At 48.5% G+C, this 71,360-nt stretch overlaps 2 protein-coding genes across 2 annotated transcripts; both read right to left on the reverse strand.

The window, feature by feature from the left end:
• Positions 1 to 1,739: 1,739 nt before the first annotated feature.
• Positions 1,740 to 21,024, reverse strand: ACTR5 (actin related protein 5). The gene is made up of 9 exons (XM_061208049.1): positions 20,626 to 21,024; positions 19,206 to 19,435; positions 17,127 to 17,296; positions 13,471 to 13,688; positions 12,613 to 12,795; positions 6,908 to 7,024; positions 6,043 to 6,182; positions 4,813 to 4,945; positions 1,740 to 2,361 (listed from the first exon to the last, which is right to left on the reverse strand). The coding sequence occupies exons 1-9, from the start codon at positions 21,022 to 21,024 to the stop codon at positions 2,104 to 2,106; spliced, it is 1,848 nt and encodes a 615-aa protein (XP_061064032.1). The 3' UTR covers positions 1,740 to 2,103.
• Positions 21,025 to 35,651: 14,627 nt separating this feature from the next.
• SLC32A1 (solute carrier family 32 member 1) lies at positions 35,652 to 39,602 on the reverse strand. Its single transcript, XM_061209611.1, has 2 exons — positions 39,210 to 39,602; positions 35,652 to 36,839 (listed from the first exon to the last, which is right to left on the reverse strand). Exons 1-2 carry the CDS (start codon positions 39,600 to 39,602, stop codon positions 35,652 to 35,654), a joined length of 1,581 nt encoding a protein of 526 aa, XP_061065594.1.
• Between the last annotated feature and the right edge of the window lie 31,758 nt (positions 39,603 to 71,360).

Here is a 71,360-nt window from a genome sequence, read left to right on the forward strand (position 1 = left end):
CCCTCCCACAACCCAAACAGAAGCCCGAAGCTGGGCTATGGGAATCTATTCCTTCACGGCTGCCCTCAGATCATACAGCTACAGTCACACCCACCTTCTCTCCACAAACAGTCCTGGCAGGGTCACAGGGAAGACTTGAGATGTCTCAATGAGTAGGGCTCCCCAGCTAAGGCGAAGCCCTCAGTGTGGACCCCTGATTTGTCCCTCTCAACAGAGCGGACAAGCTAGTCTCAAATTGTCTTTGTTCACAGATTTAGTCATTCATTTATCTACACAACCAGTTGGTCATTCATTCAAAATCCTGTGAGCCCACAGCACCCTCCAGGCCCAGCATTGGGCTGTGGATACTCCAAGCTGAATGAAACCTTCTTCCTGATCTTGGGGAACGCTTTGCAGTCTATAAGAGACCATCTGGGGGCAGAGAAAAAGCTCTCGGTACCGTGATGAGTGCTGCTGGTGGTCTGTATGAGGAAGGGCTGAGAGGTGTCAGCAGAGGTCACGGCAAGCTCAGTGTGAGGGCTTAGAGATAAAGCGGGAGAGCTCAAGGTCCAGCCTCACCGCAGCCCCAAACCTCCTCAGTTCCAGGCTACGGGCACCCCGACTAGGCCCGGCTTCACACTTGTTGTTGGACTATGCTGTAGCCCAGCTTACCTGCCCACCCAGGGTCCTTCCCCACCAAGGCTGGACTTCCAGGGCAATCCTTCCACCTCACCACTGCTGTTCGGGCTGTTTAAAATGTTGACTGTGGGAGAAAGACCCCTGTCTCCCCAGGCCTACGGCAGTTAGCTCAACTCCTCTTCCCAGAAACGTGATATGGAAACCTCTCCCATGAGGCGGGTCCTGCCTTCTTCGCATCTGTCCTTTCTTGGAAGCTCACGTTCACTCTCACCATCTCATCCGGCCTTGGGCCGAGCCATGGACGGCCTGTGGCTCCCCGGCAGGGCCGTGGGGGGTCCTGAGTCGGCCTGGATCTTCCGCTTCCTCCTCCACCACCACTGGTCCTTCCTGGTCTTCAGTATCGAAGCCCCGGAGAGCTGGCGACGCAGGTGACCATCCTTGCTGAACTGCAGCAGCAGACTGGTTCTGAGGTGGCCTCCTCAGAGGGGTGGGCCAGACATCCCGTGGGATTTAAACGTACGGATTCTGTGACAAGGACGCTAGCAGCGCTGGAGCCTTCTGGGCTCAAGTACTGGGTGTGTCTGAGAGTTAAAATTATCACCAAGCAATCTCTGTATAAGAGAGGGGTTATCTGTCTGTTTACGATGAGGCTGCAAAGGTCCAGGGAGTGTGAAGTTGTGGCGAAACTGAAAAGGCTCCACGGCTCAGCTTTTCCAGTCTGTTTCTTTCTTCGGAAAGACCTGAAAAGTTAAGCAGCCAACACACTCACAGGAAGAGAAGTTTTAAAAACTGTAGGAAGGTCTCACATCGTGGAAAAGTTTCCAGCAAAGAAAGTACGAACAAGAGTCGGGCCACTAGCCCCACACCTGCCCATTCAGAAGTGGGCACCGGGCAAGCCCTGACGGAGTGACTTCGTACTATCCGGTTCCCCTCTTTGGGCCCCCTTTTTCTTATTTCTAAGCAGAAATAGAAGAAGGAGGGAAATATTTCTAGCCCCTGAGAGTTCGTGGTTGATTGTTCTTAGGATATAAATGTTACCTTTTTACCTGTATATGAAAGAACTCCACCTGCTGGGCATTCGCACAATTTTGGAATAAATTTAGAAGACTACACTGACAATATAAAATTTAAAGGATTTTTTTAAAAAAACAAGAAAGGCTTTAAAATGTAGTAAGAAGGAAGCCTGTGCAGACTGTACACCTCCGTCCCCCACCCTGTCTTCATTCACCGCTGTGGGAAGTGAAGGCCACGGCTCATCCATGGCTCAGCAAAGAAAGCAGGCCACCTAAAGTCCCTTCACCGCCAATGCCCCCAAAAGAACACAGTTGCAGAGGGTAACTCCCAGTGGCGCTAAACTGTTCTCCCCAGGAGAAATCCATCTTGCAGCCAAATGTTCCCAGCAGACTCGGGCTGGACACAGCTGGCAGAGTCACCGTCCTGTCACACTGGCCAACATGGCCCAAGGTCCCTGGAGGGGCCCCTGTGCTATGCCTGCTCGCCGGCCCCGCCTCCGCTGGCCGCCAAGCCTTTGCCGGATGCCTGGGCTTCTGTGGAGCGCGAAGCCTGCTTGGGCAGGCGGATGGGGACGTACACGTTGGAAGCACAGTGCTCCTTGAGGTAGCCTCCTCCCTTCTCTTCATATTCCTTCCTGGTAATCCAGACGTCCTCGTTGTCCAGGTGGTCCAAGGCCCAGTCGCGAGCACCGTACCAGGCGTCCAGCACAGGGTTCGAGGCCAGCTGAACCTGAAACATGAGCAGAGCAGTCACTGGACGGGCGTCTCCCCTCAGGGTCCGAGGACTGAATGTTCAGCAAGGCCAGCTACAGCCCCTACATTTTGTCCCCAGAAATACACACGCAGGAGGGCCCCCTTTAATTCCAAGACGGGGCAGGACTACCTCTGCACCCCCCAAACAGAGCTGAGTGAAATGCCCCAGACTCTTCAAGAAATCACGCAAACTCGCAGAGCCCACCGGACACGACCTCACCGGATACGTGGTTATCAGCGACTTTACCAACACCAGACCTGCCACTCTGGGTGGGAGAGGGACCAGCTGCCCCGCCTCCTGCCCCATGCTGTAGACCACAAGCCGTCAGGTGGAGAGACCTGGAGGGAAGGCCTTCCTGGACCTGATCCCCTCTCTGCCAGCAGAGCAGAGGCTGATGCGAGGTGGCTCTGGCCACGGGGGCAAAGAAGCCTCAGGGGAAATGAGAGCAGAGAGGCTGACCTGGGCTCTCCATAATGCTGCCAGCGCTCGGTTTCCACTGCTTATTAGCGGAGCGAGGCCAGGGTCAGCAGCCCTGTGAGTGCCCCTCAACTAGGCGGAGCTGAGCACCGGGCGGACCACTCTCCAACTCAGATCGGCCTCCTCTTCTTTGGAGTCGCCTGTCTGACCTCCCACCTCCCTCTTCCCTGCCCCACCCATAGAAGTCCCAGGATGGAATGGTGGTTTTGGAACTTTCTGGAGTAAAGGGCAGGTGGAATCAGCACAGCTGGAGGAGGATGAGGTGAGACTTGCAAGAAGGGACCATCAACAAAATCAGGGTCACAAAAGCCCCGACTGCTCTGGCTTAGAAAGTGTGGGTGACAGAACGAGTGTAAGGCGCTCACTCTACTCCCTGCACGGGGGAAGGGCTCACTGTGATAAATCACGAGGAGGACTACATGTTGAATCCTGTGAGTCCTTCTAGCGAATCGTGGAACCTGGAGTGTTCTTAGGGACCCTCAGCACAACAGCTGACGTCTGTTTATCACACGCAGGCTCTGTGCTGAGCACCTGACAGGCGAGGCACGCTGCATGCTGGTAACAGGCACCAGGACGACCCCCTTCGTACTGCGGAGAAAACTGAGGCCTGGCAAAATTCAGCGACGGCGGTACCGGAGTCAGGACCGAAGCCCAGAGACCACCCCCTGAACGCACAGGACATCGTGCGGCACAGGGGGCCACAGCCGAGTCCCCAGCAGGACACAGAAGCTCTGCACCACGCGTGCCGTGCACACGGCCCTCCCCCGCTCCCCTGCACAGTCACAAGCTCCAGCCACACTCAGCTGCTCACCAACAACAAGCTTCCGGCCCGCGAGCCTTTGCTCCTGCTGGTCCCCGTCCGGAATGCTCTCTCCGCCCCACTCCCCTCCACGCTCTCTACCTGGCAAACACCTCCTCATGCTCAGAAGACTCACCTCCAAGAAGCCTGCCCTAGGTGCCTACGTCTGTATGCCCCTCACGCTGTGGGTTATCCCAGCCTATTCATCTGACTGCTGCCCCCTCAGGCAGCAAGCTCCTTGGGGCCGGGGCATCTGGTGTCTAGGACGTCTCAGCATCCCAAGGTGCCTGGTCCGCAACAGGAGCTCAGACTTGGTGATTGGGAACTTGGTAGATAAATTGTGGGGTTTCTTGGTGATCGGGAATTTGGTAGATAAATTGTGGGGCATCCACACCATACAGTCATTCTTTGAAGTATTTTAGAATAATGACACGGGAAAACGTTCACGACAGGTTAAGAAACTCAGGTTACAAAGCAGTATACACTCAAGTGTGCAGAAAATATGTGAAAGAAAGAAAACTCTCCCCAGCTAGTCTCCTAGAGAATGCCTCATTCTCAGTGTACACTCTTTTGTACTCTCTGAATTTTTACTATATGCAGGCCTTCCTTTGTCAATTAAAACAAAGAAGTACGTAAAATACAATTTCCATTCTGCTTTAAAAATTAAACATAGGGCTTCCCTGGTGGCTCAGTGGTTAAGAATCTGCCTGCCAATGCAGGGGACACGGTTTTGATCCCTGGTCCGGGAAGATCCCACATGCCGCAGAGCAACTAAGCCCATCGCCACAACTACTGAAGCCCGTGTGCCTAGAGCCCGTGCTCCACAACAAGAGAAGCCACCGCAATGAGAAGCCTGCGCACCGCAACGAAGAGCAGCCCCCCTCACAACTAGAGAAAGCCGGCAAACAGCAACGAAGACACAACGCAGCCAAAATTAAATAAATAAATACATAAATAAAAGTAAAAAAAAAAAAGAAAATTAAACATAGATTGAAGACCAGAAGGAAAGCCACAAACGTGTTAATAGTGGCTATCTCTGGATGATGGAATTATCAAGTAATTTTTCTCATTTACACTTTACTACTTTTGTAACCATAAAACAAATAATTAAGGCTATTTTCGAAACAGCTGGTTACACGGACAATTGGTACCTGAAAGGAAGACTGAAAGGGTCTCATCTCCAACAGCTCCTTCTCGATTCTGACCTTCATCCCAGGATACATCATGTTCCCGCCAGTGAGGAAAACGTTCTGAACCAGCAACTCCTGAACATCCTTTGGGTACCTGGGGACAAAACGATTCCTCTGCTCTAGTCCCTCCAACTTCAATATTGGAAGAGAATATGGATGTGGAAATGCAAGTTCTCAGTACAAAACAGAAAATGTCTACACAAAAAGTTAAAAAAAAAAAAAAAACTTCCATTTTTCATTTGTGTCTTTACAGAATGGCAAATAGCTAGCCAAAACCTTAATTTGAATGGTCGATCCATTTCCTTAGCATGATTAAAATATTATCCCTTTCCAATACATGTTTTTCTAAAAAATTGACTTTATTGAGGATTACTTTAAATACATTTGGATGAAGTCTGACAAATTTATATACCCATCAACAGCAGTAACCATTACACAGTAACCATCACCAAAACCAAGATACAGAACATTTCTATCACCCCCAGAAGTTCTGCCTCTCCTTTTGAAGACCCATCTCTCCACTTGTCCTTTTTTTTTTTTTTACTACCAGTTTTATCTTATTTGTGTTTGCTCACTTTCCCACCCACTGCTAGACAAAACTCAAAGCCACTCAAACTAAGTGGCTGCAATGGATTTTCTTCCTTGCTAGGTGTAAGTTTCCACCCTGTTTTAACCAATAGCAAGCAGAGTACCACAAAATCGTGTTCCCTACTTGTCCAACTTGTATTAGGAAAACTCACACTGCAGGAAAATACCTGTATAAATGGGTGTGGGGGAGGCATGTTCTTGTAGAAATGCAAACTCTTAAATAAATAAAATGCAAGGTGGGGAAAAAAACTAAGTTCTGCACGTTTTTAGGGTGATTTAGAATCACTAGTCTGCAATAATGTGAAGATTTATAGGAAAGCCAATGCACATATACCATGTTGCCCAAATTTTTCAAAGAAACTCTTAAAGCTCCCCAAATCAAGCATTTACACATTGAGGATTTACACGTTGAGTATTTACATGTTCAGAAATGAATTAGAGAGCCCTAACTCTGTGCCACGCTTGGTGAGAGAGAAAGAATACCATCTGAGTGCAGCAAGTCAATGAAAAGGAGATGCCTGGCCATCAAATCCACTGTTCAATTCAAAATTCAAGGAAATGGTTCAGGAAAATAGAAGTAAAAGAAAGAAGTTTCAGTCTCACCTGTCCAGAATGTACTGGAGGGTCTCAGCTATGCCGGCCTGCTCCTCCCCGATGAGAGACGGCTGGAAGATAATTTCTGGAGCTCGAATTCTTTCTGTCCCAACAAACAGCTGATGATATGCTGCCAAGTTAAACACGGGCTTTAAAAACCCAAGGTTTAGAAGATATTTTTAGGCCATGAGAACAAACATCCCAGTTGCCAGTTTCTTCTAACTGCATTTCTTATTCCAACATAGCTTCTGTCCTTTGTGCCAGAATAACCTCTCTCCAACTCTCTTGATTTGATAATTCAATTTTCTACCTTCTTCAATCTTTGGATTGTAAACCGCTACACATCTGCTTCATGAAATGGTCCCTGAGATGCAGGGAAAGAGACTTGGTGAAGAGCAGCTGAGAAAGGCTGGTACTGGAAGACCAAGTGCCTGGCTCAGTCCCCAGTGCCCGCAGAGCCAAGAAGGCCTTCTCCCAGGTGTGTCTCAGCCTCACGCCAGTCTACCTGGCTGCCATTGTAATGACAGAAACACAGACCCAAATGAGGATGAAGCATTATGACACTGGCCTAAATGTAAATAAAATCATTAAAAGCTGGTCTTCGGGTCTAAAGTCCCCAGTTAGTTGCCCAAATGCTTCCACCCAGGAGACTGTTTCTCACAGATGCATGGAGCTTAGTGCTGGAACCCCAAACAATCACCACAGGGGGGAAAAAAACCCTGACTTTGGAAGTTTTCGGTACTGGTACTCTCCCTTCTAGAAAATACAACTGGTATTTTAGGGAAAAGTATTCCTAAAGAAGCAGACTAAACCTGACTGGTCATTTATGTTAAGCTTCAAAGCATAAGCAAGGTGGAGGCTACGGGAGGCCAACCTGGACCGTGGTCACAGGCTTCTCCACTTCGGGCGTTTCCTCCGAAAACAAGGGCTCGAAATCGTTGATGTTTTCCACGTCTTCCAGAGATGGTTCGAGCTGCCCCAGGTCAGGGGTCTGAGAAGAGAAGAAACACAAGTTGACAGAACCTGTAATTCAGCGAGCCTTAGTTCTATGAGTTCACTGTCACCAAAAAGAACTGGGATCTTGCCTAATGTCCTAAAAGTACATCCACACATAAAAACTATGAAAAAGTTTCTAAACTGTTAAAAAAAGGAACACACATGAACACAAGATTAAAAGACTAAAAAGCCAGGGATGAGCTTCGCTCTTATCCCCTACCCTTCCCACTGAGACAAGCCTCATCAACTCCCACCTTCTCTGAAGGCTTCTGAGGGGCAGCTCCAGCCTGGCGCCCCGGGGAGGACTGGCTGCCCGCACCTGTCACACCACCACGCACAGAGCTCTGGGGGAGAGGGTGTGAGAGCTGGTATCCTACAAAGCAGCTTAGACTACGGGCAAAATCAAGTCAGTCTCTTAATAATTAATAAACATATGTGCCAACACTAACAGGCTTAGCAATCAGTCCCCTTGAGGGCAGGTCCACTGGGCTGGGGATGTGACTAAAGGCTCCAAAGACATGCCGGCACGGTTCCCAATTGAGGGTTTAGGACACCTTTAATTTTGACCTGAACAAATGAAGTTGGGAGGGTGGGGGGATAGTTCTCGATGATGTCCCCGGGCACCTGTCATCCTCCCACATGAAAGGCAGATGAGTTGTACCTTCCGGACTCAAAGGGGAGAAGTTTCAGGAAGGAACTCTGTTGCATTCCCTGGAAGGAGGCTCTAACAGTGGCAGCTATTGTAGAAAGGACTATCTGATGACACGGCGTCCTGGGAGGGTTCGAGCAGATTCAACACCAACCTCCAAGGTTGCCTGAGAGGAGAGCCCTCCTCACTCTCAGAAGCTATGACGTACGTAAATTACCGACATAATTCAGAGTACTTAACTACACTTCTCTAGAACCTATTCATATCAGCTGCAAAGGTAAAATGCAAAGTCACTCTTAAATAAGGCAATGCCCCTTGACATACGGTCTCTGGCTCCTCCCTCTCGGGAGCTCCCTCCTGGAAGTCAGTGGCCACGCTGAGAAGCCCCAAGCGCACGGGGAGGCCGCAGGTGGGTGCTCAGGTCTGTGGAGTCCAGCCTCTGAGTCATCCCAGCCCAGATGCCAGGGAAGTGAAAAAACCCTCCAGAGAGTTCAGTTCCCAATTGTCCAAGTCCTCCCAGCTGAGGTCCCAGAGATCCCCGCTCCACTCTGTCTGAACTCCTGGCCCGTCACATTCATGAGCACAATAACACGGTTGCTGCCTCACACTGCCGAGTGTGGAGTGTTTTTTATGTAGCAGCAGATACGTGAAACAGGCTTCTGGTGAGAGAGCCCCAGACCGCTACTAGGCCACCCCTTTGTCCCCGGTCAGCAGGTGTCTTAAACCTCTCCTTACGCTCTTCCTTTCTGCTCCACCCAACCCCTCAGCAGTGGCCTTCCCCAGGCATTCTTCTCTTCCCACTCCCTGTGTGATTCTAGGTCCTTTCACAGCTGGGTCCTGGACAGTCCTGCCTGGTGTCCCACAGAGACTCCAGAGATGGGGGGCTCAGAACCCAGCTCATCGTCTCCCTAAGCTCGGTCCCCAGCGCCACCTCCCCCTGCTGCCTTTCAACCCAGCCTCAGTGACCGGAGACAATCTAGACCCGGACTGCTCGGGTCTCTCAGCTGCGCTGCTCCTAGCTGTGCAACCTTGGGCACGTTTCTTTCCTCGCCTCAATGTCAGTTTCCTTATTCATAAAATGGGAATGAAGACAGTACTTACGGAATTGTGAAAATTAATCAAGATGATACTTGCCCAAGTGCCCAGCACAGGGTCTGGCACATGTTCTGTTATCATCAGCAACTGCCACTCCTGAATGACACCAGGATCTTTGGCTCCTACCTTGGAAGTGTGTCCTCCTCCACCTTCCACCCCAACAGCCACTGACCAACTTCAGGCCACTGACAAAAATCAGCTCTCTTCTGGATGACTACACACATTTTAATCCTGTCTTCCCACCTCCAGCCTTGCCTCTCCCTAAAGCCATCATCCTAACTGCCACCAGTTATTTTCCTAAAATAAAATCTCATCAGATTATTGCCTTGCTCAGCACACTTTGAAGGCTCTGTCTGAAGGATAATATCCGGACCGATGGATAAAGACCTTAATAGGTGGCCATGGCCTCCCTTCCAGCTTCATCTCCCACGCTCTCTGTGCCCGATGTGCCCTGCTCCCCGCACGTGTGTTTCTTTCCATCTAAAATGTCCTTCCTCCCTCATTTGCTATCTGCTGAAATCAAATAATCTTTCAGGGCCCAGCTCAAACACCCCAATCCTTTCTCAAAACTCCTTCTGTATTCCCACACACATCTACCACCACACTTGATAAGTTTTATTACAGCCTGAGTATGGTTCTATAGCCCTATTTTTTGAGGTACCAAGGAGGACAGGGATTGCATCTTAGTCACCTCTGTACCCTTAGTCACCTCTGTACCCCTAGTCCCTGGCAACCCTCAAATTTCTCTAGAATAAAGAGGATTGCAGAATGTCTGGGCTTCAAAAGGCTTCTTCAGTTGTGACAAAAGTATTATTATCCACCTTCATATCTAGCTATATTCAAAAGCATCTCACCTTAAAAATAAGATAACTTCTAGCTCCACTAAAAATGATAAAAAGATACTTTCCTTATCCCAATTCATATGATTCACAGAGAGGAACAAAGCTGGTAATTTCAATGCCGACAATACGCATCTAAGACAGAACATATTTCTCTACCATGGCTGGTTTCTCTCCCCCTAGGGTTTGCCAGGGTCTCCACGTGTACTGGGTGGCATGCGGGAACGTAAATATGACTGTTCTTTTGGAACTGAACAGAGCAACAGTTTGCCAGAGTCCCTCAGGGAAGATGCAGCATGGTTCCCTGGAACAGCCTGGAGCAGCATAAAAACAAGCAAAGGGCAGCTCTGATCTCAGCTCGTCAGGCCAGAGCACTTTCTGTATTTGGCCCATTGTCTTTTCCAACAAACAAGGGTGCTCGCAAGCAGTGCTCCCGCCTCCCATCCCCTTACGCTGCGCTCGTAGCGATGCAAAATCAGCATCTTTTAGTTTAAATACTTCATTAGGAGGTATTTTAAAGTATATTGAAAGTATTTAAAATTTTAAAAGTGTTTAAAATATTTTAAAAGTATATTAAAAGTATTCAAAAGGAAGCCTACTCCTTTACAACATCCTCGTCGAATACCTGCAGAATACCGAGGGCTGGCAAGGATTGGTCTGTAGGAAAAAATGGATTTTATTTTTATTTATTTATTTTTTTGGCCGCGCTGCGCATCACGTGGGATTTTAGTTCCCCAACCAGGGATCGAACCAATGCCCCTTGCATTGCAAACGCGGCATCTTAACCACTGGACCGCCAGCAAAGTCCCGAAAAAATGGATTTTAAAAAACACTGGAAGTTTAAAAATGTAGCTGTTATTAATCCAGTGCAGCCATTACTGCTTAGATTGCATTTCAATATGAACTGTGGTCCACATAAATCTGTTCTCTCCATTCTAAAAGAATTATATTGTTGGAAAATATAACAAATACTTTTTGAAAGGTAGAACTGGCTGGCCAGTGTCATGGCCAAATTTATTCCATGAATGTTACTGTAATGGATCTAATCTCTAACAATCACCCTGACCATTAAAGCTTTGGGGACAGATCGATTCATCAAATTTGTTGTACGTAGGGAAACCTTTTAAAGTACAACATTTCAAAATCACCCCAAGCCCAGAGAAATCTGAATATGTACCCTTAGAACACAGAACAAAGTAGGGACTTAATAAGTATCTGCTGAATGAATAAACAGAGTGATTGAATCAGGGCATGTAACAGATGCAGAAAAATGAAAAAAGAAAAGGAAAAACTGGTTCCCCGACTGTTTGGGAATCACATCTTCACAGTTGCTTGTTTTTTTCTTTTTAAATCTGAACTCCCCCACGTGCATGCGGCTTAGTGGTCCATCTCTGATATAAAGATGCTGACGTCCTGTGGACATGTTGATAAGCATGATAAAACTGAGTACTGATGAATAAACAACAAAGGCAATGTGGACCTGGATCCTAGGAAACAACAGCTCAAATCTGAAACACAGACCTGAAAAGGAGCAAACTAGGCAAGGCACATTAGTTCTCTGGAAGCTGATCTGGGACGCTGTGCGAGAATAAGATGGTGGTCAAGGCACTTCTACCCTGGATCTCAGTGATCCAGGACGCTGTGCCGAGGAAGCCTGACTCAGGATCCGCTTCATCAGTCACGCATGCTCGCGGCCAGTCACTATCCTCACGTGGTCTACAGCCTGTCGGAGAGGTGGGGAAGGTGAGGCTGAGAGCAGGAACTGAGAGCCAGCCTCCAGCTGAGACACAGTCACTGCAAAGCAGGCTGCCTGCCGAGCCAAGGATGGCCCTGAGGTCCCTGGTAAGCACCACACTACACCCAGCAGCAAACTGGAGTTTTCCACAAGACTGTTTCTTTCTAAAAGTATAGGTAAAGTTGATTTAAAAACAAAAATCAACAGTTGGACTGGCTAATCTTGCCCCACAAGTGTCATAAGGCAATGAACAAGTTCCTTTGTTTTAGCACTCTAGAGATGACAGATTCAGCAACAGTGTGTCCACTTATTAACACTTTCATCCAGTTCTAGAGACAGGAGCACCAATCAGTGACTTGGGGCCGAGGTGTGACCTGCAGGCAGCCCCTTCACCATGCAGGGCCCAGTGCTACAGTATGAATTACCCGGGATCCTATCTCAGCCCCGCCACCTGCCCTTTTGGCCACATCAACACTAACAGCCCACTGGCAGGGAAACAAAAAGGAGAGAGAAGATCAAAGAGTTAGTGTTTAGTAACTAACAAAAGGCTGATCTTAAATCAACCCACAAATATCTTATTGAGCATGTCTATTAGCGGCTGTAAAAAATTCCTAAACTATACATGAAGCACGATCCCTGTCCTTAGGGAGCACGGAGATGGAAAAAGGAGGTGCATGGAAGAGCAACCATGATATATTTAATAGAAGATCAGAAGAAAGTTAAGGGGGCATATGACTAACTGCCCAGGAACCATCAGAAGGGCAGGTTCAGGTTCAAGATGGGCCACACGATAGGCGTGTGTATGTCCTGCCTACTCTACTTGAACACATCCCCTTCCCGGGGGCCAGAGCTCTACCGGCTGAAACCCCTTGGGTCAGAACTTCACTTGGTACAAGGTCAGTGCCATCCCTGCCCCCACCCGTGTCCCCGTAGATATCACACACCACTCTGCTCTCTTTCCCCCCCGAGTCTGGTCACAACCCCTTTGATGTCAACCTTCTCCGGACACTCCTCCCGCCCTCTGAAAGGGCTGTTCTCTCTACACCAGTGGTCCCCAACCTTTCTGGCACCAGGGACCGGTTTCATGGAAGACAACTTTTCCACGGACGGTGGGGGGATGGTTCCAGTGGTAAGGCGAACTACGGGGAGTGGCAGATGAAGCTTCACTCTCTTGCCCACTGCTCACCTCCTGCTCTGCGGCCCGGGGGCTGGGGACCCCTGCTCTACAGCACCCCGCGGGACCTCCCTCCCGAGGCCCGCAGTACCTCTGGCTTGCTGTCCACCACGTCCACCTCGAGGCTGGCTTCTGCTTGAAGGATCTTCTGCTTCGCCTGCTCCACTGCGGCACTGAGCTTCTGTATGTAGGACTGCAGCTCTTCCGGGGAGTCCATGTTCAGCTCTATCAGGGCCTTGTGAAACTGATCCATCTGGCCGTCCTCTAGGAGCTCCTGCAAGCCGAGCAGTCACAATCCATCCTCAAAGATGTGCATTGGGGCAATCACGCACGGGAAGGAGAGGTGGAACTTAGAAACTGGACAGAGAACGATGGCGGGAGAGGGCTCCCCGAGCTCCCTGAGCCTGCCCCCCCATAGAACCCCCCCGCCCCCGCTGCCACCAAAGCTTCACAACGAAGCCCTCCTCCCCAGCCATCTCTGGGCTCCCATGCATCACCATCTCAGCACCACTGGAGCAGGCAAAACTCATCTATGGGGACAGACGTCAGAAATGTTAGCTTCTAGGTGAGAAGAGATGGGAAAGTTACTAAGAGGAGGCTGAGGGAGGCTTCTGGGCTGCTGGTAATGCTCTGTTTCTTGACCTGGATACATCATGTGTTTCAGTGGTGAAAATTCATTGAGCTGGACACTCAGGATTTGTGCGCTTTGCATCACGTGTGCTACATTTAAACCAAAAGTTAAAAATCAAACAAAGGGGACCACAAGGATAAAATAAATCAATGAGGCCACGTCCACAGCTCTCAGGTCCTGCTGCTACACCGTCCTCTACACGCACGATCTCTACATGGATGACCCCCCCCAGACCCCTTCTTGACCCCAGGTCAAAAAGATGCATGATGCATTTTATGGAGCGAGGCTGAGGTCCCGCCCTGGGGGGTCCGCTGTCACCTGCACGTAGAGCAGCCGGTCCAGCCGCTCCTGATCCAGCTGCAGCTTCTCCTCCCGCCGCCGCGCGTTGAGCTCCTGCAGCCGCCGCAGTTGCTGCTGCCGCCTCTCCTGCTTCTCCTCGGAGGTCAGGGTGCTGCCCAGGAGCTTGCTGGAAAACGGGAGCTGCATCTTGTGGACATTGTTCTCATAGTAATCGGGGCACCGCCATTTCTGCAATTCTTCAACAGAATGATTTTGGAAATTAGGAAACGGAAACACCATTAGCACTGAGATTAGAAAGTCGGCACCAGGGTTCCAGGTGCGCGTAAGATGGAGGAAGCACACTCCATCCCATCTCTGAAGCCACCCAATCGGCGAAATGCAGCTATAAGACCTGGACACGATGCCAACACACCTGCTCTGAGCGAATTGCTAAATAAAGTTCTTCAGACAGAAAGGATACCATCTAGAGCACCAGAAATGAAGGGAAAGCAACAGAAATGATGAAAATCTGATTAAACATAGTAGATTAACCTTCTCTTGAGCTCCTTAAAATACATTGACAATTGGAAGTAAAAACCATGACGACGTCTGATGGGTTTCCAATGTATGTAGATGCGACACAGAAGACAAGTCCGACATAAAGGAGGAAGGATAAAGGGGCTTCTGGGGACTTCCCTGGTGGCACAGTGGTTAAGAATCCGCCTGCCAATGCAGGGGACATGGGTTCGAGCCCTGGTCCGGGAAGATCCCACATGCCGCAGAGCAACTGAGCCCGTGCGCCACAACTACTGAGCCTGTGCTCTGGAGCCCGCGAGCCACAACTACTGAGCCCGCGCACCACAACTACTGAAGCCCACGCGCCTAGAGCCTGTGCTCCATGACAGGAGAAGCCATCGCAATGAGAAGCCCGCGCACCGCAATGAAGAGTAGCCCCCGCTCGCCGCAACTAGAGAAAGCCTGCAAGCAGCAACGAAGACCCAACACAGCCAAAAATAAATAAAATAAATAAATTTTTAAAAAAAACGGGGCCTCTGGCGTGCTGACATCTCCACGTTCCACTTGAACTGGTAAAACAGAGATTCTAAGAAGACTGTGAAAAGCCTATTTACTGTCATCTCTAGAGCAACAGCTAAAAAAACCTACACGAGAAATATACAGTGAAAAACACAATAGACAAATTAAAATGGAATACCAAAAAAAAATTTTCAAACGTTCAAATAACCCAAAGAAGGCAAGAGAGAGCAATAAGAACAACAAAGAGAAGGAATAACAGAAAACAAATAATCAAATGGTGGACCTAAACCCAAACATAAGAAGAATTAAATTAATTGGAAATGGTCTTAACATATCGATTAAAAGATAGAGACTGACAGAAGGGATCTTTTTTTTTAAAAAAGGACCCAACTATTAAGACACTTACTTTGAATATAATGATACAGGTAGATTAAAAGGCCGGAAAGACACACCAATCAAAAGAAAGTTGGAGTGGCTATGTTAATGCCCAAGCAGACTTCAAAGCAAAGAAAATTACAAGGGATAAAAAGGGACACTATATAATGGTCAAAGATCAATTGCCAAGAAGACGTAAGAATCCTAAATGTTTACCTAACAAAAGAGCTTCAGACACTTGAAAGCAAAAACTGACAGAACTGAGAGGAGAAATAGGAAAATTCACAATCATCCCTGGAGATTTCAACACCCTTAATAATCAATATGGCTTGATGGAAAATGAAGAGGGGTATAGAAGAACTGAACAACACCATCAACCAACAGAACCTAAATGGCATCACAGAATACTCCACCCAACAACAGCAGGATACACATTCTTTGCAAGTGTATATGGAATATTCGCCAAAGCAGATCGTGCCTGGGTCCTAAAACAAATCTTCACAAGTTTAACTGATACCAGACAACATAAGTTCTTTGACCATAATGAAATTAAACTAGAAATCAACCACAGAAAGATAACAAGGAAGTCTCCAAACACTTGGATATAAAACAATATATTTCTAAATAATCAATGGTTCCAAATAAAAAAGGCTTGAGCGAAATTGGAAAATATGTGAACTCAGTAAAAAAGAAAACATAACATACCAAAATCTGTGAAATGTAGATAAAGCATTGCTGAGAGGGAAATTCAAGCTTTAAATGCCTATATTAAAAAGAAGTTATCGTAATAATCTAAGCTTCTACCTTAAGAAACTAGAAAAAAAGAGCAAAATAAACCTAAAGCAAAAAAGAAGACACCAATGCAATCACCTAAATAGTCCTACTTCTATTAAAGAAACTGAATTCATTCAGAAAAAGAAATCCCCAGGCTCAAATGGTTCTACTGGAGAATTCTATCAAACATTTAAAGAAAAAAATAATATCAATTATTTACACAGTCTTTTCCAGAAAGTAGACGAGAACACTTTCTAGCTCATTTAATAAGACCAGCATTGCCATGATACCAAAACAAGACAAAGACAGTACAAAAAGTATAGATTAATATTCCTCATGAATATACACAAAAACCTCATAAAATTTACCAAATTGAATCCAGCAATATATTAAAAAATAATATACATGAATAAGTGGGGTTTATCTCCCCAAATCAAGGCTAGTTCAATATTTGAAAAGCAATCATGATACACTCCTATATTAACAGTCCAAAGCACAAACACCATAAGATCATATCAGATGCAGAAAAAGCATTTCGCAAAATTCAAAATCCATTCATGATAAAAATGATCAGCAAAACTAGGCACAGAAAAGAACTTCCTCAATTTGATAAAGGATATCTGTAAAAAAACTAGAGGTTAAAAAAAAAAAAACTAGAGGTAACATCATATAATTAATAGGGAAAGACTAAAGGCTTTCCCCACCACAAGATCAGCAATTAGGAACAAGGCAAAAATGTCCACTCTTAGCACTCCTAAAGAAACAAAGGCAAACAGATTGGAAAGGAAGAAATAAAAATGTCCCTATTCCCAGATGACATCTCTACCTAGAAATTCCCAAGGAATCTACAAAAAACTAGAACTAGTAAATTTCACAAGGTCACAGGATACAAGGTAAACACATAAAAATTAATTGCATTTCTATACAATAGCAATGAGCAACTGAAAACTGAAATGAAAAAAACAAGGAAAGAAATAATTAGGCATAAATCTAATAAAACATGTACAGGTCTATACACTGAAAATTATAAAATGCTGATGAAAGAAATCAATAAAGACCTAGATAAATGGAAAGACATATTATGTTCATGGATTAGAAGCCTCAACATAGTAAAAAAAAATGTCAATTCTCCCCAATCTGGATTTAACATTATATCTCAATCTACATTTAAAATGTTGTTGTCTTATATACAAACTGATCTACAGAGTTAATGTTCTTTCAATCACAATCCCGACAGAACTTTTCGGAGATATGGACAAACTGATCCTAATATTTATATGGAAAGGCAAAGGAACCAGAGTAGCCAAAACGATGTTGAAAAAGAACCTACATATGCAAGTTATCAATTAATTGAAAAAGTCTGTTAGGAAAACAAATACCAAAAAGGGAAGGGAATGCTAAAAAGTACTAAGAGTAAAAAAGTGAGCGAAAGAGTCACCCTGGGAACAATTTAAGGAACACCCCAAAGGTAGACAACATTCGAAAGCTGCAAGCAAACATCCTCTTTGTACCTTCCACATAATCCTCAGCGATGTAGCTGTGCTCGTGCAGGATCTCCTCCATGCGGCTGAGAGTGATGGCTGCCAGGTGCCCAGGATACTTCAGCTGCAGGAGACGCTGGAGGTAGCCAGCTGCTTGGCTTCCTCCCAGGTTGATGCGTTTGCAGTTTTTAGCATCCAACCTACAACCAAGGGATGGAAACAGCACTGAAATTTTTGGCAATGTGGAGGAGAGAATATGGAGCACGTGCACTAGGGCGGAGGACAGTTTGATGTAGACTAACAAGGAAGCAACTGACCAGCTGGGGGAAACAAAACCTAACAGTTAGAAGGAACTTTAAAGTTGCCTTAGTGCAACCTCTTACCCAATGCAGGCATTCCTAGACCACATCCAAACAGACACATGAACATCTAACTTCCGGCAAGCATCTCGGAAGGACTCATCTGCTCTGGGAAGGGCCTAGAAATATGCATTTTTCCCCAGGAATATGCATTTTGACAAGCTTCCCAAGTCCCTCTAGTGTAGGCCAGAGTTTGAGTACCCCTCCCCTAGACACTCCACTTCTACTTATGCAAACACATTAAGTAATCACATACACATTGGCTTACTGTAATCTCCTAAGAGAACCAGGTCCCTCTGACATGAAGTGAAGGGGAGGAGAACCAGAGTACCTTTATTTTCTCAATGTGAGAAAGTTAGAGGAGCACAGCACTAGGAACTTGCTGTGTACTAAAATGTCACTGCTGTATCACACCTCACCAGCAGATGCCAGCATAGAACATGATACGCCCCAATCTGATCATTTCTTAGCCTTTGGGTAAAATCACTTTCTCTCAATATAACATAACATAAAATAACAATATTATTTTTAATTTCTGCATATTCTGGTTACATAAGATAGAAAACTCTATAGCAGGAGTGTTTGGTAATGTCTAAGAATTACTTTTTTCTTCATAAATTTTTGTAAGAACTTCAAGAGAAATTACCACTATAGGGCTCAATAAATTCAACGGCATTTATTTTCACTTAAATATTCAGACTGTTTTACAAAGTGCCATCACCTACGTTATCTCGTTTCATTCTCAAGGTAACCCTGAGAAATCAGTTTTTCCCAAGTTTATATGTTAGGAAACTAAGTGAAGAAGTTAAGTACCTCATCCTCAGCAGAGCTGCAAACCCAAGCTTTCAATTCCGAAGCCAGGCCTTCTCTCACTACTTACACACCGTCTCTATCTCTATGCAAAGAGAAACCTTCTCAGGAGAGCATGATGCTGGCCTAGTCTCTCTCTCTCTCTCTTTTTAATTTTTAATTTTTTATTGAAGTATAGTTAATTTACAGTTTCAGGTGTACAGCAAAGTGATTCAGTTATATATACATTCTTTTTCAGTTTCTTTTCCATTATAGATTACAAGATATTGAATTCTGTGTGTATATAGTAAATCCTTGTTGTTTATCTGTTTTATATATAGTAGTGTGCATCTGTTAATCCCAAATTCTCAATTTATCCCTCCCTCCCCGGCCTAGTCTCTTTATCAGACAACGAAAACCCAGCTATAAAACGAGAAGATTTTAAACATGACAGAAACTACCCTCACCTTTTATAGAACTTGAAAACATCTACTAAGTACCTATTATGTACCAGGTACAGTAGTTAAAAAGAAAGGTCTAAATAATTGTTATTAAATAGCTTTAAATAAAAAAATAAAAAATCTCTTATTAAAAAGTGACTCCAGAACACGACAGTCTAAATTAAACCTATTTAAATAATTTACTCAGAACATTTTTATTGAGCACCTACTACCTACAGGTACGGTGTTAGCCATCTCACCACTAAGTCAGAACCATAAAGTTCTAGAATTATGGATTTGGACCTCAGGGACCATCTACCCCAACTCAATCTAGGAGGTCACAAAGGATGGACGATGAAGTGACATCTATACTCACACAGTGAGGGAGGTCAGAACTAAGCCCAGAAGCCAGTTCATGGTCCTGTCCTTGCTCTTTCCACTCCACCTTTAAATCAGGCACCCAATAAATGTTTCCTGAATGCTTCTCAAAACAGCACCCAAATGCCATAAGTGCAACTCACCTCCCTTCTAAGATGGGTAAAATATGTGTACACTGGTATCCAGATGAAATGATGAGCCCGCTGGAAATCAAGTTCTTTGGCTTATTGTGGTAGAAGCTGAAGAGGCTGTCTATTCCATAGGCAACCGTAGGAATCCCATAGCACTCAAAGAGAAGCTCGGACATCATCTGTCGTGAATACAGTGGGTTGCACACGGCTTCTGTCAAAACTATGGGATGATCGACACAGCCCTACTTGGAAAGAAAAGAGTAAATTGGTAGGTGCTAAGAGAATACTCCTTTTAAAGCCTAAAAAGATACAGAAATCCTTATTGCAAGGGCTCAACTGGCTTTTGGTCTCCAATCAAAAAACTGGATCAGAAGCAACTGTAAAACACCCATCTCTCCTGGAAGTTGCTTTGGAAAATATGAAAGTAGGGTCAACTTAAGTCAAGCCCCATCCAAACTGTCAGCCAATCACCTGGCTCTATCTTCAAAATATCTGCAGAATCCAACTGCTTCTTACCACATCCTCAACTCCTCCCTCATCTAAGTCACCATCATCCCTCACCTCCTAACTGCAACAGCCTTCTAACTGGTCTCCCTGCTTCTACCCTATGACCCCGGCCAGTCCATTCTCCATACAGCAGCTATCCTTTTGGAACATAAGTCACGTCCCTCTTTTGTTCAACACCCTGCAACGGCTCCCTATTTCACTCAGCGTAAAAGCCTATAAGGTGTGTGACTTGTCCCCTCATTACCTCTCTGACTTCCTCTTCCACTGACTACCCTCCCCCTCACTCCGGCTGCCCTCAGTTAGGATTAGGGCACACTCCTGCCTCAGGGCCTTTTTACTGGCTGTGCCCTCTCTCTGGAATACTATTCCCTCAGATATTCACAAGGATCGCTCCCTCAATCATCTCCTTTAGTCCTTGCTCAAACAACACCTTCTTCCCGAGTCCTCCCCCTAACCATCTTATTGAAAACATGCAACCCTCTCCTGTCCTTCTATCATGCCACAGAATATACTACTTAATTCTATCGTTTATTGTTTGTCTTTTCATGCTAGAGCGACTTTCCACACCCGCTCCATAAGCACAGGAGATTTCGTGTCACGTTCACGGACGTATTTCAAACACCTAGAAAAGTGCCTGACACAGAGTAGATGCTCAATACATATCTGATAATAAATTAATGTAGTAACAAACAAGCCCGAATATGTGCTCCAAGAGAAAAGGGCGTTGTTTTTGCTCACTGCCATACCCCAAGCGCCTAGCACAGGACTTAACACATGTTAGGCGCCTAATATTTGATCGACTGACTAAATCAATGACTAAATGACAATCAGAACTACTGGAGTGACTATTATCCCTCGGAGAGCGGAGTGAGCGGAGACACGACCTCATCCCTCCCCTCAAGCCTAACCCCACCCCGCCCTTCACCTGTGAGGAGACACCCAGATGCTGGAAGCTGTAGTCAAGCAGCAGCTCCTGCAGCTCCAGGTTCACCGGCACGTTGCGGTCGAAGGGCGATCGCAGCATCCAGCGCAGCGGCTCCAGGCTGCCCAGCGCGTTGCCTACCTGCGGACCCGCCCCGCCCCGAGCCCCGCCCCGCCCGCGGGCGCACACGGCGCGGAACTGCAGCCGGGGCTCGGGGCCCGGGTCCGGCCCGGGGCAAGCCCAGCCTGCGCGGGCCTGGAACGACCCGTTGTCCAGCACCAGAGGCACCGGCAGTGGCCCGTGCGCCACCGGACCGGCCTCCAACACCGGATCCGGCGCGGCGCGGGCATCACGGAACGGGAACACGTTCGTAGGCGGCCCTGCCGCACTGGCCGCCGCCATCTTGGAGCGCGCGCACTGGCCCCGCCCCTCGCCGCAGCGTCCGCCCAAACGCCGCGAAGCCCCGCCCCCGACGCAGCGCCCGCCCAGATCGCGCGAGACTCCGCCCCCGCACATCAGAGGGGGTTCTCCAAGCCTCCTCTCCTCTCTAAGCCCGGCCGGCCTTTCCACGTAACTCGCCCTTGGTGGCCCAGGCCGCCTTCGGGATCGCTAGGCCCCGCCCTCCCTGGCTGTGGCTTAACCTCGCCCCCACCATCCAACCTGACCACGCCCCTTCGCTGTAGCCGGGACTCTGGGCCAGCAAGCCCCGCCCCGAGTGCGTAACGCCAAGGGCCCAGCCCCTTCCTGGCCTCCAGAACTGAGCTCCGCGGGGCTCCCTTTTCCGCTTAGCCACGCCCTATTTGCCGGGTATCATCTTCAACCGCCCTTGGCTCCGCCCCCACATGATTACGTCGCCGTTAGCCTTGCTGTCAAGGAGCCAAACTCGGGGGTACCGATCGCTCAATTTCTTGACCAAGGAGCTTGCTACTCAGGCGGGTTCACTTTGTGAAAATTCATCAAACCGTCCTCTTTACGATTTGTGCACTTTTCTGCACGTGTGTTATATTTTATAACACAATATAAAGTTTTAAAATAGATTTATTTATTAAGACCTACAGACTGTACCCTCTCACAGACCTCAAACGCTGAGAAAAGGACTGCTAATTGTTACCTACTACGTGCATATTCTCTTTCTTCCTTTTTGTGGTATAATTCCCCTGCATGGTCATCTAGTTTGTTGTGATCATGTGACTCAGTTCTGGCCAATGAGGGTGGGAGTGGAGGTAATGTGACCGAGACCCGCCCCCCCCCCCCCCCCCGGCCTTAGTTTTAGTTCTAAAAGGACTGGGCACGCTCTCCCCTGCCCTATTTCCCCCTTTCCACCAGCCAAGGGGGTTGCAAGAATTAGAGCAGCTGCCTTGACTCTACCCTCCCAGCTCTGGAACACTTTGAGAGATAAAAGCAGGTTAATTATAAAAGGTGGTTGTAAATAAACATCCTTAGCAAGAGATGAGACCCCAAAACGTTCTCAAGAAACTCTAGGAGCACTTCTAGGCCAAATAGGGAGCCAGTTAGTGGCAAAACCAGATTAAAGATGTTGCCTTTCAACACAAGCCATTTTCTCAGACATCTGAAGGAATCCATCATTAAACTGAGAAAGTGGGGAGGAGCAGAACACAGTAAAAATAAGTGAATGTAAGTTTAAGAACTACACCTAAGTATACTAATACGGAAAAATCTCCAAGATAAATATTTAAAAGAAATAAGGCAGTGCAGTTTATAGGAAACTCCCTTTAAGAAAGGGGGTGGGGAGAAAATATATATGTTTTTGCTTGTATTTTCATGCAGATGGACAAGAAACTAAGAAAAGAGTTCGCCTGTAAAGGAAAGGGACAAGGTGAGTGTGTCAGGTGTGGGAGACTTTTTCACTGCATACTTTTTCATATACTTTTTATTTTTTAACCGTGTGAAAGTATTACCTTTTAAGGGGGGGGGGAAAGCACTATGTATAGGCGATGTAGATTGGATTATTGTTCCCAGTTCTTCACTCCTCTATAATAGGATTATAGAGGAGTGAACATCCATACCATCTGCCATGTAACTTTGTTGGACCTCTCTCACCGTAGACACTGATATTGGGCTTGGCCATGGGACTCACTTTTAGCCAGTGGACTGTTAGCCAGATGTGATCTGAGCAGAGGCTTCAAATGTGCTTGTGTGGCTTAGACTGCCCTCTTACTCTCCTGCTGTTAGTCATGAGAAGAACATGCCCTGAGTCTAAAGAGGATGAGAAACACATGGAGAAAACCCAACACAAACTGTAGCCTGGAGCCAAGTCCAGCCAACCTGCCACCTAAAGCTGGGCTGTTCCATGGATACCAAAAATGTTTGTTTTTATAATCCACTGAAATTCTGGGGTTGCTATGCAACATTATTGCAGGAAAAAACTGACTGATACACTAGACCAATGATGTTCAGTAGTTCTTTCTGTTTTGATGGGAATGTTCTACGATCTGCAATGTCTAACGCAGTAGCTACTAACCACATGTGACCACAGAGCACTTGAAATGTGAGCAGTGCGACTGAGGAATGGAATTTTTATTTAATTTTAATTTACGTTTAAGCTTAAATAGCCATATATGGCTAGTGGCTACTCTGTTGCACAATGTAGCACCAGACGAAATCCATGGCTGTATTTATTTGCCCATGGAAATGACTAGAAGATAGATCAGAAGCCTACTGTGTTAGTTTCCTAGGGCTGCCATAACAAAGTACCACAAAGTGAAATGGCTGAAAACAACAGAAATTTATTCTCTCACGGTCCTGGATGCTAGAAGTCCAAAATCAAGGTATCAGCAAGCCCGTGCTCTTTCTGAAAGCTCCAGGGGAGAATGTGTTCCTTGCCTTGCTCTCAGCTTCTGGTATTGCTGGCAGTCTTTGGCTTGTAGACCCAACCCTGCACTCTCTGCCTGCATTGTCATGTGGTGTTCTCCCTGTGTGTCTCTCTCTGTGTATCTCTTTTCCTCTTCTGATAAAGATACCAGTCATATTGGATTAAGGACCCACCCTACTTCAGTATGACCTCATCCTAACTAATTACATCTGTACCTCTGCAACAGTCTTATTTCCAGATAAGATTACATTCACAGGTACAAGACATTAGGACTTCAACATATCTTTTTGAGGGGCACAATTGAACCTACAGGGTCAACACTAAGTTTCGAGGGAATTGTATTGTCAAGAAACTACAAGCCTGGGCTCCAAAATTCTATATATATTTGACTTGTAAGGTAACCCTAGGATCCCAAACCTGCACCAGGAGGAAGCTGAGTGTGAAAGCTGTGCCACCCCAAGGAGGGCATACTCTCTGAGATCCCCAGGAGGTTCATGGATATGGAAGAACTTCTCAGAGGGCAAAGCCAAGAGCACTGAGAACAGTGGACAATGGAGTTCCCCCAGGAAAGGAGAGGCAGAGAGAGCTCTAACCCAGAAGTTAACTCCACTGCCAGGGAAGGAAATCCATAAATTCCTGACCAGCACATTTTGATCATTGCTGTCAACCTATGACTGCTGTGTGGGGAGCTTGCAAAAGTGCTAATGCCTGGGTCCCACCGCTAGAGATTCTGCTTTCATCCTATGTGGTGAGACCTGGGCATGGGGAGCTTTCTAATCTCCCCAGATGATGGTAGAAGGAAGCAAAATTTGAGAATCAGTGCTCCAGGGCCTTGCACCTCCAAGTGTGGATTGCAGCCCAGCAGCCTCACCATCACCTGGGAGCTTGTTAGAAATGCAAAACCTCCAGCTCCACCCGAGAGCCAGTGAATCAGGAACCTGAATTTAAAGAATATCCCCAAATGATTCACGTGCATATTAAAATTTGAGAAGCATGGGTCTGGACCTCTTACCAGCTCTGATTTTTATGTGAGAAGGAAATACAACTTCTGTTTTGCTTAAGGCACTCTCATGTTGGTCTCTGAACTCACACACACACACACACACACACACACACACACACACCACTACATATACACACTGCACATTTAGGTGATCAGGCAATGCATATGCTCTTATTCCTGAGGGAGTCTGCACAGCAGGACTCAGATGACAGAGCCATTAGAAAACTGTTCCAAGGAGATATGTGCTTCCCAGTCTGCCTGATGCTTGGCCAGGAGGGTGTGATGGGAACGGGCATCAAATTTGGCTGTTGAAGCTCAATATCAAAAAAACAAACAACCCAATCAAAAAATGGGCAGAAGGTCTAAAAAGACATTTCTCCAAAGAAGACAGATGGCCAAGAGGCACATGAAAAGATGCTCAACACCGCTAATTATTAGAGAAATGCAAATCAAAATTACAATGAGGTGTCACCTCACACCAGTCAGAATGACCATCATCAAAAAGTCTACAAACAGTAAATGCTGGAGAGTGTGTGGAGAAAAAGGAATCCTCCTACAGTGTTGGTGGGAATGTAAATTGGTGCAGCCACGATGGAGAACGGTGTGGAGGTTCCTTAAAAATAGAGCTACCATATGATCCTGCCATCCCACTCTTGGGCATATTTCTGGAGAAAAACATAATTTGAAAAGATGCACGCACCCCAATGTTCATTGAAGCACTATTTACAATAGTCAAGACATGGAAGCTACCTAAGGGTCCATCGACAGATGAATGGATAAAGATGTGTTTTGTGTGTGTGTGTATATATATATATATATATATATATATATATATATATATATATACATATTACTCAGCCATTAAAAAAGAATGAAATGATGCCATTTGCATCAACATGGATGGACCTAGAGATTATCATACTACGTGAAGTAAGCCAGACAGAGAAAGACAAATATCATATGATATCGCCTATATCTGGAATCTAAAAAAAGGATACAAATGAACTTATTTACCAAACAGAAATAGACTCACAGACATAGAAAACAACCTTATGGTTACCAAAGGAAAGGTGGGGAGAGGGATAAGTTAGGAGTTTGGGATTAAAATATACACACTACTATATATAAAATAGATAACCAACAAGGGCCTACTGTATAGCACAGGGAATTATACTCAATATCTTGTAATAACTTATAATGGAATAGAATGTAAAAAAAAAATACGTATATTTATATATATGTATAACTGAATCACTTTACTGTACACCTGTAACTAACACAACATTGTATATCAACTATATTTCAATAAAATTTTTTTTAAAAAAGGAAAAAAATTTGGCTGTTGAGCTGTGATTCATCATGGTGGACTAAGAGCTTGTGCTCAACCTGGCTCAGGGCTCCTTGAGCCCACTGCCTGGGAAAAGGAAGAGATATTATGTAGCTAAGGAGGCAAGCAGCAGACTTGGGCTAGAGACAAGGAACTTAGCACAGGGTTTCCAGCTTCTCCCCAGACTCTGCCAACCCACCAATAGGCTCATTGGATAGAGGTGATGCTGTGGCTTTTTTTTTTTTTTGGCCGCCGCACAGCTTGCGGGATCCTAGCTCCCTGACCAGGGATGGAACCCAGGCCCTCGGCAGTGAAAGCATGGCGTACCAACCACTGGGCTGCGGGGGAATTCCCTGCTGTGGCCTTTTAGTAGCCTGTCCCTTTGCACATACTGTTGACACAGCCTGAGATGCTCTACCCTGTATCACCTGCCCCTAGAATCCCACTCATTCTTCAAGGCCCAGCTCAAATGTTACCTTGGTTTTTCTTTGCTAGGGGACAGAGCAGAGCATCCCATAAGATGCTTGCCATGGGCAGGTTCCCTTCACCACAGATGAGTGAGAGCCCTGATTGGTGGAAATGTGATAGGTAAGTCAGTGCTCTGTCTTCCATTCAGCCCTCAGAACAAGGCATTTGCTCCAGCTGAAATTCCTGCTAAAATGACAAAGCCCAGAAGAGAGAAATAGGTAATAGGGTCTGGGAGATCAGCAGCCCCTTCAAGAGTTTCACAAGGGCTCAGGCAGCTTTGAGATTTTGAGGCTCCTTTCCATTACATAGGTCCTCTCACACTTAGATTTATCTGGTCTTGGGAAAACAGAGTTTAATCAAGATCAACATTTTTGTTGAGGGTGCCCTTGACCCTCAGCTAACATTGGAAGTCTCTTGAACTTGAGGCTTGGGCCAAATAACATTAGTCTCATTTAAGTCTCCAAGACCATCACAAGGGCCCTGCAAAAGATACTGTTGGAGCCCTGGGCACTCCCAGCGCCCATGCACACCAGCCCACTGGCTTTTATGTAAGCTCTGTGCCTTGCTGTATGAGGGCTTTCTATGACTGTAGGAACATGCTGGGGTTGGCACAGAGCAGCCTAGAAATGCTTGCAAGTTGCCCCCACGAGCCGCCTTCCACCAGTAACTGATGGAAATTGGGGAATAAATACCAATTAATTGAATTGAATTGAATTTATTATCCAATTACGCACAGGGGCTTACTTGTCCATAAAGTTCCCTTAATTTGCTTTCTTCCTTTCCTTCTCTTCCCCCACTTCTCCACTGTGCTTCAGTGCTTCCTGGTATCAGTTCCCACGTGAACTACTTGCATTCAAATTCTTGTGTCGGGGTCTGTTGCTGGGGAGACTCAACCCAAGGCTGCCATCTTTCAGTCCTCATCTTCATTGACCTGTTGTTGAGCTTCCTCTTTCTTCAGCTTCCCTTGGTCTGCCTTACTTACTGGTGTTCTTAGACATCCTCTCTTTATACATCCCCCTTTAGAGTGGAGCCTTCATTAGAACTGTTTCTCAGTCCTGGTCTCACTCTTCTTTGAAAAGCTTCTAGGTATGCTTCTTCTACTCCAAGCTCTGAGATTTAGAGACAAAAGATACCCACATCCCCATTCCTGGTCCAAATCAGATGCTATTTGTCCAGAGAAAGGAAACAAATTTTTGTCCTTTCCTGCATCTTACAACCTGTCCTTCTTCAACCCCAGAACATCATTGTCTTTATTCTTCCCCTACCTCTCTGACTATTCTTTATCAGACTTGAATTCTCCTCTTCCTTATCCTCCTTTGCCTGAACTTGAAATATTGCTGTTCCCCAAGGTCCTTGGCCCAGTGCTTTTCTTATTTTCATCCATCCTCCTGGTTGACCTCAGTTGGGCTGTATCCCGCAGGCCTGCAAGCCTTGTAAATGCCCCAGCCTTGAGACTAAAGAAAGAGCGCAGAGACAGCAACAGAGACAACAGTGTTTTATTGGATAGGGGATCTTACACATCTGAAGCAAAAGGTCCTGGAGTGATACCCCACCCCTTGTATGACAGACAGCAGGTAGGACATGGCAGCAATCTTCACTACTCGGGGGCGGGTGTGAGGGCGGAGAGAAGGAGGCTACGATTTTTTTTAATTTAATTTTTATTTTATATTGGGGTATAGTTGATTTACATTGTTGTGTTAGTTTCAGGTGTACAGCAAAGTGGTTCAGTTAGACATATACATATATCCATTCTTTTTCAGATTCTTTTCCCATATAGGTTATTACAGAATACTGAGTAGAGTTCCCTGTGCTATACAGTAGGTCTTTGTTGACTATCTATTTTATATATATTAGTATATATTAGTAGGGTGTATATTTTAATCCCAAACTCATAATTTATCCCTCCCTGCTACCTTTCCTCTTTGGTAACCATAAGTTTGTTTTCGAAGTCTGTGAGTCTGTTTCTGTTCTGTAAATAAGTTCATTTGTATCATCTTTTTTGATTTCACATGTAAGTGATATCATATGATATTTGTCTTTGTCTGACTTACTTCACTTAGTATGATCATCTCTAGGTCGATGTTGCTGCAAAGGGCATTATTTCATTCTTTTTTATGGCTGAGTAATATTCCATTGTATATATGTACCACTTCTTTATCCATTCCTCTGTTGATGGACATTTATGTTGCTTCCATGTGTTGGCTGTTGTAAATAGTGCTGCTGTGAACATTTGGGTGCATGTATCTTTTCGAATTATGTTTTTCTCTGGATATATGCCCAGAAGAGGGATTGCAGAATCATATGGCACCTCTATTTTTAGTTTTTTTAAGGAATCTCCATACTGTTCTCCATAGTGACTGTATCAGTTTACATTCCCACCAACACTGTAGGAGGGTTCTTTTTTCTCCACACCCTCTCCAGCATTTATTGTTTGTAGACTTTTTGATGATGGTCATTCTGACTGGTGTGAGGTGATACCTCATTGTACTTTTGATTTGCATTTCCCTAATAATTAGTGATGTTGAGCATTTTTTCATGCATGTTTTGCCCATCCATATGTCTTCTTTAGAGAAATGTCCTTTTAGATCTTCTGCCCATTTTTTGATGGGATTGTTCATTTTTTTTTTATATTGAGCTGCATGAGTTGTTTGTATATTTTGGAGATTAATCCCTTGTTGATCGTTTCATTTGCAAATATTTTCTCCCATTCTGTGGGTTGTCTTTTTGTTTGTTTATGGTTTCCTTTGATATGCAAAAGCTTTTAAGTTTAATTAGGTCCCATTTGTGTATTTTTGTTTTTATTTTCATTACTCTAGGAAGTGGATTAAAAAAATATTGCTGCAATTTATCTCAAAGAGTTTTCTGCCTATGTTTTCCTTTAAGAGTTTTATAGAATCCGGTCTTACATTTAGGTCTTTAATCCATTTTGAGTTTACTTTTGTGTATGGTGTTAGAGAATGTTCTAATTTCATTCTTGTACACGTAGCTGTTCAGTTTTCCCAGCACCACGTATTGAAGAGACTGTCTTTTCTCCATTGTATATTCTTGCCTCCATTGGTGTAGATTAATTGACCACAGATGCAAGAGTTTATTTCTGAGCTTTCTATCCTATTCCCTTGATCTATACTTCTGTTTTTGTGCCAGTACCATATTGTTTTGATTACTGTAGCTTTGTAGTATAGTTTGAAGTCAGGGAGCCTGATTCCTCCAGCTCCGTTTTTCTTTCTCTGGATTGCTTTAGCTATTTGGGGTCTTTTGTGTTTCCATACAAATTAAAAAATTTTTGTTCTAGTTCTGTGAAAAATGTCACTGGTAATTTGATAGGAATTGCACTGAATCTGTACATTGCCTTGGGTAGTATAGTCATTTTGACAACATTGGTTCTCCCAATCCAAGGACATGGTATATCTTTCCATCTGTTTGTGTCGTCTTCGATTTCTTTCATCAGCATCTTATAGTTTTCAGAGCACAGGTCTTTTGCCTCCTTAGGTAGGTTTATTCCTAGGTATTTTATTATTTTTGATGCAATTGTAAATGGGATTGTTTCCTTAAGGAGGCTACCATTTATAGGGGAAATTAACATCAGGTTGGCTCATCAGTTACCAGGGAAACTAGCGGCTGGGTCAGGGAGCAAGCACATAGGTAGTTACTGATTAAGCCCTATGATTAGGGTACAGGTGAAGCAAGGACTGGTCAAGCAGGGGATGTACAGAGAGCAAAAGAACAGCCATCTTGAATGGCATGACCATACAACCTCATACTTTCCTGTGACTCCAAAACTATTTATGTGTTGATGATCTTTTTGAAAAGAAATTACTTATTTACTTATTCATTTATTTGTTTGTTGAACAAAATGTATTAAGTACATTCTGCATATCAGATCCTGTGTTAGATAGTGGTGATACAGTAGGGAGCCCAGCAGAGACTATGCCCGCTCTTGTGGAGCTTACTGTGCTTAAAGTTTGTTGCCATAGACCCATTTATCCTTCCCTCTTTTCTTCCTTTCACCTATTGATCCATCCACTGATCCACCTTTTCATCTGTTCATCCCCTGACCCATTCTTCTGTCTATCCATCTTTTCCTTCATCCACTGATCCATCTATTAGTCAATGGCTCATCTACCAACCATTGACCTTCAAAGCACATACCCACTGACCCATCCATCTACTTGTTCATCCATCAATCCATTGACCTAACTTTCTCTATATTAGTGATCCCAAATCAGTGGCACATCAGGAACTTAAAAATCTGAATCTAGGGGTGAAGGCAGGGATCAGCAATCTCTGAAAACCTCCCTATTTGATTCTATTCACCTTGCCTGGCACCTGTCTAAGGATGTATATTTGGGAATCACTGTCCGAGATTAAAAGCACTGTGAATACAGGAGCTGTCTTAGTTTAGCTTTCTTGGAAAGCAGACACTGAGACAAGGACTCAGTTGTAGTTAATCATTTGGAAGGCGATCCCAGAAAGGACAAGTGAGGTAGTAGGGAAAGGGAGACAGGGAAGGGGAGGGGAAGCCAAATAAAAGGTTCTTTGATGAGCTTGTGGACACATGAGGTTCAATCCTGCTGGGAACCATCTGAGATACCTTGAGGAATAGACCACAAATAATCCCAATATAGGACAGGAGCCATTCATTTATTGCCAATTGACTGGGTGTTTGGGAGCTTTCAACTCCCCAGCAATTCCAAGTTGTTCTTCCAAGGTATTCTAGAAAGCCCTCGGGCAGAGGAGAGAGAGACAGATGGAGAGAGGCACTTTGTCCTGGTTCGCTGTCAGGTTCCTGAGAAGTGTCCACAACTTCTGGTGAACTCAGATGCACCTAAGGACATAGGATAGGGCATTGACCCCTACCACAGAGGCCATGTCTATCTTGTTTATTGCTGCATCCCTAGGGGCTAGAACAGTCCTTAGTCCAGTGGCCTATAGTAGGTGCTCAACAAATATTTGATAAATAAATCCTGTGCACCTACCAGAATTTGTGCCAGGTACTTGGAAACAATTCCTTTAATTGTGCTCTCCCTTTGGACTGTACTTCCTTCTCCAATCTAGAGTCTGTACCATCCCCTCTGCATCCTCAATCTCTCTACCCTGTTTTCACCCCATCCGCAGAAGGTTGCTGGGAGATGCTGGAAGCTCATATGGCTGGGCCCTCAGCACTGCTGGATCATCCTGCTGGGTGTCCCTGGCCAGAGGACCATCCTCGCCTGGCCCCTCCTGGACCCCATAACTGGCAGAGGTGGTACCCACAGCATCACTGTAGCATCAACTGTAGCCAGACTCTTGAAAAGTCTCAATCCAAACTTCCAGGGAGTAGAACTCATTTCCCAAGCCCTACCTCACACCCAGTGCTGGCACTAGTGTGAGAAAGTGAAGCATTTGTTTAGAGAGCAAAACATAAAAGGATGCCAAAAAATTCAATAATCAAGATCATATTTTATGCAATCTTTTTAAAAATCAAAATTCAAAAGTGAACCAGGTGTTCAAAATAACACGATGAACAGATAATAAAATTTAAAGACAGGATTGTATTGCTGATATTTCCTTTTGCCTCAGACTCCATATGGCCGAGCATTGTGCCACTACTGGTCCTGTGCTTATCTGAATGTCACGCTTACTGACCCTGCCTGCCTAAGTATTTGGGAGGGAAATATACTGAGGTCTTCAATTCTTCAAAGTTACATTGAAAAATGGATTATTGAATGGATTGATGGATGGATATAGGATAGATAATCCAACACCATAAAATGTTAATTGTTCAAGTTTTGTGGAATTCTTTCACCTTTTCTGTATGTTTGAACTTTTTTTTTGTGTGTGTGTAATTTTGGAGAAGAAAAAATAAAGAGCAGTGGGAAGGACCCCCGAGGCTGGCTCCCTGGGGTCAAACCAGCTCCACCCCCTTAACCCCTGGATGTCCAGGCCTGGCTTCCCCACCACACCTTAGCTTGCAGTGAGGACATAGCGGTCCAGCCAGCCTGCCCCTCCTTGACCTAAGCCTGTCTCTGGCCCTGCGTTTGAGATCCCTGCTCCCCACCAATAGAAAGGCCTGGATCCTCTCCACTTCCTGACTGGTGCCCGTGGAGTCCGGTTGACTCCCTCCTTCCCTCCAAGGCCCCTAAGTGGGGGAACATATTAGTCCCTGGGGTAGGGTTTGTCATTTAACAAAACATGTCCTATGATATAGCATCCTTCTATGTTTTGGGGGGGAAAAACCCCATCGAAATGTCACTTGAAATATGGAGGACCTGAAAGTAAAGCACTAGAGATAAGCAATCATTATCAACTGGGCGGGGAGGTGAGAGTGCGGGGTGGCAGGGAGGGAAGAAGCATTTAGAAATCTAAAGGGGGAGAACCTTCTCTCACCGCTGGGGAGCGAGACAGGGCTGGCTCGGGACAGGGTGGCGGCTTCCTCCGGGATCTTGGTGGTTCCCAAAGCACAGAACTGGGTCAGGGTCCGAAGGGCGTGGAGCCAGGATTCGTCATAAGAACAAATGGGAACTGAGGGAACCCTGGTGGGGGGGGGGGAGGGGAAGGGGCGGGTCCTGAGGTGGATTCCCTCCCTCCTCAATTCCTTCACTGAATGAACCTTGCCGGCCCTATCTGCCTCCCTCGAATTCGGATTGTGAACTCACAGCGGACCCGAGGAGAGCTCAGGAGTTCTTTTCAATTTCTACCCATGCACTTTGGTGTTGGGGGGTAGGTGTGGGAGATGCAGAGATGGGGCGCATCTTCTCCTGCTGCCTATTTCTCCCGTCGGCCTGAATGCGAGTCTGGGGATGGGTGTATTGCCCACGAGGGGGCAGGGTTTCCCTTGGGGCGCCTAGGAGCTTGGCTCTCCTGCCTCTGCCTTTCCGGGTCCGCGCAGGGTGACGGGTGGGGGACCCGGGCTCCAGCGAGCTGAGCACAAAGCCGGGAGCTAGGATGCAGTGCAGCAGCTCCAGGCGAGTCCGCGGAGATGGCAGCCGCTGTCCAGGGCCTGCCTGGTGTCTCATTTGTCCCTTTAAAGACGGGAAGGACGGAGCTGGTGCAGTGTGACGCTCCCTCCTTCCCTTCCACTGCAGAAGTCAGGGCTTTTTCTGAAGGCTACAGAGCGAGCTCCGACTCAGATTGTACCCGAGGCTGGGTGGACCTGCCGAGGAGCAGCGCAGGCGGGGCAAGGGCGATGAACGGTCAGTTCTCCCGGCCTGGGAGGCATCAGAGGGCGTAGAGGGGCGGGAAACAGAATCCTCTGGTCAGCTCTGGATCCTGACTCGAGACAATAGTGACAAAGGGGCATCAGGTGGATGACAGCAGACATCTCAAATGGCCCGTTCAAATCGTCAGGGCCGCAGGCGGCCGAGGGGACCGAATTTTATCCCCCTTGCGCTTCCACACTTGTTGGATGGCTGCAGAAGCAGAGCGGTGCGAGGTCACCTCTGTCTCAGGCACGCACTCAGGGAGGCTCTGCACACACAGGCAAGCACACGCATTCATCAAAGCTCTCACAAGACACAGATACAGCCTCCCACCCCCAGCCCTGCACATCTTCGTGTAGGCGCTCTCTCTCACACAAGCACACGCTCACCCACGCCGTGGCAGCGGGCAGGGAGAAATGGCCACCATGCATAGGCATTCTCCCCGTTCTTTCCTGTGCGCCCACTGCACCTGGAGAAATCGTTCCAAACGAGGCCTCTGCCTTGGTGGGAGAGATCAAGAACCTCCCACCGTGGCTTCTCTCCCAGTGAGAACGGCCTAGCCTTCCTGAGCTCCCAGATTCCATCTGGAGAGTCTGACCGTGATCCATTCCACTGTACCCAGGACTGGTGCCCCTGGAAGCAACAGGAGGGCTGCCCTTGCAGTAGGATCTGCATAAAAAAGGACAGGGTCCTCTGGGTAATTTAAGCAAACACATTCTCAAACAGGCTGCTCAAGAAAAGGGGAGGCTGGGGCATAAACGGCTCTGCCTGGTGAATCTAAACAGCCAGATCTCTTCACTGTGGCTATGTAAACCCCACCTTGGACTTGAGGGGGGTTCTCCAGGGTGAGAGATGCCTGGGATGCTAGGTTGGCAAACCCTGGGAAATACACAACGGCCCTGCTGACTTCCTTTATAGCTCCCTTCACAGCCGGCAGTCACACTGTGGATTTCAGAGTCCGGATCTATTGCCTGTCTCTCCTCTACTAGACTGTAAGCTCCAGGAGGGCGGGGCTGAGTTTGTTTCTCCTGGCAGCCAGCACGGTCCCAGCCCTGGTGGGCTGTCTATAAATATTTGTTGAACAACTCTGTAGGGCTTTTGTACATAAGCAAAACGTTTCTTTCCTTCTTTATTTTAGGATTGGAGTTCGAGAGCGTCCACCAAATTCTCAGATGGATCCAACCCCCGGGGAAAGATTTGGGGGAAAAAAAAAAAAAAAAAGCCTAGTCCTGGTGGCTGGGGAGCCAAGGCCACACTGAAACCGTGGGCGCACCACATGCTCCTTTGCCTGAGTCCCCCAAGCACTCAGAAAGCCTCCCCTTGGTGCTGACCACCCCTCACGTTCTCCGGAGCTCTCCAGGGACCCTTTAACTACAGCTGCTTCTCCATCCCCACTTGCTTCACGGGGCGGGCCAGAGTCGGTTCCCTCGCCAACCAGCGCCAGGATTCCGGCCGGTGCGAAAATGCAGAACTGAGACAGGGCCGCGAGCGCCTTTGTTTCTTCTTTATTTGCGGATATAATTATGCACCGCACTCTAAATTAGGGATAGATTTTTTTTTTCTGATATACATTTCATCTTATTCACCACGAGCACACCACACGCACAGTAGAACAGTTCCACAACCTGATAAATTGCACGAGATGAGTCTGGATTCCTGAAAACCGGCAGGCAAGCCGGCCCCGCCGGGGCTTCTCGCCTCCCCGCTTCGGCGAAGGAAATCGCCCACCCGAAACGGATTTCCCGGCCAGCCTTTCCCGCTGAAGGGTTGAAATGTCTCCGGAATGGGAATCGTTCTTGCTGGAAATGGCTAGACGCTGCAGATTCCAAGCACTGATGGCTGTGAAATGTGCCCGCAAGGTCAAGTTTCTGCGCCTGCGAGTTGCGCCCCCTCTCCCTCCCTTCCCACCCCCCCTCGGTGACAGGGACCAAAGTGTCGGGGCCCCTCCTGGAAGGACAGAAAACCCTGCCCACAGATGCGCCCCCGCCTCCCCCGAAACCAGGGTGTTGTGGAAAAGAAAGGACAACAGAAACGCAGACGCGATGGATTGTGGATCCCTATCCCCTCCCGCCCCCAACCCCCAAAATCAGAACCGGGGAACCAGAGATGTTTAAAGCTTGGCTTCCCAAGCGCGGCGGCAGGGCGCACGGGTTTGTTGGGGGAGGGGTGAATGGGGAGCGGGGAGAGCGCGGGAGGGCGGCCGGGGCTGGCCCTAGCGCCCTAGTCCTCCGCGTTGGTTCGGTAGGCCTCAATGAGGCCCTCCAGCGAGTGCACGAAGCCGGACACGCTGCAGATGCCGCCGATGACGAAGATGGCGACGTCGAAGAAGACCTGGTGCCACAGCAGCTTGCGCCAGAGCAGGCGCAGGTGGAAGAGGCTGGGCAGCAGGAAGCAGAGGCCGGCGCCCGTGAGGCTGCCGGTGAGGCCCATAAGCAGCGCGAAGTGCGGCACGTAGATGGCCATGAGCAGCGTGAAGACGACCAGCGCGCAGCGCAGCGTCAGGCCCCACGACTTGAGGCGCCCGTCGCCGCCGTAGCAGGCGGGAAAGAAGGCGCGGCTGCCTTCCTGGAAGAGCGACTTCTCCAGCACCTCGACAGCAGCGAAGAAGGGCAACGGGTAGGACAACAGTGCCTTGGCCACCAGGAAGATGTTGACCACGGCGCGGATGGAACCGGGCAGGTTATCCGTGATGACCTCCTTGGTCTCATCGGCCCAGGTGAGGTAGGCGACGAGCGCGAAGAGGCCTTTGAGCACGCAGGCGGCGATGTGCGTCCAGTTCATCATGCAGTGGAACTCGCTGGGCTGCTGCATATTGCCCTCCAGCGAAGGCAGGAAGATCTGCGACGTGTAGCTGAACACGATGATGCCAATGGAGATGGGAAACTTCTTGACGTCGATATAGAACTTGACCTTCTCCCAGGCCCAATCGCGCGCCCTCGATAAGCAGTAGGCAATGACCAGAATGTTGATGACGAAGTGGGCCAAAGTGCACAGCAGGCTGAACTTGGACACCGCCTTGAGGTTCTTAAGGAAGGCGCAGGGCAGCAGCACCGCCGTGGCGATGATGGACCAGGACTTCTGCGACACGGGCAGCCCTGGGAAGCTGTTGTACATGAGGTTGCCGCTCACCACCACGTACAGGATGCAAGTCATCACCAGCTCGATGATCTGCGCCACGTTCACTACGCGGCCACCCAGCGTGGGGAAGCGCGGAGCGCAGCAAGCGTTGGCGATGGCCACATACGAGTCCCGCACGCGTACCACCTCGCCGTCCTCGTTCTCCTCGTACAGGCATGCTATGAGGATCTTGCCAGTGTAGCAGCACACCACGGCGGCGAAGATGATGAGGAACAATCCCAGGTAGCCGCCGTGCAGGATGGCGTAGGGCAGGCCCAGCACGAACATGCCCTGCGGAACGAAAAGGCAACCAGACCCGGGAGCTCAGTGGATGCGGTATCGGAATACGGGGTCTGGGGGAGTGACTTAAGGGTGTAGCCGGAAGGGGGCGCTAAGTGCGAACTGGGCCTAAGCCACTGGGAGGAGAGGGTAAGGATAGGCCGGAGTGGAGCTGTAGAGCGGTCTAATGGGGAGCCTGGGTATTGAGTCAGAGGTGGAGAGGGGGGTGTTTAAGGACGGAACTGAGAAGGAGAGGTGTGCTTAATGGCTGGGAGGCAGGGAGGGGGCTGAGTAAGGGGTCAAGCCGCAAAGAGGGAAGGGGTACGAGGAGATACTTGGGGGTGGTTCGGAAAAAAGATGAGAAGGGGCTGAAGGGGGTTGACCGGAAAAGGACGAGGAGAAAGGTAGAGAGCTGGGCCTGAGCCACTAGGAAAAGGGGACGCAGAGTCTAAGGTGGGGCTGGAATGGGGTGCAAGGAAGCCAATGAGGGAAACGCAGGCGCCTAAGGGCCGAACTGGAGAAGGAAACCATTGAAAGCGGCAGCGGGAGAGAAAGGAGCCAGGGTAGCGAGGAAGGGGGGCTGAGCGTGGGGCAAGCGGCAGGGAGGCAAGAACAGAGGGAACGTGGGGTTTGCTGGCGAAGGGCTTTGGGTTGGGTGAGGCCAGAGGCGTGGGGACGGGGAGACAGGGTTGGGCAGTCTTAGGGCCAGGCTGAAACTGGGGCGGAGAGACCGATCCCTAAGGAAGGGGACTAAGTGGTAGAGGCGAGCAGGATTAGGGGCCTACGGGGAAAGCGCAAGTGCTTTGTGAACGCGAACTCAAGCGGGAGTCAACAACCAGAACCTGCGGGAGCGGGCGGGCAGAGCTGCGGAAGAAGGGTTTAGAATCCACACAGGGAAGCAAAGCTAACGAAATCCAGGGTTCCCGAGGCTTGCAGGCCTCCAGCCTTCCACCCTGGCCTCCATCAAGGCCTACGGAACGGGGCCTTTAAAGATGCCCCAGGTGAAGGCGAGGGCGGCAACCGAAGCTGGTGCGCTCCCCCCCCCCCCCCCCGGTCCCTGGTTGCGCTTGGCCGTCCGGCCCGGCCCTGGAGCGGAAGGCGCCTCGGGTCGGGTCACTTACTGAGCAGGGCCCCGAGAAGCCCCGCGGAGCCTGGGTCCCGGGACAACCCCATCTCGGCCTCCAGCTCCCGGGAAACCCACGTTCTGCGCCCCAACGACCTGTGCGCTCCGGGGACGCCGAGGGTGGGAGATAGGATGCAAGCCGCAGGGCCCGGGGACGCGTGGGGCGGAGGCCCTCTCTGCCCCTCGAGCTGCGGCATGCCCGCCTTCTCCAGCTCCCCGGGTCGTTGTGCAGGTTCCAAACCCGCTCCCGGCGGAGTCCGGCGCCGCCTGGTGGGGACTGAGGGTTGAGAGTAGGGGTGACGGGGTGGCGGGCCTGGAGACCAGAGGCGGTTCAGAGCATCTGGAGGCGGCTTCGCCAGGGTCACACGCGGAGGAGCTTTTTGCGGTGTAGCCGGGATTTCGAGCGAGAGGGGTGTCTGTGCGCAGGTAGCGCTGAGGTACCAGGGACCATACTGTGCCTGTGTGGTCATACGTATGTGTGTGTGTGTGCATGTTTGTGTATACCTGTTTGTCCCCGACAGGGCTGCACCTGAGAGAGCGGGTGGATCTTGTATGCATGAGTCTGTGCATGTGTGCGTGCGTTATGTTCAGACGGGTTTATGTGTGTGCCCTTGGTATGTACAGGTATGTGTTTCTGTGTGGGGGAGGTGTAGGGGTGTATGAAGGTGCATTTGAGGATAATTCTGTGGTCTATATATAGATGTATGTCGTGTGCACCTGTGACCGGCGTTTCTTCGGGGGAAGGGGGCTGTGGGCATGTGTGCCTGCCTATGTACGTGCGCTCTGTCTATGCGTGTGTGTCTTGTGTGTCGGGGGAGGAGACTCCCAGCTCAGCTCTTTCCCCCTCTCCTTTTCTGCCGAAAATGCAGCTGTGAATCCATTCCGGAGTCCCAGGCCATACTGTTCCCTCCAATCCTGATTTTCTTTCTCCCTCACCCCTCCCCACTCCCCCTCCTCCTGTTTCCCTCGCTTCGGCAGGGTCTCCGGGAAAGCGTCTCTGACCGAACCTCAGCCTAGCTGTCCGGCGGCCGGGGATGCGGGAGGCGGCCGGATGGGGGCGGGGGGGGGGGAAGACACCACCTGGGGGTGTAGATCCCCGCGCAGAGCTGGAAGGGATGGGGGCAGGCGAGATTCCTGGTACAGGAAGGGGTCTTGAGGCTGAGATCTCCAGGGCACTCTACTGCGAGTAGAGCCTGGTGCGCAGATCTGGGGGGGGGGGGGCGGGGGGGGGGAGGCAGAGCTGGGAATCCCGCGCTCACCTGGATAGCGTTGGTCACGTTCCAGCCCGCCTCCCACGCCGTGATCTTGGGCTTGTCGTGGCCCCCGAACTCGCCACCAGCTCCCAGGGCCTGGTCCTTGGAGCCCGAGGGCGGCAGGGGCGCGCCGCCGCCTCGCTGGTAATGGATGTCTCCCTCGACGGGCGGTTCAGCGCCCTCGTCCCCGCAGGGCTCGCCCTCGGTTTTCAGGATGTCCATCTGCAGGCCCTGACGGTGCTCAAAGTCGAGGTCGTCGCAGTGCGCGAAGCCCACCGCCTCCTCGTCGGTGGCCGCCTGAAAACCCATCCTGGCGAACATGCCGCTCACCTTGGCCTGGGACTTGTTGGACACGGACGTGGCCACGTTGGACAGCTTGCTGCGGAGCAGGGTGGCCATGGCGGCAGCGGGGCCCGAGAAAAGGACGGAAGGGGCTGGGGACGCGGGGGACGCACGGCAAGGCGGTGAGGGCCACGGGGGCGTGAGACCGCTATCTTCGCTCGCTTTCCCCGCGGTGCCCCGGGGCGCTCTGTCTCATGACCCCCTCGGCTGGCGTCTGAGGCTCGCTCAAGGCCGACCCGGCGGGCGGGCAGCGGGGCTGGCGGAGCGGCGGTGGCGAGTGCACTGCGGAGCTGCCGCGGGGCGCAGGCTGGGCTGTGGAGGGCGAGGGCGGCGGCGGCGGCGGCGGCGGCGGCGGCGGCGTCAGAGCAGCTACGCGAAGCTGGCGCGGCGCCCCCAACCGCGCGCAGCCCAAAGCGCTCCCGCCCCTCGGAATCAGGCGGGGGCGGAGGGGCTAGGGAGGGAGAAACTCCGGGAGGTAGGAGGAGTGAGGAGAGGGCAAGGAGAAGAGAAAGGGGGCACCAAGGGACTCCGGAGAACAGAGATGGGGGCAGGAGAAGGGCGCCCACGGAAGGGAGCAGGAGGGAGCGCGCGAAGGAGGGGTGTGGAGGGCGGGGTGGGGGCCGGAGTGCTGCATTTCTGGAGGAGGTGCTAAACTCCGATCCTGGCCCTTCCCACCTCGCCGCCGCAGGGAGGGAGGGGGCCGAGCGGGCAGATCCTCTTGGTCCCCTGTCCCTGGCTACCCCCTCCAGAGTTGGCGAGCCTTTCAGCCCCAGATCCTCTGGCCAAGGACTGGTCTAGACTCCCAGAAAGGCATCAGGACAGTTACCTGTCTCCGGCGGCCCAGGCCGTCTGGGCATCGCTCTGTCTCCCTGGCACCCATCACCAGCACTTCAACCTGGTCGCGAGCCCCCCTTGAAGGCAGAAGTGTCCGGCAGAAGTGGAGGAACGCTCTCAAGAAGGCTCAGCCCCGGTCTCGGTCACTGGGGCTGTCTCCTCCCGTCCAGGGACGCCGAGATGGAAGTGATTCTGCGGGATGTTCGCCACCAACCGTTCTCCAAACGTGTGCATAATGAGGGCGAAAGGTTGGCTGTTCGCTTTCTTTTCGTTTGGGGGTCTGGAAGGAGGAAGGACTGAAGACACCTGTCAACAGCCTCGAGGCGGGTCTGCGAGTGCCCGCGCCGCGGAGGGGCGCAGCTGGTGCCTGGCACAGAGGAAGGAAGGGCTCGCGGCGGGCCCGGGGTGGGGAGGCGCGCTGTGCGCTCCGGCCCTGCTAGCCCGGTGGCTGCCGGGGGCTGTGCAAACCTAGACTGTTTCTGTTGAGTGGGTTGCGTGTAGCTCGAGAGCAGGAGAAAGACCCAGAGACAAAGACCGACACTGTACCAGGTATTGCTACGGGCTGGAGCTGAGCGGACTCCGAGGGTGAGATTTGGTAACCATGTTTATTCTATAAATGCATAGTTTTGCGCGCATTTGAGCCTGTGTGTGCGCAGAGCTTGTGTGCTGGATTGGATGTGTATATGTATTCCTGAATGGGTTGCTTGCGGTTTTGCCTGTAGGAGTCCTTTTGCAGTTGTGTCTCCGTGCGGGTCTGCGGCTCGGTGTGTTCCCAGCTGGGCTCCTGCCCCGGGCTCTTAGGCAGTAAACAGCAGCGTCGGCGACCTGGCTGTCCCAGCCTAGGTGCAGGAGGACTAATGGCTGTGACTGGGGGTGGGATGGGGAGAATCTGAAGGAAAGGAAAAGAAAGGGGCTCCCAGTGACCCCCTTCCCAAGACCCAGTCTCTCTGAGGACCCCAGTCTCCTCCTCCCCTGCTGTATTTCTAGATTAGCTCAGGTCAGCGCACAAGTAGGACGGCCTGAGGGCTTTGACCATCAAGTTGGAGCTGCCAGGAGAAGACAGGCTTCCCCTCTACCTCCTACCCCTCCCTGCCCACACCCCCAGCACCTCACAGTCTCTGAGAAACTCCTCTCCGGATACGGAACCTCCACCACATTGGGCAGAGATGCTAGTAATCGCTCCCAGGTACCCCCTTAAATTCCCCCAAGAGCCTGCCTGGCAGAAACGAAAACAGAAACCCTCTGCCCTAGCGTGAAGCATTCCCCACCACCACTATGACAAGAAAACCTCTCCATAGAGCCTTCTCCCAAACACAGACCCTCCAAATCATGATAGGACTCAGAACAAAGACAGGACAGAGATCCTTCCCCCAAACACAGAGATTCACTCCTCCAAAGAGGCTTTGAAAAAAACAAAACAAAACAAAATAACTGATCTCCCATCCCGGAGATTTGCCCTAGAGACAGACCCTCCCCACCCCAAACCCCAGATGCTTGGGAGAGAGAGCCTTTTCCCTACAGATTTCTATAGACAAAGATCTCTATCTCCTAATCCTCATCCCTCCCCTTCTGTTCTTGGTGAAATTCTTTAGTTGCACAGGAGATAATCTGGGCAGAGACAAGAGTTCCCTAGTGCTCCCTTCTACCCCGAACATACCCAGACCTGAAGATGGTCATTGATGCCTTCTTTGACAAGTGAATCAATAACACATATGTATCAGTTGGTCATTGCCAATTCATGTGTGGATTTTATGAGGGTCCGGAGTGCTTATCCTCTCTTTCCTTTTCCCTACTGATGTTCACTGTTGTAGGACCCAAGGTGGGCTGTGAAGTTCTTGTAGTATTGAGAAATGAGGTCATTCATTCACTCATTTATTCATTCATTCAGCAAAATTTCTCAAAGCTTATTCTGCGTGTGACTCTCTTTTGGCTGAAGATGACACAAGCACGGTCCCTGTTTCTGCTTCTCACCCCAATTCTTGGGACTGCGGGTGGGGACCCCAGAGAGCACTCAGGCCAATCACCCTCTCTGCAATGCTTCAACCATCCCTAAAACATCCCAACACAGCCTCACTTTCATTCCCATTGCACAGAGAAGCAAACCCAGGCCCAGCGGGAAGGTGTCCTGCGCAAGGTCACGCAGAGTCCAGGGTAGAGCTGGGCTACGATGAAGGAACACTGATGCTCCTCCAGTGTGCCTTCGCCTCCATGACCTCATCTTGGAAAGTCCTGCTGCATCATGTACTAGCTGTGTGCCATTGGATGACTCACTTAACATGTCCTAGCTTCCATTTCCTCATCACTAAAATGTGAAAATAACAACAGACTCCTGGAGTTCTTGAGGGGATTCAATGAGATTGTTTATATCAAATTCTTAGCATGGGCTAAGGGTCCCAATACATGGTAGCAATTATTTTATTATTATTGTTGTTATCGCTATAACCCAATGGCCATTTTTCATTGTTTGGGGGAAAGTGAGTGTACGAGAAAAAGCCTGTGATCGGGGCTGAGAGTCGAAGTGAGTTGAATGCACACTCTCTGGCTTTGCCGCATCTCCCTGTCCTCACCCCTTCCAGTCCTGGGCTGACCTGGAGGGAAAAGAATGAAGGGCGGGAAGAGCACAGAGGGCAGGGGGCCTGGCAGGCAGCCCCAGGAGACGACCAGGACAACCTATCTATCTGGGATCGAGCTGGGCTGTGCTCTAGAGAAGGCATCAACTTCTGAATTCTCCTACTTGCTCCTCTAGGGGCACCCTCAGGAGGGGAATTTGCAGCTGTTTGGCCCCCTGAGTTGAAACACAACATGAGCATACACACATCCACTCACACACAGATAATGACAAGCCAGTTGACAGATGCACAAAGAAATGAGGACCAACACACAGATTCAAGTACATTAGCAGATTCACACAGCTTAACAGAGCAACACACACAGGTCAGAGACAGGCCAGCACATACACACACTAACAGACACCCAGACACAGGAACACACACACACACACACACACAGATTCACAATGAGACCAATCATCAGGCACCCACAAAAGCAAGAATACCCCTATGTGACCACGAAAGGGAAAAGAGGAGAGAACAAAGAGAGGAAAGTGGCAGAGGAGACATAAAAATGAACATGCTAGAAGAGGCAGCAGGGAGACAGAGCAGGACATGCCAGACAGAGACAGCAGCCGGGGGGCACAGAAGAGACAGAGTTGCCACAGCCTTCCACTTGGCCAATGTCAGAACCCAGATCTGTGACTAAGATGATGTGGATGGCAGGTGAGGGAGCAGGAGCTGCCCCTGCTGCCTGTCCTGGGAGTGGGGACGGGGGTTCTCCTCCCAGGGCCACACAAAGTCCCACCCTCCTGGGGGACCTGGGCTGCCTGAGAGGGAGCAGTGAAGGACTCCCAGGACTCCTGCCAAGTCCCATGAAGCTAAACCCGTATTCTGGATTGGTCCTGCCACCCGGACCAGGGTCGGGGGGGGGGCGGTGGGTGTCCCTCTTCCAAATGAGATTATTCTATTTTTGATGCCTTCAGTAGCCAAAGGGTTAAACGCCTGGCTAGCAGAGATGGAGAACACTTTGGGGGAATAAATAGGGTTAAATAGAACTGGGCTTATCTCCCAGAGCAGGCAGCACCATGGGGGTGGGGCATGGAGCCCTTGAATTAATGGCCTGGAAAGCCAACATCATGAGCATCGTTTCGGGGCTGAATGATCACAGACAGACCCTCCTCCTCTTCCTTTTCCAGAGCATATTCTGTCCGTGAGCCTTTTCCTGCTATGGGGACAGGCGCTGGCTCTATAAATCACCCTTCCCCTATCAAGCTAGTGCATTGGCTTGACAAAGTCATGCCCATCTTGCCTCAAACCAGAACCCAATTTCCTGATGCTGAGTCCATGGGCACAAGGGGGGAGAGGGGACAGCAATCCATGCCTGGAACAAAGACCCTGATTCTTCTCCCTTTGGTGAGACAAATCAGGGTGCACCATGGATGGTGAAGATGCTGCCTCTGCTAGCTCAGGGTGAAACATATTAAAATATATTAATGACTTTGTAAATATTAGCAGTTTTCCTTGTTGAAATAGAGAGCATGCCATCTCTGGAGGCATGCAGGCAAAGGCTGGATGTCCTCTCAGAGATCATGTGGAGTCCTGCCTCAGGGCAAGGGAGGCTGGATTTCACGAGTTCTGGGCTTCTAGGTTCACGCCTTTGTGTGCATGGCTCTGAGAAGAGACCAGGGAGCAGGGGACATTGGGGACCCAGGCCTGGCCCTTGGCAGCCTTTGAAACCAGAGGAAGCTGCCTGGAACTGAAGCAAGAGCCCTGGACTGAACCCTTAGACCAAGGGTTCCTGCCTTTATGAGAACACAGCCTCCTATTACACTGGGAAGCAGGAAGAATGACGACCTCATTCCCCACTGGGTCCCTAGCACACAGTAGACACTGAATAAACATTTGTGGGTTGGATTAAATCCATATCACAAAACCATTTCCCCCCATGAGCTTTTAGTATAATTGGTTGAGGAGACACACATAGGCAATGGCCAGAATTTAGCTCTGAATTCTGAGTTCTGTAGCTCTTCTAAACTGATTCATCTTTAATGCTCACATTACCTTCGACATAGTAGGAAGCCAGTCATACATACATGTGTGAGATGTGATTTTTGTTCAGAGAGGGCTTGGGGTACACACCCAGATTCAAAGACTCCTTGCAAGACCTCTCAGCAACCCTTAGGAATCTGTGGGTCACCAGTTATAACTGGGAGAGAGAGCTGTGGTGGAGGCTCTGACTCCAGGGAGCCCTGCTGCAAGGCCCTGGAACTCCAGGAGTGCAAAGGTGCTGTGGGTCTGACCTCCTGGACCTTCAAACCTGTTGGTGCAGAGCTAACCTTTATTGAGTACTCTTTGTGTGCCAGGCATTGTTGAAAGCACTCTGGGGATTGCCTCCTTAAATTCCCACAATCCTTAGGTTAGGCTACTGTCACCTTCAGAGGCTGCAGTCAGGGACTGGAGGAGATGGTGCTGGATGGGCACAAGCAGGGAAAAGGGGAAGGTTGGAAGGATTATGCAAGGTGAGGGATGTTAGATTTGGAGGGCCAGGGGAACTGGAGGTGATCCTTGCCTAGAAGGGTTAAGGGCTAGCCTCTGCTGGTCAAAACTTTCCCTCACCCAGATAGCCTACCTTCCTGAGTGATATGGATCAAATTGTGTCTGCTCAAAATTCACTATGCTGAAGCCCTAACCCCCAATGTGACTATTTGAAGATAGACCCTTTATGGAAGTAACTAGGGTTAAATGAGGCCGTAAGGGAGGGGCCCTGATCCAATAGGATTAGTGTCTTTATAAGAGGCACCAGATCTTGCTTGCTCTCTCCGCCATGTGAGTACACAGTGAGAAGGTGGCCATCTATAGACCAGGAAGAGAGTCCTCACCAGAAATTAATCCTGCCACATCTTAATCTGGGACTTCTAGCATCCAGTACTGTGAGAAAATAAATGCCTGTTGTGTAAGCCACCCAGTCTGTTGTATTTTGTTATGTCGCTCAAGCTAAGACACTGAGTGATCTGCCAACCCCTGACCAGCACTACCTCAGTGGCCTAAGATTTTTCTAGGTCACAACCTCTTTGAACATCTAATGAGGCTGAAGATCCTCCTTCCACAAACACACACAAAATGTCACACAGAGTTTCAAATCCTCTATTGTCCACTCATGATAACTCTATGGCTTCCAGTCTAAGGGCTAACTCTAGAAGTTTCTCTTCCAATTCTGCTGAGAGCTGGAGTCAGGTGAGATATCAATCAGGTGAGATATCAACATTAATATTTAACAAATGCTTATTCTATGCCAGGTTCTAGAGTAAGTGCTTTGTCTGTGTTCTCTCACTATTGCCTTAGAGCATCTCTCTGAGCTTGCGTTGGTTTCATGTCCATTACAGATGAGGACTCTGGCATACAGAGAAGTTAAGTAACTTGTCCAAGATCTCACAGCTAGGAAGTGGAGGATCCAGGATTCAAACCCAGGATCAGAGCTGACCTTATAACCTCCACACTCTAGGTGAGTCTGCCAGGAAGAGCTTAGGCCTTGGACTCCAGGGAGGGGCTGAAGTCCAGATCTGGCTCCCACTGGCGAAACAGATCTCCATGTCTGCTCTTGGGCATTCTTCCTGCACTGAGAGGTATATATGTCTACTTTGGTCACCCTCATCTTCCTCCTGACCACACAGGCAACTCCTTTGGGACAGGAGATTGGGAGGCACAGGGACAGGCATACAGTAGGTGCTCAGAAGAGCTTGTGGATTTCACTAAAGTCTGGGTGGCCTTTGAGGTCCAGGCCCTGTATCCTGGGCTTTCCAGCCTCAAGAGCACATGGCTCTTCCCCATGGGATGGCTTAGCCTAGTACAGCTGATAAAGGCTCCTGGGACATTGACTGTTTCTTAACTTGGGGTGTATGAACTCTCACCCAGAACTGGTTAATTTTATGTTGTATCATTTTATATCTAAAGTATCTACCAGCAAATTCTAGATCCCCTGGATGACCAAATACTGCTTTAATTGTTGTGGGCCTTATGACAAAAGAACAGAGGGGGGCTAAATGCTGAAGCATGCAGCACAATACTCACTGTGCAAGTGACGATTTAATTTCAGCGACACATCATCCATCACATTAAATTAATCGTGTCATTTTGCAATTTCTGATTTTGTAGCTTTGTTTGTATCATGTGGGTACATTGTGTTTGCTTTTCCAGTTGTATAAAGCTAAAAGGATACGGATTTATACTTAGCTTTATATTTGTACATATTTCAGTAAAATCATAATAAAGATAATTTGTCAGTTGGAGGGGGGGGCTGTGATTTTTTCCCCTTTGAAAAGCAGCTCGTGTATTAGTCAAGTGTGAGAAGCACGCGTTTAATTCATTCTGACCAAGTAGAAAATAAGCTTCACACATTGGTGCCCCCCACACACAGCCCCTGCCACCTGCATGGGTCCCCATCCTCCGTTCGGCTCCCCCACTGCTGCCTTGGAGGGGAAATATGACAGCGTAATGAACAGTTGTACGACGTGCTATAAAAAGGCAATTAAGGGAGCTATTGGACTGGGACAAGCCAGCATGACCTGGTTAATAGCTCTGAGCAGAGCTGGGCCGTGGGGAGGGGGAGGGGAAAGGGGGAAGGGGGCTTGCTGCTTTACAGTGAGGAGCTGAGCTGATCCGCCGCCCACTGCCTGCTAGGTACTGAGGGCATCCGGGCTGGCCTCACGACTAACGGGTCCAGGGACAGCCTGAGGGGGATGTTGGTTCAGAGCTCGGCTCCAGAGTTTACTCTGCCACTCCTGGTTGAGTGACCCGGGCCGGTGACTCAGGGTCTCTTAGTTTTAGTTTACTCATCTGTTAAATGGGAATAAAAATGATTGTCCTAGAATGATGTCCCGGCAGTGGGAGGAAGGAGTGGGTCATTCATTATTTAACTGGTCAGTGCTCGGAGCTGCCTAGGGAGTCCAAAGGAAGATGTGGAAGAGGTTTTACTTTGTGTTTAAGTAGGATCTTCGATACAACACGGTCCGTGTGTGTGTGTGTGTGTGTGTGTGTTTGTGTGTATTGTGATCAGCTCACCCAGGCTCTCCACCCTACACGGGATGTGAGTTCTTTGATTGGATCTCCTGGAGTCACCCATGTGGTCATGTATCATGCGGTCACCCCTCCCCTTTGGACCCTCTCTCATCTCCTCAGTCCCTCAGTCTCTGTACTCCCCACATGCCCCTAATTGTGAACCATCTTTGGCATATACCAACCTTTAGGATGGAGACAGAAACACTTCCTGCCCCATCCAAGCACATCCTTGACCCTACTTCACAGTGTTGGTGGAAGGATTAATGAGACAGTACATGAAAAGTAGGTAATGAAGCACCTGGTACATAGTACGTGCTCAATAAAAGCAAGCTATTCTCATAAATCAACTATATTTCAATAAGAATTAAAAAGAAAAGCTTATCTAAAAAAGCGAGCTATTCTTGTGGTCACGATGAGAAAAGCTCTGGGTTTATATTTAACACCTAGTTCAGTGCCTGACACATAGTAGGTGCTGAATAAATGTTTGTCGACTGAATTAATGAATGAAACCCCGCTTGGTCCCATTATCTACTATCTATGATTGTACACTAACCCCTCTCTGAGCCTCAGTTACTCATTAGTCAAATAGGGATGTGATCCTGCCCCCTGGTCAGAGAGATGCCTTGCAAACTGTAAAGTCCTGCCCACTGTTGGAACTGGTTCTATTCACCTCCACACCAACCCCCACTCATCTGTGTCTGGCACCTGGATTTCTGAGAACCCGGGGGCTCAGCCCCCCCAGCACACGCATTTATCCTAAAATAGGAAACCAGCACACACATTGGCTGCATGGCCCCCTCCCCCTCCCCACAGCCTCAAATGGAAGTGAAGCTGACAGCCAGCCAGCGACAAAGGAGCAATCAGGAGTCATTATGGCTTATTTAGGGTGGGCTTGGTGATTGGCTGAGAAGCCCCAGCTCGCTCCTCACTCAAGAGGAAGAGGGTCTGAGCAAGGCAGCTGGAAACCAGTCCCTCGGCTACTTCTCTCCAGCGCCCAGCCCCAAGGGGGGCTGTGAGAGGCAGGTGGGTCTCAGAAAGAGACCCTGTCCTCCAGGGAGGTGGTGGCACTCCAGGCCTATGCACCGACATCCCCAGCCACTGAAGGCTAATCTGTGGGCCTGATGCTGACTTGGTAGAGTTCTGAAGCCAAGTCTGGCCATCTCTGTCACCCACCTGCACTCACGATGAAGTGCAAACTCCCTCCCCTGCCCGCGCTTATAGGACCCCGTGTGTCCTGACCCCCGCCTGCCTCAACAGCTTCCTGTCCAGCAGTAAAACTGGACCTTCGTTTTCAGAGAGTGACCTTCTTCCTACCCCCACTCCCACTTACTCTCATTTCTGTGGCTGAGAACCCACACTGAAAGGCAGGCAGGGCCGCCTTCAAATAGAATTTCCACCACTTTGTAACTGTGTGGTCAGGAGACCCACTCCACCTAACAGAACCTCAGTATCCTTATCTGTCAATGAGGATAATCAGATCTCCCTCCCAGGGTGGCAGAGAGGATTACATTAAAGGAGATAAAGCAGCTAAAATATCTCACATGGGGACTTCCCTGGTGGTCCAGTGGTAAAGAATCCGCCTTACAATGCAGGGGACACGGGTTTGATCCCTGGTCTGGGAACTACGATCCCACATGCCACAGGGCAACTAAGCCTGTGCGTGCCACACCTACTGAGCTCGTGCGCCTCAAGTAGAGAGCCCGCGTGCAGCAACTACAGAGCCCACATGCTCTGGAACCTGCACGCCACAGCTAAGACCCAACGCAGCCAAAATTAAAAATAAATAAATAAATAGATAAATAAATAATATCTCACATGTAATACACCCTTCATGAATATTAGCTTGTACTATTATGCATTCTTAGGTCACTGCTTAGATGCCACCTCCTCCAGGAAGCCTTCTTCGATTCCCCAAGTCTGGGGTTTGCCCCTCCTAAGTATTCCGACCACCCTCTGTGCTTTGCCCTGCCCTGTGGCAGGCACAGACAGGTGTGGCCTGTGTCTTACTCGTCCTTGTATTCTGGAGCTCAGCACAGAGCCTGCCATGGAGGAGGCTCTCCATGGGCCTCTGGACAAACCACTGTCCTGACAGCCAGGACCAGGTGGGGATGCCAAGAACCCCTGACCCCCAAGCCCTGAGCCAGGGGGAGGTGGGGCTGAGTCCGCAAGCCACCAGTCTATGCTTCAGTGGGACCTGTCTCCTCATCCCAGCCCCTGGACCATTATCCAGACTGTACTCCCTGCCGGGATGCCTTTCACCCTCCTCTTGGCCTCCAAAGCCTGTCTTGCCCAAGGGACTTTCCAGGACCACCGACCACAAAGTACTGCGTAGAAAATAGAATTTGCCTGTCTGCCCCACACAGATGGATTGCCTCTCAGGGTGTGTATTTGAGCTAGGTCTGTGCCCTTTTAATAATAGTAATAGGAGCTACCACTTATTGAAGTCTTACTTTTTCCATCTAATGTGCTAAATGTATTATCTCATTAAATGTAGCATCTCATTAAATGTAGTATGTCATTTATCCTCAACCTCAGCCACTAGCTTAGTCTAAAGGGGCATTACTGGAAGGATGCTCGGGTCTCAGGTAATTATGGGAGGACAGGAAGCAGCATGGCCTCAGGGGATCTGGGACCAGGGACCCCCCCGCCACCCGCCCAGTTCCTTACTTCTGTTTCCTTAACATGTCACCTTTGTTTTCTTCTGCTGCAAATTGACTGTTTCCATGTTGAGGGAACATGACTGCCCAATAGCTCCCAAGCCTCCCATGTCATAGCTGTCATCACCAGAGGGAGACTAGCCGTCTGCCAGCTCAAGTCGAGTGTCTGCCCCGCTGGTAGGGTTGTTGCAAGGATTAAATGAGATCATGTGCATTAAAGTCTCGGGCCTTGTAGTAAACGCTCAGTAAATGGTGGCTGTGATTAATATTGTTGTTGTTGTTATTATTATTACCAGCTTTGGTCATATTCAGCTTAGGAGGACGTGACACTCATAGGCGGGGATGTGAGGTTGGAACCCATGAGATTTGGGTCTGTTCATCCTTGGAACAGACCCTGTTCTGAAAACGGCATTTGCTCACACCAGAGACCATGCCCCAGACCCAGCCTGTCGCCTCACCAGGGGGATGACCAGGCCCTAGGGCAGGGCTCAAAGGACGGGGCTCTCTCCAAGCCTGCTGGATGTCTCCCTCTGACCTTGATCCTGGCAGCTGCAGACCAAAACTGGGGCTGTCCTCTTAGGGACTCACAGCCTGGGCTACTTTGTCTGTTAAATGAAGGTCACCGAAAGGCAAGGAGGCCTCCTCCATGCAAAGATGTAAAAGCCAAATGAATGCGCTCACCAAAGGGCCTCCTATAGAGGGTGTCCCTCGATGTCAGAAATTCACAGGCCATAGGCCTGCTTGAGGCAGGAGGTCCTCTCTGTGGGGTCTCTGGGTCTAGATCCCATAGACAGGGAGAAATCCTTGTACCTGAACAGCACCCAAGGCCCTCGGAGTGGGGCCAGTCAGATCCAGCCCTGGCCTCCTCTCTCTGACTCCAGAATCAACTCTGCCCTCAGGTGCAGGTGCTTCAGGCTATGCCCTATCCCACCCTCCCACACTCCCTTCCCCCCACCAACATCCCACCACCACTCTGTTCTCCCAGCTGGGCCTTCAATGTACAATGCTGGGTAAAAGCATTGGTGCAACCTCCATATTGGGCTATTATAAATGTAACCCTGATTTCAGGGGATGCTCCCTGACCCTGGAGATCGGAGAGGGTGCCCACCTGATTCCACGGCTGGCAGAAGTCTCTCTCCAAGATATTGGATCTTTCGATGTTTCTCAGCAGGTGGGTCTGGGGGGAGGGGCAATGAGGCGAGGACGACGAGGTTTCCTTCTTTTTGCTCCTTGGCCTTTTGTATTTATGCTCTTCTCCTCTTCCCCTCTCTCCCCCTCCTCCAGGATAGCCTCCAATTCCCCCCAAGAGTTCTTCCCTGCCATCCGTAGCTACTACGATCATGTTGGGTGCAGAGGCTACAACAAGAGAGATGTGGAATTTAGGGAAACAATTCTGGAAAGCTCAGGGCTCCTGGGAATTCACCTAATGCTTTCTGGTCCAAGATCAATAGGTGAGGAGATCTCCAAGCCCTTAATTAAGCTAAGTCCTTGAGAAGACAAGCTGTAACTAGGTATTAACTAAGCGTTCTTTTCCCTCCAAACAAGGGAGTGACTTATTCAGCGTTTTCTTGGAGCAGATATTTCCTCTTTCTGTTGTTTTGCTCTCTTTTCTTGATTTACTTTTCGTTTTACATGGTTGCGAAGAAATATATATAAAATGTATATAGTGAAAAGTCTCCCTCTGACTTCTATTTCCCATCCGCCTACCTTCTGATTCTCCCCAGCCGCTGTTACTGGCTTCTTTCCATTTGCCTATACAACAAATATAAATATGCAAACAAGTACAAATATATATTCTTATTGTCCTTTTCCTTTTTTAGTCACACAAAAGGTGGCACATTCTACGCCCTGTTATGCTTTTGGGGTTAATTTTTTGCCCAATTTATCTTTGGAGATCTTTCACATCAGAATATAGAAATTACTCAGCATTCTAAAGGAGCTGAGAATAGCATTCTCTAATTATTTTTCCTTCCTTCTTTTCTTTATATTCTACCGCGTCCCCCAAATAGATATGCCATTCATTCATTCATCCGTTTATTCAGTGTTCACCAATCGTCTGCTCTGTGCAGGGTGCTGGGACAGCAGAAATGAATTAGCCCAGGCCCCCTTCCTCAGGGCTCAGAGGCTGGTGGGAGCCAAGTCACCCCCAGCAAGCTGTGAGTGGGGAGGGGGCAGTCCCGGGTTTACTCTAGTCGTGAGTGACTTGTCTTTTGTAGGCTACTGGTCTGGACTGGGTTTTTCTCTTTCTTACCTTTACTACACCATGGCCACACACCCGCCAATCTGGCTTTCTGGATGGCCAGAGGAGTCAATTTCCCCTATTCTGGAGCAAGGGTTTTTCAACTAGGTTTGGGGCGGGGTGGGTATTTCTAAGAATCTCTAGCACGGGTGTGTGTGTCTGAGTTTTACATTTATTTATTTATTTATTTTTGGCTGCGTTGGGTCTTTGTTGCTGCGCGCGGGCTTTCTCTAGTTGCGGCGAGCGGGGGCTACTCTTTGTTGTGGTGCGCGGGCTTCTCATGGTGGTGGCTTCTCTTGTTGCGGAGCATGGGCTCTAGGCGTGCGGGCTTCAGTAGTTGTGGCGCGCAGGCTTCACAGCGCAGGCTCAGTAGTTGTGGCACACGGGCTTAGCTGCTCCGCGGCATGTGGATTATTCCCAGACCAGGGATCGAACCCGTGTCCCCTGCATTGGCAGGCGGATTCTTAACCACAGCACCACCAGGGAAGTCCCTGCCTGAGTTTTAGAAAAGCAAATTCATCATCAGCATTTACATGGCTCCTCTGGAAACAAACAAAAATTCCCGTAATGTTCTTAACACAAAGCACAGAAAATAATACCCGACTGCGGTGTTGGCAGGTGAAGGATACAGAAGGCAGAGTGTGAAGATTCAGAATGCCCCTGAAATTTTGTGAATGAACAGTTCCTTAGTTCCTTGTGGTGTTTGTCATGTGCCTGGGGTGCAAATAGTATATATTATGATTCACTTTATGCCTCTGGTGCATTTACTATTTTAAAGTTATTATAGAACGAGGATATAATAGCAGCTACCTTCTAAAGTCACATGGCTGCCATTTATTAAATGCTTCACATGGCACACAGTCCTAGCAACCCTGTGAGGTGAAGATAACCATCATGGCCGTATCATAGATGAGGAAACTGAGGAACAGAGAAGTTAAGTAACTTCCCTGGACCGAATGAGTAGTAAGGGACATAAGTGGGTCTGTACTCCAACCACTAGATTATCCCATTCCCTGAGAGCCCATTTCACTTCTCTGGGCCTCACCTTTTCTCATCTGTAAAATGGGGATAAAAAATTACTTCAAAGGGCTGACCTGAGGATTTTAAGGTATCATGTCTGTAAAGTATGTAGGATACTCCCCAACACACTGCGATGAATATCACCTAAGATGAATGTCTACGGTACTCCTATACTCAGGCTGCCAGGAAGGGCTTACTTCTGAGCAGGGCCTTGAGAAGATGGTATTGCAGCCAAGAGTCAGGGAAAGGTGAGGGATGAGGTGCCCAACGAAGCTCATTGATTTAATAAACTCACCTCTGCATCTCAGCCCCCTTCCCCGGGTCCCCTGGAGCTCATCCTCTGCTGAGAGGGCCAGGGTCCCTCTGGGCAGGGAAGTCTGTTTTGGTCCCATTTCCATTACACACTTGGCTGAGCAGAGGGGGAGAGGAGCCAGCGGCTGCCAGGCAGTAATTAATTGCCTATTTGGACTCCTGCTGTCACCTAGATGGAGGATACAGGACAGCTCCTGCCTGGGCCTGGGCCTGGGCTGGCTGATGGCTGGGAGGGGAGTGTCCCTCCACATCTTGCCACCACTGTCCCCTCTGAATCCATGCCCAGGCCATCTGGGGAGGAACCATGGCAGAATAAAGGCACCTTCTGTCCACTTTGACAAAAAGACCTTGTGGTTCTGGCCAGCGGTACTTGAGACCACTGCAGGGTGCTCTGTCTTGGGTACTTTCTCGAAGGCATTAAGGGTCACTTTGCTTTAGTCTCTGAGAAGCGGCTCTTGTGAAGGGAAGAGCATCCAAGACCCAGAGTTTTAAGACCCTGTGTTCTCATCCTGGCTTTTCCATCCACTGGCTGTGTGACTTTGGACAAGGCACTTGCCATCTCTGAGCAACCACTTTCCTCCTCTGGAAAAAGGAGTGGGGGAGGAGGCAATCATACTCCTGTGGACTTGTGCTTTTTTCTGCCTCCAGAATCCATTCTCTTGGAGAATCACCTGCCCTGCCCCCATTTCATAATAATCCTCCTTGATGCCTATGGTATGGGTGGGGTCAACGCTGCAGGTCCCAGGGACAGAGATGTGACCCAGGGAATTTTCTTCGAGCACGTTTGAGAAAAAATCCTCTTCCTTCCAACCTAAAGAGGCCTGAATAATACAATTACCTATCCTTGAGGGTTATAGGGGTAAACTGTGGAAGTAATGTAGTTGATAGTACTTTGCAAGCCTCAAGGCACAAGGTGCATCTGCGAATAAAATCATTATCATCACCATTGTGAACATCATCACCATCATTGTCATTAACATCATTATCATTGCTATCACTTGGGCCCGAAGACCTTTGCTAGAATGAAATGGGTTTCCTAATCATTTGACAGTGGCTTGCAGGAGACTTGGATTCGGAGGCTCACTGGATCTCAGTGGGAAGGATTATCTGATCAATTAGTGTTGTCTGCCCTGAGTGTAGCAGGGAATAGTGCTATGTGTTTGGTCATTCTTTATTCACCTCTCCTGGGTTGGAGATGAACACTCAAGGTTAAGTGACATTTCTGGTATTATAAGCAAAAGCAGGTCCTCAAACTGGAGACCAGACAGGGGCCCATAGACTACAGGGGTGAGTTCACCCAGTCAAAGCCAGAGCTTATTTATGGGAGGCCTTCCTGCACCAAAAGTTTGGAGATTGGCCTGCACATGAGAAGAGAATAAGGAGAGATCCTAGGCAGAAGAAGCGGCAGGAAGCTCAAAGCGGACAAGGGGAGGTACGTAGGCTGGGGGTCTGAAGTTGAGCCCCCTCTGGCATGGGTACTACTCTGCCTACCCGGCCACTGCTGGTTGGTGGATGTCTCATCCTCCATCCTCATTTTGGAGTTTGTGTTTGGGTCAAGACTTATGGACTAAACATTCTGCTTCTAGGAAGAGCTCTGATGAGGACACCCACGGGAAAGGCTACAGCTGGAGGCTTCCCCTCTGCAACCCTGCAGCTAAGATTCCCATGAACCCCTCAGCCTCATCACCTCCAGGGTTTCCATGACCCAGGTCCTCAACACAAATCCCTGAACTGGCTTGTCCTGAGCCCCCCATGGCTGGGTCTTGGAGGATCCTGAGTCTTTACAAATCAAGCACGGTCAGGTCTGAGCAAAAAGTCCACTCCTGGCCACTGCTCTGGCTGGAAAAGTGGCAGAGGTTTTCTAATTGATTTGTCTCATGGTAATTATGTTTACAATGCTCTGACTGTATATATCAGGCATAAGCAAAGCATTTCCTGCTCATTACTTCAATGGACTCTCACAGCAGCCCTGCCAAGCAGGTATTAATACTTCCATTTTACAAAGGAGACAGCGAAGACTTAGAGAGTTGAAGTGCTTTGCCCAAGGTCACAGAGCTAGTATGTGGCAAATCTGAGTTTCCACCCCAGGGTTGTCAAACCCCACATTTCTAAGGAGCCCAGGGGCAGTGCCAGCCTCACCTCGCTCCCGTGCATGTGCCTCAGTTCTCATCCCCCAGCGTCTGAACGTCCAGCCACCCTTCTCTGTACCGGGCACATGCTGAGGTGGCAATTGGGGGCATGCTGGGCCACTTCTTGTCCACTGACCTGGGAAAGCTCCGGGCAAGGTCTAGGAACAGGGAATGTCAAGTGTGGAGGGAATTAGGGAGCAGAGAAAACATATTGGAAAGATAGAGCTGCAAGGCGGGATGTGATCACATTGTGTTCTAAATATCAGGAATCAGGAAGCCATTGACCGTGACCTGCAACAAGGTCATAGACTGGGGCTCACCTTAGGTAGCTTAGCTGTAGAGTAATGTGAGGGAGAGGTCCCCCAAAGAAACAGTCTCGTGACCAGAAGAACAAGGTGGGAAAAGGGATGTCCTAGCTTAAGGGTGCTCTCAGAGGCGTTCCGGAAAGAGGTGACACCTGGGTTGAGCCCTGCGGGCCTAGAAAGAGTTGTCCAGGTGAAGAGGGCGTGGGGAGGGCAATACAACAAGGCTCAGAGGTGGCAATAGGTGCGTTTGGGAAATTGCAAGTATTTCATTGGCTGGAGCAGGGGACACACAAGGAAAGGACACAGGGCCTTCAGTACATAAGGGAGGCTCAAGCAGCTTAGGCTGGTGAAGAAGAGGAGGGATTGGGGAGCTGACCTGGTACAGAGCCAGACGCCTCCAGTCAGAGGGGACTGATGGGCTGGGGCTCGGGGCGGGGTGAGGATGACAGCAGGGAGGGGCAATGTTGTGACCCCACCACATGGGGTGGGCCAGAGCTGGGGCCCAAAGGAAGCAGCCTCTAGGAAAAGAGGGGACCTGGAGAGGGCTGGGCTGATGGGCTTCTGGGCAAGGATCCAGACCCAGTAGGGTCCTGGAGGGCAGATGCCAGAGGGAAGCATGGGGGACTGAGGGCATACCTAACACGGCCCAAGGGGAGAGGGTTGCGGAAGACTTCCTGGAGAAGGAGAGATCCAAGAGTTTTGCGAGATTAAAAGTTGAGGGCTCTCTGGTACAAGTTTGCCAACTTGTATACTGGAGCACTCTCAGGGCAAGGCTGTGGCTCAGTGGGTAGGTGTGAACAATTCAGGCAGTAGATATAATGCCTTTCCATCGAGGTCAGAATTAGCCCCTTGCCCGGGGGAGGGGGACTGACTACAGCCACCGGGACCTGGGGGAAGCAGGGGTTGACACCAGCGGTTGGGCAGGGTGGCTTTGAGGAGGAAAGGAGACCAGTGAGGAGGCAGGTACAAGAATCCAGGTGAGAGGCAATGAAGTCGGACCTTGGGAGATGGCAGAGGGGAAGGGAAGGAGGTGCCCTCCATGCTGGAGACTGTCCCGTCACCAAAACCGGTCTGCTTTCATGGAACTTGTGATCTAACGGGGGAGCCAGACGTTTGGTCAGAAAATCAAACAAATAGCCCTGGGCTGTGGTGTGCGATGAAAGAGAGATTCCAGAGCTGTAACAGCCATGGGGAAGGGGATGTAACTCATTCTAGGAAGTAGGAGGTGAAGACAGTGCTCCCGGAAGAAGAGCTGACACTACATCGTGGATGTGGAGTACAAGGAATCATGCGCATCCTTAAAGCTCAGCCCATCATGTTAGCTTTTCCAGAAAGCCTTCGCTGGCCTCCTCGTGCAGAGACACATGCTTCCCTCCCCACGCTCCCCCTGTCCTGCATTACTTAGGACATCACTGACACTCAGGTGTCCACCAGCCCCAACAGACTGGGCCCTTCCAAGGCTGTGATTCTGACCCATTTGCCTTTCTCCGCCTCCCCATCCCCAGCTCCTGGCGCTGGCAGAGAGTTGATGCCACTAACTGTAGGTGTCACAGCCCCATTACAGGTTGGGGCGGGGGATGCATTTGCCATCACTCTTGTCTTAGTTCAGGTTCCCCCCAAAACGAGAACTTGGGTGCAAGTGGTTTAGTTGTGAGGTGATCTTAGGAAACTCAGTGAGGGAGTGGGAAGGGAGAAGGCCGAGGAAGGAAAGGGGTACTGACAAGTGGGTTGCCGCTGTGGACCACTGGGGTGCCATCCCATTGGAGACCCTCAGAGGAAGCGTGTGGAACGTGTCTCAGAATCTTCCCACCAAGAGACAAAGTGGAGTATTAGTCCATTGATACCCAGCACCCCCCTTGCAACCCCCAGTACTTCCAAGGTGCCCTGCGAGTGGGCTGGACCAACTCTCATGGCACCAGAGAAAGCCTTCAGGCTGAGGACAAAAGTGAACCAGCACTTGAGATGGGAAGCTGCCAGGGAGCCCTGGAACTGTCCACCAAGGCTGGAAATGAGCTTGGAGGTGGCCAAGGGAATGTAGGGCAGGGGACATCAACAGTCTGCTACCATTGTCCACTCCAGGCTCCAAGCCATCACCAAGCCCCTCCGCAATCATCTTCTGAGTTCAGACACAGCTTCGGAATCCTCACCATGGTGCCCTGGGCAGTCATCCATTCATCAGGGTAGCATTCGAAATGAAACATATTTGCTGTTCTAGTGAAGACGCATGGACCCACGGATCAGACCCAGAGCCCCCAGTTTCCAGCACTGGGGGAAAGGCTGGAACAGTACTGTGTAGACTGAGAAGTGCTGGGAGTTTGTCAGCGAGTGTCATTGAAATGACCTCAGAACAAAGTCCAGAGTCTCTGCTCACAGGGGCTGACCTTTGGGCAGCTGGGTCTCATCCTAGAGTGGTCTTTTTTTTCATGCAGTACATTCCTGCAGGAAATTTCCAAAGCAGATGGTGGGGCTACCCAAGGGAGACAGGCTGGGTCTACCAGAGAGCGGCAGCATCTGACAGCACAGGCAGCGCTTCTGAACAGTCTGAGCAGAGGCGTTCCATCCCGAGGGAGCAGGAAGGAGGCCCCCAGAACTGCAGCTGCTGGAGGTGTCAGCAGGTCCTGCCCAGGCCTCCTGCTGCCTCCCCAGGCCAGGAGCTAAGAGGGTGGCCCTGGAAGATGTCTTTGAGTGGAACTGCCAGGCCTAGGGATCTTACCCTGTGGCCTCAAGAATAACGTTTTGGAGGTGGAGACTTCCAAGGATCCATCAAATTGATCAGAAACTGCAAAGACCAGATGAGAAACAGGTATAATGACATAACCTTCTCTACCTTAGTCCTTGGGATTGTGAGCAGGCCGCTGTAGCCCCTCCCGCCAAAGCAGGGGAGGGTCTAAAACAGCCAGTGGGAGGGGAAGCCTGGGACTCCCCACCCCACTTGTATTTCCAGTGGGTCAGCTCCACCCAGCACCCTCCCTTGACTCTTCACACTGAGGAGATTTGGGGTTCCTTTCCCTTACCTGTCTTTGGCTGGGCCCCCAAGAGGCCAACCCTGAGACAAGGATGTGGGTGCTGGGAGTTTAGATGGCGGGTGATTCCAGGAACCTCAGTAGGAGAGCAAGCAAGAGAGGGAAGGGAAGAGAGCTAAGAAACAAATGGGAGGGGGTTACTGAGCAGGTTTTGCTGAGGGCAGCTGGGGACCCAGCTGGGGACCCCTGGGAGACAGTACAGAACACACCTGTGCTGCCCGAGGAATGAGAGATCAGGACATTTATTCCCCACTCCCAGGCATCATCCGCTGAGGGCAGCTCGGTGCAGGGGACGGACTCTCAGGCATTCCGGGCTGCCCCAGGCACCAGCTCAGGGGAAGAGCCCATAGGACACAGCGCAAACTGGGATGGGGATTTCTCATGAGATGTGGGCAGGTACCGATGACACCTGCTATATCACCCTTCTCCATCTTTCCTCCCCTTTCTCCTTTTTTCCCCTACTTTCCTCCTTTCACCTTGAGATTCTTACTGTGCCTCATGTTCTCAGCATCTTTTCCAAGAGTTCCTGGAATCTAATGTTTCTTAAAGTGTGGTCCCCTCGATACCTGGGATTTTTGTTAAAAATGCAGATAGAAAGGCCTCAGCCCTACTAAACCAGTACCTTTGATTATGGGCCTAGGAACCCGCATTTAAACAAATATCCCAAGTGAATCTGATACATGTGGACGTTGCTAGCCTAACCCCATTACAGCAAGGTGACAGCAGGGAATTTCTGGTCAGTTATGGAATCTCCAGGCCCTGCCTTTGCCCCCACCTGACCACCTGACTTCTTGGGCTTGGTTTCCACTGTCTGACTCCCTCCCTTCTCTCCAGGCTCCTTCTCTCGACCAGCCATTGGGATGGCTGCATCTTGGGTGTTGCCTCTGCCCTTGATGGGTCCTTTGGAGGATTTAGGGCTTGGACCTTCATTCAGCAGTCGAGAGGTGGTGCCCCACCCCATCTACCATCCAGTCACATCTGCCACATCTGGCCAGATGCTCCTGAGGGTATCCCTGGTCCACGGGGAAAGAAATCAGACGGAGGTCCTTCTGTTCACACCAGCAGTCACAACAAGGCGTCCTACTAAAACACACTGAGCCCCAGAGTGGCGCATGACTTCAATGTATGTAGCACAATCCCCAATTCCAGGAGTGTCACACAGGCTGACCACTGTTCATGTACCTGTGTGTGCACACAACACACACAGAGGAGAAATCTCACAGCAAACCACCAAATCACCCATAGTAGCACACCATCTCACAATAACATGTGGCACACAAATTGTCACAGCATGAAAAAAACACTTGAGTCTGTGGTGACATAGCCACACACCACATAATATAGTTGCACAGCAAGATGGTGTCACAAACACACACACACACAAACACACACACACAGAGTAACTCAAGCACAGCAGCAAACACAGACACTTACATACAGGCAAAAAGAAACCCACACAGAGCACAGCCTCAGAGAAGCACATGGTCACGGTCATGGTCTTAATGTAACATCACACTCTGTTGAAATAATAGACCATCCTACAGCCTGGGGCACGGGGAGGCAGCAACACACAACCCGACTCGACTGACTCAGCCACAGTCAGACGGAGCAGGGCAGACACGGGGTGCAGAGGAGACTGATGGTGAGGGGAAAGGTTGCCTTTATTTGAACAGATGTCTACTAAAGGAGCAGGGGTGTTATTTAGTTGCTTTGATGAGCTAATGGATTCCAGTAGCTGTGAGCCTGGGGGATTCACTACTGGCCCGAGGAGCAGTTGCTGCGCCTACACACGCTTCCACCCTCACTGATTTCTCACTTCCTTGCTAGCGTAGCCAGCCTCAATCCCCAAAGCCCAAGCCCTATTTGAACAAGAAGGGCAGAAGCCGAGCAAATATTTGTGTCTTCAGGCCTCGCTTGGCACTCACTGGGATGAGGTTTCCTTCTGGGATCAAGAACAAATTTTGCCAGACAGATTCTGCTCGACTTGGCCTGGGTGGGAGGCGGGGGCTCAGGCTGAGCTCTGTCCTGGACCCCTCAGGTCATGCTGGGATGGCTCTTTTCCCTCTCTCCCTGCACTCACCTTGCTGCCTCTCTCTTCATTCACAGCCAGCCTCCCTCTCCTAGAGGGGTCTACATCCACTGCTTTACCTCCCATTCACTCCCAGCCCACTGTAATCTGGCACCCACTCACCATTCTTCCAAACTGCTGCATCTGGAGCCTCTAACGTCATCCTCATTCTCCTTGACAACTCGGTGGCCTGTGCAGCTTTTGGCCAAATTCTATCCCCTCACATCTGATTCCCAGTGAACACCCATCTCCTGCTTCTTTCTTACCTCTTACTTTGCCCCTTCTCATCTCCTTCCCAAGCTCTTCCTTGGCTGCTGCCCTTATGTGTTGGTGCTTTCAAGCTCCCAGTCACTGACCCACTCTGAATGCTCCCAGGGGAACTTGGAAACTGCCCATGTCTCATGCAATCTATTACCCCTTCTGCTAGTGGTCAAGTGTGCAATGGTTAAGAGCACTACCCCCTAGATTTCCTTGATTCAAATCCTTGCTTTGACACTTGCTGGCTATGTGGCCTTGGGGAAGTTACTTTGCTTTTCTGTGTCTCAGTTTTCTCATCTGTAAAATGGGGACAATGATAACTTCTGCCTCATAGAGTTTTTTGATGGTCGAACGAGTTAATATATGTAAATTGCTTAGGACGCACCCAGCACATAGTAACTGCTACATCAGGGTTGGCTGTTATCATTACCTGCGACATGGTGATAATTTACACACCTGCATTTGTAACGAAAGAGAAATATGTTTTGTTAGTTGGTCTCATGGAGCTTGAATGCAAAGGGAGATAAACAATGAAAGACTAACAGATATTCCCCAAAGCACAGGCCGATATGACTGAGAGTCTCTGAACTTATGAACAAGCAGGTGGTCTCACCCTTGGGAACATCTCCCACTGTGGAAGCCAGCTTCCAGGATGGCCCCTAGTGATTCTCACCTCCTAGAATTCATGCCTTGGTGCAGTTCCCTTTTATAGTGGGTAGGGCAGATAAACCATCTGGAGGAAACTCTGTCCCTCTGCCACCCCACACACACTCCACTCCCTCAGCAGCCTCTGTGGGGCAGGGAGGTGGGAAGGAAACCTCTATTCTGTTATCGTCCTTTAACACTTGTGCTCTAGAAATAACATGATTAAGTCCAGAGAACGAGGATTGGAAAAGTGGGTGCATAATGGGGGCCAAGGATCCCTGGGTGACAGGAGGGAACTCTGGGGGCCTGCTGAGAGGAGTGAGCTGTGGCGAGGCATAGGGGTCAGAGACAAGCTTCACTTGCTGCTGCTTTGCCCTGTAGGCTCCCTGAGGACCCCTCCCTAGGTGGAGAGGTTGCTCATATTTCCCTTATCTCTGTGAGCCAGTGACAGCCTGTCCTCCAAGGCCACTGATCACATGGCGTTGTTATCATCCTGTGCCTGTCACCAGCCAGGGCTGTGGGGCTGTCGATTTCTGATGAACAGCACCTGAGCGCCAAAGGGACTCTGTTCTTGGCCTTATCTCCGGCCTGTGTATCCTGCTTGGGCTCCACGTTCACGGTCCCAGTGGAGCCATCACTGTACCAGTAGCAGCCCCTGGGGCACCCAGATAAGGCACTAGCTGTCTGTACCCTGAGCTCTGAAGTCAATGGCTGTGGGGAGGGGGTAACACCCAGACTGGCATCTCCAGGCCAGGTCAGTATCTCCAGGCATCTTTCTGGGGGCACTGTGGCAGTTCTGGCCATGCCAAAGGCACAGAACTAAGCTTGGGGAATGTCCCCAGCTTCAGCATTCACTAGCTGTGTGGAATTACACATCTTTTCACTTAGGTACAGTTTCCTTCCCCAGCTGAGCAAGGGAGGAAAAAGAGTCAGCACCAAGGACAGCGCATCGCAAGGCTTTCCACGAAAAGGTGGAAGGAAGAAAAGGAGGGAGGGAGGGAGGGAAGGAGGAAAGGAAAGAGGGAGGGGCGAGGGAGGAGGCAGAGAATGGTGAGGGAAGGGGAAGGAGAGTTCTTTTGCAGGCCAAATAATGGTGTGTTATTTTGGGGTCTGTACTTTTCAACTTGCTCAGTGGTTGAAGAAAAGGTTGACTATTTGGCCAAGGCAGAATGAGTGAGGCTAAGTCTTTCTGATGTTAGACAGGAAGGACTTGGGGCAGTTAGAGATTCCACATCAATATCGGCCAAAGAAGGAACTTGAGGGAAATGACAACAATAATCAGTTAGTTTACTGTGTCATGCTCTCTGCTAAGTTCTTTATGTGCTGCAACTCATGTAATCCACCCATCAACCTTGTGATATAGGTGCTATCATATCCCTCATATTACAAATGAGGAAACAGAATATGAGTGAGGCTTAATAACTAGACTGAAGTCACACTATAGAAGATGGCAATGCCTGGGACTAGGGGAGAAATCCCTGCTTATCTTCCCCTCCATTCCACCCCTTCCAGATCACCCCCCATCCTCTTTGAGTGTCTTGTATCTCTTTGAACTTTCAATACAAAACTGGTCTCTCCTTAACTCATTGGCTCATGTATCCTCATGTTTGCAGAAAGGGAGTTATGTTTTCCATCGTGTAACTTAAAAAGCTCTTTTAGATTTTCCTGGGCTGGAATCAGCTCGTGCATTGTTTGGTTCCCTATGTTCTGCAGCAGGGAGGTTGCTGATCAGGGAAGGCCCCAAGGTCTGACTTGCAGTCACTCTGTGGCTGATTCCCAAGGAGGGGTGATGTAAATGGACCTTTGACAGCATCAAATATAAGGTTATCTCAGGAAAGCTCCATGTGCCTTTGGCTGATCCAATGTGAAAGGAATAGCTAGGTGAAAAGCAGTATATACCCAAGGTCAAACTTTAGCTTTGCTGTCAACCTTCAGTGATTTTGAGCAAAACACCGCTTCTCTCCATAAATCATGGAGGCCCCACAATTTCAAACAGGGCAGATACTTGGCACATGCTACTGAATAGGTGTGAGTTTTCTCCATCTAATTTTCTTTGGAAAGTCAAGAAGGGCTTCACTGCCTTGTAGCATAGCCCCATCTCTGTGTCTGAGGCTGTGTTCTACACTGAGGATGAAACTGGAGGTGGAGATGTGAGGGGGAGCACCTGCTAGTGGGAGCTTAACCTTGGGCAAGTTGGGGGTAGGTGGACAGCAGATGGAAAAAGGTTTGGGTAGCCTGGATAAATGAGAGTTGTCACACACTCTAACTCTTTGGGGAAGCTCAGAAATCCTCCCTCATGCACATAGGAATCTTCAGGGACATAATTCCTGGTGATCTGGTAGATCTGACTTACAAAACTTCTGAGATCTTATCTAATATCTGGCTTAGTAAGCCAGAGAATGTAGAGGGATATTTTGAAGGGTGAATCAGTTAATAGATAGATAATGCATACCCAAGAATTCAAGCTTTGCAGACAAAGATCCAGGTTCAGATTCTGGCTCGGTGACTCCCTAGCTGTTTGACCTTGGGAAAGTCACTTAGTGTCTTCATCTGTCTGAGGACAGTTAAATTCAAGAGATCTGTTTAACCTCCAAGTTGACAGGTCAAGTAGACCATTGGATAAATAGGGCTGGACCTCAGAAGCGAGGATGGGGCTGGAAAAATTAACATGGGAGCCATTGTCTAAAGATGATATTAAAAGCTATGAGAATGAGTGAATTTCCTGCAGGAGGTTGGGAGAGAAATGAGTTACTTTTAACAAGTTGCTCAACCTTTCTGTGTCTGTTTCTTCATCATCAAAATGGGGATGATATTAGTACCTTCCTCATTGGATTGTTCTGAGGGTAGGATTTAGAAAACTCTTGGTCAAGCATTTAGGGTCTGGTATATGTTCAATATGGAGACTAATGTTATTAATCTTCACCCAGCCCTTCAAGACAGGTGTAATCATCCCCATTTTACAGACAAGGAGACTGAGGCTCAGAGAGTCTAATGTTTCATGGCAAGTATGCAACAAATCAATGTCTACATGCAAAGTCCATGCCACACTGCTTCTAGCCTCTGGGGGAATACCATATGAACACATTAAAAAAATTGAAGGGGTGAGTTTATGAGTCTTGCCAGAAAGGACAAGGCTGACCCTCCAAGTGGCAGTGGTAGGAGACTCTGGGCTTGGAAGAAGATGTGATTGGGTGGAAACTGCCATAGTCTTTAGGATGAATTCCCAAGACAAAACCCCAAGTTATGTGCACACTCAGTTTCCCATTTCACACGTGTGAATGCTTCCTTGGCAGTCAGTGTTTTGAGTGATTCCAGCTCTTCCCAGTTCCAGAAGCCAATGAAGCAATGTCCCTGCAAGGAGTGACTTAAAGCCAGTCCCATTTGCCTTCTCAGATGAGTCAGTGAGGCAAAAAATTTAGACAATAAAGAGAGTTAATGACAGGCCTCCCCAGCTGGCTGAGCTGGCCCTTGGGGAGAAGGAGTCAATGAGCTCCTGTCGCAGCTGTGCTGGCTCCTCAATTTCTCCATCTTCTCGCTCCTGCACAGCCCCCTTCCCTGCCTTGCTTGCTGCCTTGGACGCTGATTGCAGCAACTCAAGCAGCGAAATGAGACCATGCAGGCTCTGGGGTATCTCTAGGTCAGTGGCGTGAGAGGAGGGGTGGAGGGGGGAGGCAACTTGGTTCTCTTTGCAAATGATTGCACAACTTTCCTAGCTCCTCAAAAGAGGAACTTCCTCGGGAATACCATGGAGATGACATACAAACAGGATCCCTGGAACTCATGGTTAATAATACCATTAACAATAACTAACACTGGGGGGGGGTGTTATTATGTCAGGCACTGGACCAAGTGTATTACATGCAGTACCTCATTTAGTTCTTACAACAGCCTTCCAATGCTGGTACTATTAGTATTCCCATTTTGCAGATGAGGAGACTGAGCTCAGAGAAGTGACATTTTCCTAAGGTCATACAACATGTACTTGGTAGATTTGGCTTTCTTTTTTTTTTTTTTAATTAATTAATTTATTTATTTATTTTTGGCTGCCTTGGGTCTTCGTTGCTGCGCACAGGCTTTCTCTAGTTGCGGTGAGGGGGGCTGCTCTTTGTTGCAGTGCACGGGCTTCTCATTGCGGTGGCTTCTCTTGTTGCGGAGCACGGGCTCTAGCCACGCGGGCTTCAGTAGTTGAGGCACACGGGCTCAGTAGTTGTGGCTCACGGGCTCTACCTAGAGCACAGGCTCAGTAGTTGTGGCACACGGGCTTAGTTGCTTCGAGGCATGTGAGATCTTCCCGCACCAAGGATTGAACCCATGTCCCCTGCATTGGCAGGGGGGATTCTTAACCACTGAGCCACCAGGGAACTCCTTGGTTTTCCTTTTTAAAATTTATTTTTTATTGAAGTATAGTTGAATTACAATGTTGTGTTATTACTGCTATACAGTATCAGTTATATATATTCTTTTTCATATTCTTTTTCATCATGGTTTATCACAAGATATTGAATATAGTTCTCTGTGCTATACAGTAGGACCTTGTTGTCTAACCATTCTGTATATACCAGTTTGCATTTGCTAATCCCAAACTCCCATTCCAACCCTCTCCCACCCCTTTCCCCCTTGGCAACCACCAGTCTATTCTCTATGTCCCTGATTCTGTTTCTTTTTCATAGATACATTCATTTGTGTCATATTTTAGATTCCACATATAAGTGATATCCTATGGTATTTGTCTTTCTCTTTTTGACTTACTTCACTTGTACTTGGTATATTTGGGATTCAGACTCCAAAGTTCAGGCTGGATTGCCTCTCTCCTTACACTTTGTCATGTAGAACAATAAGTCAGTTTCACTAATTTATTAAAAAATTAGCCAGTCTGGTGTGGTAATGGTCACTAAAGCAGGTGTCTATTATTCCCTTATTGGCCCTATGTCTTTACCAGTAAAACCTTGGGTTGTGCATTTTCTTGATACTGGCTCAGTCACCTGGTTGACATTCTTGTGTTTGCGGTCAACTAGAACCTTCAAATCTTTCTCATATGAACTGGGATCGAGTCAGTATTGTCCGGCCTGAATTCATACAAAACACAATGATCTCAAGAGATTTTACTGCCGTAGGGAATTGGTTTCCTTCCCCTAAGTAGTCCAAAACAGGGGTATTACATTTAGATTGGATTTTACTTTTTCCTGTTGTTTTTTTTTTTTTTAAATCAAGGTATAACTAACACAGAGTAAAGTGTTCTAATCTCAAGTACACATCCCGCTTGGTGAATTTTCACCCAGATCAAAATAGAGAATATTTCCCCTATAGGATTCCCAGTCAATACCTCCACCCCAGAAGTGATTACTATGGGTTTCACTTTTAAATTTAAAACATCCACAATTACAAATTACAGCTTTTGCAAAATGAGATTTAAAAGTGTAATAGAATCCTTCCATCCTGGAAATTAAAATTTTTCAACTTGCCTTTTCCTCAATTGTTTCTAAGCTTTGAAAATCTATTTTCCTCCTGAGATTTGACAACTTTTCAATGTCATGTCTTCTATTTTAAAAGTACTTTATATGTTTGTATAGTTTGTATTTAGGTATTTAATTCATTTGGAATTTATTTGATTACTCCTCTGATGTGAAGGTTGAAACATATTTTTTTTCCTAACCAATTAACCTTATGCTATTTATTGACTGTTTCTCTCTAAATTGATCTTTGAAAGTTCTTTTATTATAAATTAAATAATTATATGTAACACATTTCCCATCCCCAAATTAGAATGCTAATGATACCCCCCTCACAAAATGAGAGTGAACATCAGATTTTGTGGAGTAAATTAAGTATAGGATCTGGTACAGTCACAGTTCTGGCACATAGTGGGTTCTCAACAAGTGGTAATTCCATCACCTCCCACCCACTCCCGTAGACACTCTCCTCCTCCATGTTTAAGGCTCTGTAACTATGGAAAGAGGAAAAAATTTCTTACAAGACTGCCCAACAGGCTAACCTGGAGGTCAGATGTGCACCTAGAAGGTAGAAGACCTCTGATTTGGATGTTTATAGAGATACTATTTATTTCCTGAGGGCCTAGATGTTGACCTGATTTGGATGTTTATAGAGATACTATTTATTTCCTGAGGGCCTAGATGTTGGATCAATTACTCCCAACTGACAGTTTTGAAAATGATGCCAGTGCATGATAAAATTTTCTGTGGCTCTTAGTGAAATGATTAAGATAAGTACAATGAAGGGAGTTTTTATAAATTCATTTTAACTAACTGTATTTTAGTCTGAGATTATGACCCTCCTACCTTTTCAGTTTTTAAATGTGCTGATTTTTATTAAAAGATGGCGAGAGTAGGTGATAGTTGATGTTCTTAAATGTCTTTTACTTGGAATTGTCCTTGATCTTTTTTAACTTTACTGGTTCACAAAATCCTTAAATCTTGGAATAACATCAACTTTGAGGTTCATTGCCACATCTGCAAAACAGAATTCAATGATTCTGGGTTGACATTTTTTCCATTCCTCAAAGCACCACCCACTATACATAGTAGGTAATCAGTAACTTTTGCAGACTTACTGAATGAATAATATTGTAGTATAACATCTGGCTGTGTGTTTATCATTGACTGGAAAGAAACTGTTGAAAGAGGCCAAACTTGGTGGACTGAGAAGTATGCACCAGGCATTTACCTCTGACAAGCTTTCCTCTCATATCCAGCCGTCAGCACCTCGGACAGCTCAGCTACAATTACACGGGTCTCCGAGGAAACCTATCTAAACACAGACAAAGGCATTTTTACATCATCTTTTCTCTACTTCATTATTTAAACAAGAACCTCTTGTTCATACACAAGCTTTCCTCTTTGCTCGTTTAAACCTCCCTCTCAGATTGTTTGCCTCATGATCTGCAATTCCCCAGCAAAACGGCCAGCTTCAACTCGGAGCTTCAGAAATGCCAATTTTAATTAAAAGTGCAATTTTCAAATCCACCTAGAGCTCAGATAGATACGGCACACTTGCTGCCCTGTGATCTTTCTGGCTTCTTTGTTGATTAAAATGGGTGCTGCTCTAAGTGCTTTGTCAAATCTTCACAAAAACGAGAAGAAATTGACACTTACACCTTTATACCAGCAAGAAAGTGATATATTAGATTCACCCCTATTGCCACAAAAGCTTGCTTTTGGCTTAAAGACAGCAAGAGGCCAAGAGGTCCCTAGTGATAACTCTGTTTCGATGTTTCAGCCTTAAAGGCTTTCTCTCCAGCTGGTGGTGGTGTAAGGAAGAGTTACTATGCCATTTTCCCATTGACTTCTCCACCCCTGTCTTCCTGGACAGTTCCCTTTGTGCCTATGCAAGGACTTTGAGCCTTTAGGGTAATGGTTCTCTAACTTTAGTGAATATAAGAAAAGCATTAAAAGCTCTCTTAGGAGATTCATTGGCTCTACTTCCTAGACATTCTGATTCAATAGGATTTGGGTATGACTCCAGAATCTGAATTTTGATGAAGCACCAGGTGATTCTGATGAAGGAAGATCATACTCTGAGAAAATTTGTTCTAGCAATTCCCAGAAAATTTACCACAAGGATCTAAGCTGTAGAGTGGGTGAGAAACCCTGTGTAGGGAATCTACAGGTGTGACCATGTCCAGCTCTGATATTTGCATTCTGGTGTTCTTGAGCAACTCATTTCCCCTCTGTGTTACCATTTCTCTATCTTTATAGATGAAGGATGCTGACTTCAGTTCCTGAGACCACCTCCAGCCCTCCCATCGGCAGGCTGGGCTTCTCATGGACATGACCAGAGTAGAGACCCCTCATTGAGGCTACAATGATACTTTCTTTTTCTGCCCTTTTTTAACAAAAATTATGAAATATACCACACATCTAGAAAAACTTATGACATAAATGTACACGGTTATTTAATAATTCTAAAGTAGACATCGGTGTAACTACCACTCAAATTAAAGAATGGAAAATTGCCTGAAACCACCCATGTGATCCTTTACAATCATGCCCCCATCCTTCCCCTAGAATAAGTCACTATTCCATTTGCTACGGTCATTTATTTCCTTGCTTTCTTTTATAGATTTACCACATTTGCATGCATCCCAAAACAGTATCTTAGTTTTGCCTACTATGAATTTAATAAAAATGGACTCCTGTTGTATGTATTCTTTGGTGTCAATATAAGAAAGATTTATCCATGTTGCTATGCATGGCTATAGTTCATTCATTTTCACTGATGTATAGTATTCTATTGTATGATTACACCACAATTAATTATTCTACTGTTGATGGGTATTTGGGTTGGTTCCAGTTATTAGCCATTACAAACCATGCTGCTATGACCATTGTGTATGAATCTTCTAATGTTATGTACATAACTGTCTCTGGAAAGTAATGGAATTGCTGGGTGATAGGGCTTGCATATCTCCAACTTTGCTAGATAATGCCCAGCTGTTTTATAAAATGTACCAACTTGCACTCCCACTAGCAATGACTGAGAATTTGTGGTACTCCTCCTTCTCTCCAGAATTCTATGGATACTCTCTCTTTTCAGAGTCTTTGAACATGCTGATCCTTCTTTTTAGAGCATTCTCTTTCCCTATTTTCTTATTTATCTTGCTAAGTCTAGGCAGTCATTAAGGACTCTTAATCCTGACAGCCTTCTCTGACTCCTCAGATCTGGGTTATGTGCCCCCCATACTCCCATAGCCCCCTCCATTGT

Source organism: Eubalaena glacialis, chromosome 13 (assembly GCF_028564815.1).
Source record: "Eubalaena glacialis isolate mEubGla1 chromosome 13, mEubGla1.1.hap2.+ XY, whole genome shotgun sequence".
Classification (NCBI taxonomy): domain Eukaryota; kingdom Metazoa; phylum Chordata; class Mammalia; order Artiodactyla; family Balaenidae; genus Eubalaena; species Eubalaena glacialis.

What these genes read in the sequence shown, in the direction of transcription:
- ACTR5 (XM_061208049.1), bottom strand. Translation starts at nt 21,024, where the DNA reads ATGGCGGCGGCCAGTGCGGCAGGGCCGCCTACGAACGTGTTCCCGTTC. An exon ending in ACCGGCTGCTCTACGTGCAG is followed by an intron (nt 12,796 to 13,470) that starts GTGACAGCGGAC and finishes CTCGGCTTGCAG; the next exon opens with GAGCTCCTAGAGGACGGCCA. An exon ending in AGCCTGTGACCACGGTCCAG is followed by an intron (nt 6,183 to 6,907) that starts GTTGGCCTCCCG and finishes GGGTTTTTAAAG; the next exon opens with CCCGTGTTTAACTTGGCAGC.
- SLC32A1 (XM_061209611.1), bottom strand. Translation starts at nt 39,602, where the DNA reads ATGGCCACCCTGCTCCGCAGCAAGCTGTCCAACGTGGCCACGTCCGTG. An exon ending in ACGTGACCAACGCTATCCAG is followed by an intron (nt 36,840 to 39,209) that starts GTGAGCGCGGGA and finishes TTCGTTCCGCAG; the next exon opens with GGCATGTTCGTGCTGGGCCT.